Here is a 72,089-nt window from a genome sequence, read left to right on the forward strand (position 1 = left end):
TTTTGTTGCCTTTTGTTCTCCTCTAACCTGCTATCCCATGATGCAACAAAAAATGCCACATGTTTCTTGCCCTGATTTCTTCTTCTAGTTCCTATCTTATTTGTCCTCAAACTGTTGTCTCCTAATGAAACATGAATAGTTCATAATGAGATGAGTATATTAGAGATTCTAAGTGTTATAACATGTAAAACACGAGTTAGGTTTAAACATTGATAACTTGTTAGAGTTTAAACATTAATAACCCGTTAAGGCTATTTCTATATTATTTAAACCATTTTGACTCTTTCTTCAAAACCACACAATTATCTCTATTAGAATACTTGGCGTACCATTTTCTTTTCTAATAGTTAACTATTTTTGCTCTCAAACACCCCAATCTTTGTTTCTAAGTGCTATTTGTGTTAGTTAATATATGCTTTCTAATTTTTTTTGAAAGCATCGTCCTTAGACCTACACTCTGTAGATATCCATATATATATATATATAGACAATTTTTTTCTCATTTTCTCTATGTACCATATTATTTTTTACATCAGTATAGAAGGCTCCTATTTTAGTTGCCCATTCTTTTAGGACACGGTGGAGATTGAAGTGAATAAAGGTAGGTCCCCATGTGACAACTAAGCTTATTTTAGCTAGCCACCACAACTCATTTATTTTTAAGTTGATAGGCTTCACTCCTTGAATATCTTTGAACGGTTTGTTCAAAATTTTTAGTAGTCGGATGCTAGGAAAGAAGGAATGGTGACTGGAAATTGGGATGGCGAGATACAGGTGTTGCTTGTTATCAGCCTCGAAGAATCCATTCGTAGGCGACAACCCTCCACTTCCCTTCATTACAAAACTAGCCAACATTTAACCACTGCTATAACAATGCATTTGAGTGTTAAAGCACCATGAGATGTTGGACAAGGCCCTCCACTTCATGAATTGGAGATTGGATCTGTTTAAAATGGACAGATACAAAGTGGTTGCTGCTCAAAGGTTTCAGAAGAGGATTCTCGTGGACTGTGCATTCGAGTCTCATGTAGTCGATGAGATGAAGAAGCATGAGAGGCAGATTAGGGCATGATATCACAAGTATCTAAACTACACGGAGGAAGCCCTGGCATGGTTGATGGCCTTGGACACCTCCTTCCTATTGGGGTGCCTGTAGTTCTACGTCAAACATGCAAATCACACATCTTCACATGTGTCCTTCGATGTGAAGCAACTAGGAAGAGTTTTTGATCTGTCTAGTAGGAGCGCCACTCACAATAATGCAATAATGAGGGATTTGAGCATGCTTGAGAATCAGATACTATTGTTCCTCTTGCAAAAGCCTCTAGAGATGCAACTTGCTTCTCAAGACAAGGCTGAGGAAAGGCTCTCAAATTTGGTAAGTCTTACCTGTGACGAATTGTTGCCATCTATGTTGAAGATGCCAAAGAGTTCAAAGTGTCGTATAAAAAAGCGGACTCACATACTTGAGGTACTCTATTACTCAATTGTCCTTGTTGCGGCAATGGACACTTCCAGTGTAAGGGAATTAATTTTCACTTCATATTGCCCAAAAATCTCCAATATATCTTCCCATAATTACTTGAGGAGAAAAGACATTAATAAAATATTATTTTTCCTTTCCAAATGTAAACTTTATCTCCTTTCAAATCAAATTACCCAATTTGACCAAAGAAGCTAAAATTGCCCAAATAAGATGACCTGACTTACTAAAAAAAACCTATAGAAATAGAAAGTGCTTCTTTTTGTAAATTTTGGAAATGGGAGATTACATGGGCAATTGATATGCACTCAAAGCATTGAAAATTGTTCTTCTCTTTTGCTTTTATTTAAGTATTTTGGGGCATGCATTTTCAAAACTAGTAGATTGAGTTACAAAAACATTTGATGTTTTTAAAGGATGAGTTGGCTAAGAAATTATTATTTTTTGTTTAATCATAGAAGGACAATAAGTGGAAGGTTATAGGAACCATATTTCCAAGATGTCTAATTTATCATCAAGTATTGAGCTAAAGTATAAGATTCTAGCTTGCTCAAGATCCCTATTCCCAAAATTTATATTCTATTCCTTCTTTCATTATCAATGCAATTGTTAATGATATGTGTGATCCTTCAAGGAAAAAGATCCCACTATTCTTAACAATCCGCATGTCATATTCTGGTGTTCTAACTACTTTTGAGGCGTTGTCGGATATGACCTACATGGCAGGGGTTCTAAAAAGAGGATGGGAAGTTGTCTCTTCGTTAAACATTGGCCTTGTCCAACATCTCACGACGGTGCTGGAGTCATTGGCATAGAACTGGAAATTCACATTTAAAAATGACTTTTTGTATATATATTGGAAGGAATTTGACATTTATATTTAGATAATTTTAAGATACTTTCATGAATGTATGTTGATAATGATTGTAAGTTAAAGTACTATAAAAACTCACACAATCAATTTAACCATTAGTAGAAGGCAATATTGTATGTACTCTTCCACATAAGTAATTATTTTTCTCTTTAATATGACTTTTCTTATTTATATTTATGAAAACATACACTAGAATATCAAAACATTTTATAAAAGCATTAGAAATATAAAATATAAAAATATATAATGTATTTTGTTTTAAAATAAATTTCTTATGATTTTTACATAACAAATATATATCGTATATAATATCTAATTTTTTGCAAAAATATTGGTTAGATAAAATATTTTTGTTTTCAAAATATATTGGAAAAGATGAACAATATTTTAATGGAGTCAATATTATTTATTTTTAAATAGTAAAATTGAGATAGATTGATCAATATCCAGGCATTGGAGTCGAGGAAATCTGTGCAGACTTTGAAGAAATGTATCTTAGATTTGGAAAATGGTACAACACCTTTTGAAAGACAGATTAATGAGCTTACTGTACATTTATTTTCTATGAATTTGTGGGCTTACAAATTTTTATGTTCATATATTCAAAGGACTATATAATATTATTGACTTTCAACATACTGTGATTCTAAGTTTATCTTTGTCTTGGATTGAGCAGGGATTCTATCCATTACAAATGTGCATGCCCCCAATCATGAAATATGATCTGGAATGCTCCAAACTAATACTTTATATTGTATGATATTATGCATTAAATCTAAAAGAGTTTGTAATCATAGTGCTATCCAAGCATGGAACCAACTCTTAAAATTGAAATTGAAATGCTCATTTTCAACTTGTACAAATCTGTAAATTAAGTTGAATGCTTTTGCAACAAAGTTGTTTGTGTACCTTCACACCATGTGACTACAGCGAAGACCCACCCATTGACTACTTATTTCTATATTGATGAATCAGAGATAATTTTTTTTTAGTAACATTTTGTAGAGAAACAAATTTATGAAACTACATTTTTTACAATTATTATATTAAATCTAATCTATCTTTTTTCTCTTGACTAAAACATTCTTACCTTCAAATTAAGCCAAAATGACACTTCAAGCAGCCATATAGAAACACTGACTAGCTGGGGTCCCATGGAAGCCAGCTTCTTTAAAAATAGAGCTACACCTGCTGAGATTTTTAAAGAAATTTGTAAGCTGAACGGTCCTATAGATTTTGTAATTTGAGTTTCAGAGCCCAAATTTAAGAAAAAACTTTCTAAAATTTATTTTATGATAAAAAACTTTTTTAGTTTTAAAGTTTCAGTCTTTGACAAATGGCTAGATTTTTCCTTAAGCTGGTGGGGCTATTTCGAGTGCCACCCCATTTTCATCCGCTTTCTACAAAAGTGGGGCTCCTCTTATGAAAGAAAAGATTCTAATTAATCTTGTAGCCCCTCAAAAAATTTCTTATGCAACCTCCTCTACCTCAAAAATAGCCCTGTAGCCCCCCCCGTAACACGACGATTTGAGTCACTCGAGCGGTTTGGTTACAAGAATTTATAGGCCAATGAATCACTAGTCTCGCTCGCCCGCTAGGAGAAAGGGAGGAGAGGCCCACAAGTAGCCGACATTTTATACGCCTCTCGCTGTAAACAGTCCGGTGGTGGGCTGGAGTGAGACTGCTTGTGCTCTTGGTTCTGCTTCAAGGGTTTTGTGCCAAGCAAAGGAAGGATGCAGATCTTTGTAAAGACTTTAAGTGGGAAGACCTTAAGCCTGCAAGCGGAGAGCAGTGCCATTGACAGTGAGTATGTCAAGGATCAGGTGCAGCAGACGGAGGGAGGGCAGTGTGCTGCAATCAAGTGGAGGAGGAGTTGCAATGGTATTCTTCACGGGGAGATGTTGGGGAGGATACGTGGAGGAACAATGATAAAAGTGAAAACTCTCACAGGAAAGGAGATTGAGATTGACATCGAGCCAACTGATAGCATTGAGAGGATTAAGGAGCGAGTCGAAGAAAAGGAGGGTATACCACCTGTGCAACAGAGGTACCACTTTCGCCCCCACTTGAATTATTCATCTATTTACCTAATTCCTTGTTGTAGTGAATTTTTGGGATTTTTGGAGAAAACTATGTATGTAACTATTTCCATGTCTTGTTGATTTTTTGGGCTTTTTAAAGAAAAGTTTTTAGTAAATTTTTAAAATCGACGTTTGAGATCACATTCCGTTTAACTCCAATATTTGCTGATCTAAGTCGAAATGTTCTTTTTTCCATTATGTTTGTTTCTTGACGTTTCCTTTATGTGTGAGATTTCTGGTCCGATCCCTCTTGGTATTTCCTACCTCAGCATCGCCGTATGGTAGGACATACTGACTTATTGCCCGCTTCATGTGGCCAGATATGAAGATATAACTAAATTGGCAGAGCTTCGCTTTCGCAATTGTATGTAGGCAGTAACGGGCATATTGATTTACTACTGAGACTACACCTTTATTCTGTTTACGCAATGTCAGTGTGTAGTATTATATGCAGTTTCTTTTGCTTATTGCATCTGTATGGAGTGAAAAGACAATCTGCTGCCCAACTTGGGTGCTTTTTTCCACACATCTCTATATTCTAATCAGGGATAGGGATTCGTAGGAGAAAATATACGAATAAAACTATGCAGGATAAACAATATAAGGAAATCATGTAATAGAAGGAAAATAATAACATACTTATAAGTTATTATTACCCAATTATTTATCTTGGGAAACTCATAAAGTGGGAAAAACGTTTTTCAGTATTAACGGCACTTACTCTTGTACTAACTTAATTGTTTATATTTTACAATACAACTTTTCGTGACCTTGCTTTTTTAGCAGTCTCTCGTGCTACTTGTGCTATATTCTTTTACTGGTACTATATATTGGTGCTCTGAATCCTAAACCATGAGCAGGTATTTGTAGGCACATCACTACATAAAGCCACTAAGTTGTATTACAATACAGAGGGTATAAAGTATGATAAAATTCCATTTGTGGCTTCTCATATTCACACACATGATGCATCACATTCCACACGTGACTTCTCATGCCCCATAGATGATTCCTCATGTTCCATAGTTGGGGCATGACTAGGAATTGTGGGATGACTCCTGCTGCTGCAGTGCAGCCAGCTCTATTCCTATGTTCCATGTGTTCCTCCCATGTTGCACAATAATCAAAATGTTGTTAAAGAATATTAGCTCAATTTTCCGTAAGTAAGGCTTGGAAATATCATATATTGCTGTTTTGAAAGTGGTTGGTTCACAGCCATCCAAAATGTACCACCAAAATCTCAAAGTGCCCATAATGACACCTAAGGCTAAACAATCTTGAAGGAGATTTCAGTTTTAACTCTTATCTGATGATACCCAAACTACAAATCAGTCTTTGCATTGTGTGTTGCCCTGTGTAACTCATCAAGCAGATCATCAATACAAGTTTTGGAGTATTTCTTCTAGATGATTTGTTTATCTAGGTCCTTGTAATCTGTAGACATCCTCAATATTCTTTCTTTCTTTTTCACTAATACCACTGGGGATGCAAAATGATTTGTTCTAGGTCTAATGTGTCCCAATTTATGCATCTCTTCAATAGTCTTCTCTATCCTATCCTTGGAGGCATGAGGATGACATTAAGAAGTCGTAGTAATAGGTCTCATCCTTGGTTCTCATGCAATAGTATGTTGGAACCCCTAACTTGGTCGAACCCCTAGAGGCATGAAAACATTTTTATCCAACACAATTTTGATGTTTGGAAGATATTCATCCACCTTCAACTCCTTGGTAACTAGAGGTAACTCTTTAATGTTGGAGATAGTTGCAATTTAACTAGCTTGATCCCATCTGAAAAGCTTTTCTAGTCAATGAGTTGATACTGTTCTATTGAAGCATCCATAACCCCACTAAGAACCTTGTTTATTCCTTGCCACTCAAAGCTAAGTGCTATTGTTTGGTAGTTTTCTACTTTTGTTTGAACTTTTCCAATAACTGTAACCATTGATGTAAATATCGCCTGAGGAGATTAATCGCCTAGGCCTGAAAAAGTTTAATGGGGAAAAATCAGGAAAAAATCGGGGAAAGAATTGGGAACTAAAAAACCACTAAATTTTAATTAAAAAATGCGATTTTTTTACAGAATTCAATGTTTTTTTGCATTTAATGACTTAATTACTAACAATACATAAGAAACAATCATGTTTAGATATATATCAATGCAAAAAGAGTTATTAATCGGTAAATTACTAACAACTAACAAGTTCACAACACATGAGAAGTATTCTCATAAATAAAGTGTCAAATGTAAAGAGTTCAAATAAGCACATCAACATGACTACAAATAAGTACAAATGTCAAATATAGGACTACATCTTCCTCTTCCCAGTCGCTTTACTAGCGAGTGCGGGAGAGGGTAAAGCTCTAGAACTAGAACCCCATAGGGTTTGTGCTCGTGTTTGTGTCTGTGCCAATGCAGGAGATGGTGTAGCTATAGAACTAGATGTCGGTAGCTCCACATTCGCTGCACGCAAGATGTCAAGGTCCTCTGCAGTAAGCTCAATGTCATCATCCTCATCATCGCCCTCCTCGATGTCATCCAAATCGATGTCATATCTAGTTCCACCCCCTTCCTCCTCCATAGCCTCCTCCGCGGCCTCCCTCTCCAAATTGGAGATGTCCTCCTGTGTAAATAAGGGAGCCTGCTCTTGCGCTGTCCAATCATAATAAGGATCTATCTCATCCAAATCGATTGGCCCAGGAGGATCTTGTTGTGCCTTTTTCATGCGCAATTTAAGATTATATTGCAGATAGACCATGTCATTCATCCTCTTTTGGAACAACCTGTTTCTCTTTTTTGTGTGGATGGCCTCAAACAAACTCCAGTTGCGCGCACAATGTGATGCGCTGCAAGTCTGTGATAGGATTCTGAGAGCAAATTTTGCAAGATTTGGAGTGCTTGCACCCCAAGTGGTCCACCAAGCCACTGCATCACAAAAATTGTACAAGTTAGAAAATACTAATAGACAACAAAAAGTGAAACATAAATGTTAATTTAGCATTTGAGATTCAGAAGTTTGCAAATGTATTACTTGGGGTTTGTGTAAGCCTTGCTCTCTTGCAGAGAGAAGTGAACACCTTGCCCCCCCTGCTGAAGCGAAGATCTCCTGCTCAGCAATGATTTTATCTCTTGTTTCCTCTTTGGTTACCATCTTTTCGACGCACTCACTTAGGCCTCTGATGACCTCTCCATTAGGATCTGCATATGTACCATCAGCCCTAAAACCAAAAACCAAAAACAAATAAGTCTTGCAATTTTAGTACACACCCAACACCCTTCGAAAGCAAAATGAACTCAAGTCTTCGTTAACTTAAATTTGAGTAAGAATGAGCTTACGGTATACCTAAAACGTGGGTTGAGGAAATATCTTGCTGCATGAATGGGTTGGTGGAGCTGATTATTCCACCTTCTATCAATGATCTGCCAAATGGGTTCATATTTGATGCTTCCCCCTTGTAGTAATTTTTGACAGATTCTTTGGCCTTGTCCATGGCCTCATATAGTTCACCCATTGGCGTTTGGTCTCCATCAACCAAACACAGAACTCTGACTAAAGGCTCAGACACCTGCAATATAAATTTGAAATTAGTTGACAAGTTACAAAATTATTATTTACTTGAGTTACAAACTTAGTATGTTATAAAGTTGTAAGTGTAAACTGAAACTTAAAGTTTTGTAGTTACCTTTACTATTTCATCAGCCTTATCTTCAAAATATTTATCAAACACAATCCACACAACATTCTCTCCTTTACTCTTCTTTGAAAATGTGGAAGCAAGCCATTTTTTGGAAACAAACATTTGCTTCAAAGAAGCCAAATTATCGAGAATGCTTTGCAATGTCAAAAAAATCGTTGCAAACCTTGTGGCGACAGGCCTGACAATTTCTTTGCCATTAGTGTGCTCTCTCATCAGGCTAAGGACCCATGGGTGATTGTATATGTATTTTGTCACCCGCCTTGCATCCTCCACAATTGGAGTGACCCACTCAAGTTTGCCCATGTCCTCCAAAAGAAGGTCAAGGACATGTGCTGCACACGGGGTCCAAGAGAGAGTGGGGTGCCTCTGCTGTAGGAGTTTTCCTGCCAATTGTAAAAGAAAATACTAATTAGTTTCCAACTTTTCAAAAATATCAAACTATTAAAAATTCTTCTTGTGAAATTCACAATGCACATGCAACATAAAATTACGGTTTACCTGCTAATACATATGCAGCAGCATTGTCTGTGATGATTTGCACAACATTTTCAATGCCAATCTCTAAGACCATGTTCTCCAACATCAATGCCAATGTCTGAGCATTTTTTACCTTGTTGGAGGCATCGATTGATTTTAGGAACACCACATTATCATTACAACAGGCCAAAAAATTAATTATGGTCCTGCTCTTCCCATCCGTCCACCCGTTAGAAAGAATGGTGCAACCAAATTTTGTCCATTCTTGTTTCTGTTCCTCAACAAATGCTTTGGCCCTCTCAACAACATTTCCAATAAGCCTACAAAAACAAAATTTAGTTATGTCTTAGATTCTTAGTAATTTAAAATTGATTTAGACTTTAGTAATCAACATTCTAATTTCTAGATAAATTAATTAAAATTTATAACTAAGTAAAAAGTTAAAAATTAAAAGGAAATCGAGTGTAATAAAATTATTCGCTTACCTGCCACCCAACACAAAACGAGAAGGGGACTTGTACCCCTTTCCTGCAACTGTCAACCCTGTGGCCAAAGCCTCCCAATAGGGACTGTCAACAACACTAATAGGAAGGTTGTTGAAAACCCAGAAATCTGCTAGTGCATTGTCCAACTGGTCATGGACCTCCTTATTCCATCTAGTGGCCTCTAATGAAGGTTGTGCACTAGGTGTGTGCCTCGGCACAAAATAGCTCCCTATCCTAGAAGCACCTGCTGATCTTGATGGTGCGGAAGTGCTAGGAGGTGTAGGAGTGGGAGTGGGAGTGGAACTCGTGAAAGAAAAACCACCCTGTTTGCGGACACGCGGTCCACAATAAGAGCCGACCATGCTCTCAATGGCTGCCTCCTCCTCCTGAACATCAACGAAATTGCCCTGGGTCTCTGCTATGGCTGCCCTGACATGCAATTTATTCCGCTCTCTTTGCAAATTTTTTTGCTCTCCAGCTGCGAGCAAGGCCTTTTCAAACCTTTTTATTTCTTCTGTTGTACTCTCACAAGGATTCGTATCATGTTTTGAGTGTTACAAGATTCAAGAAGAGTTGGCAGATTAATGGATTTCTGGATGATTCATTGATTAACAGAGGAACAAATGTGTTCCTTATAAAGAATTACAAGGACGTTGTTTCTAAAAGAAACAACGTAGACTGAAGACGGAATTAGAAACAAAACTAGAGACAGGATAGGAAACATTCCTATCTGGACTGAAGAAAAAAGAGACGGGATAGGAAACATTCCTATCTAGACTGAAAGACGGACTACAGACAAGTAGTTGACTATTATAGAAAGTATAAGATATTATCTTAATACCCTCCCTTAATGGTCAACGTACGAATGTCGGAACATTCTGTGATAACTGAGACCCTCCCTTGATCTATAGAATGCTGAAACCAAGAAGCTTTGCCAGAAGAGTGCTATGACTCAAAATAAGTTGCATTTACAAAACTTCGTTTTTGTGGAAAAAACGGTAAAACCCAGAATCTCACACAACCTTGCGTATTACAGACAACTTGAAATGATTTTTGAGGAGAAAATCAACAAACCCAGAATCTCACACAACCTTGCGTATTATAGACAACTTGAAATGATTTTTGAGGAGAAAATCAACAAACCCAGAATCTCACGCAACCTTGCGTATTACAGACAACTTGAAATGATTTTTGAGGAGAAAATCAACAACCCCAGAATCTCACGCAACCTTGCGTATTACAGACAACTTGAAAAGATTTTTGAGGAGAAAATCAACAAACCCAGAATCTCACGCAACCTTGCGTATTACAGACAACTTGAAATGATACCATATTACAAGGTAATTGGTAAATACTTGCTTAACACCCAGAACAAGTTGATCGGTGTTTTGATATTCGAAGATTGCGATGATGCGCTGCTTCCAGGTTCCATAATTGTGACTATTGAATTTGGAATTATGTTCGAGCAGAATATTTGTCAGAGATGCCATGGCACGTTTTCCAATGAAAACTGTGAAAATCTGTGAAGGCACGTTCTTCGAGGAAAAAATACGAAAGACCCAGAAGAATCAGAGAATGACTCAAAAGAGAGCTTGAAAAACCCAAAAGGAATTTGCTGTCGTTTTTTGGATCCGCTGGCTCGAAAATCGAGGCACCCAGAAAAAACGGACGACAACCCAATTGAGCTCTCGAAAAACCCACCAAGAATTTGCAAACAAAATATTTTTTCGACCCCAAAAATTAGGGTTTCGAAAAAAACAGTCCTAGCTGAAAAAAGCTTGAAAAAACTTCAGATTTCTTGATAAAAAATGGCAGATTTTTCTTCAAGGATCGATATGCATGGACGAATGGGGCTAGAGTGTGCTGAACAAACACAGGCAGACCCGAGTTCGGGAATTACTCTAGGCCGAAAACCCTAAGCGGTTTTAGAGAAATTCAACAAAAATAATTTTGAAAAAATTTAAACAAATAATTTCACGAAGAAATTATAAATTTTTTCGAAAAAAATTTAAGTAATAGCTCTGATACCATGTTATAAGATTCAAGAAGAGTTGGCAGATTAACGGATTTCCGGATGATTCATTGATTAACAGAGGAACAAATGTGTTCCTTATAAAGAATTACAAGGACGTTGTTTCTAAAAGAAACAACGTAGACTGAAGACGGAATTAGAAACAAAACTAGAGACAGGATAGGAAACATTCCTATCTGGACTGAAGAAAAAAGAGACGGGATAGGAAACATTCCTATTTAGACTGAAAGACGGACTACAGACAAGTAGTTGACTATTATAGAAAGTATAAGATATTATCTTAATATTGAGATCCCTACGATGTGATATTTGAACTGGTAAATGCCCCCGGATATTACTTTTTCACATCGAATGCAAATCACTTTGGTTGGTTCATTGGGTGCTTCATAGGCATATTTCCATGCCTGATCTCTCGCATTCTTTGGCCTGGTGCCAATGTAGCCTGAGGGGCATGGAGTCAATGGCCATTTGTTTGCCATTTGAAACTGCTGCGGGCTGCCTACACATACAAACTAAAAAAAAATAAACTATAAATAAATTATAACAAGATCAAAGTTAACAGTTAAACAAAGAATTCAAGCAACATTCCAATAACAGCGCCAATAAATTGAAATCCAAATAACATTCAAACAAACTAGCTGCTAGGGTTTCAAATTTTTCAAAAAAGTGCAAATTTCTAACATAAATTCGATCTAGAATGGAAAAAAATGCAAATGAATGCATTTAATCTTGCTTACATTCATCAAATGCATTCCTAACTAATTAGGAATGTATTTTTATCCATTTACATGCAAGAAAAAAAAATACAATCTCTTGCAAAAATAAAAAACAAAGATTCAAATCACCTAGTAACAAAGAAATCGAATCAAAAGGCCTCCAAATGCACTTGATTCCGCTTGTTTCTTGCCAAGAACTCCTCCTCTATCCTCTCCTCTCCAAAACACCCTAAGCAATGTAAAACAAAATGAAAAAAATGTGTTTTTTCGTCACTTTATGTGACTGCTGGGCGTGGGCGATTTTTTTGCAACAAATTGCGATTTTTAGGCAATTAATCTGCGATTTTTTGGAAAAAATCTGCAAAAAAAAATCACGATTTTGGGGCGACAAAAAATCGCGATTTTATCTCGTATCGCCGATTAATCGGCGATACTCACATCTATGACTGTAACCATTGGATGCCCAAAACTATGTGAGCTTCCCCAAGCGAAATGACGTTACAATCCTACTAGCAATCAATTCTCAAAGCAAGTGGAGCAGAAAAATTGAAGCCACGTTTCTATGGACCTCACGAAATCTTGAGGAAGATAGGAGAAGTAGCTTATGAGATTGACCTACCAAAGCATAGTAGAATCCATAATATTTTTCACGTGTCTAGACTTAAGAAGGTTGTGAGACAAGAAATAAAACCCTGGGTCGAGTTACCACCACTAGATGATGAAGGGAAGCTCATCTTGAAACTTGAAGCTATCATCAATAGAAGAGAAAGAAAATTGAGGAACGTAACTATTCCAGAGTACTTTATAAAATGTAAGAACCTACCAGAAGAAGATGCTACATGGATGGGCGAAGAAATTATGTCTCACCCAAAATTGCTTGAGGACAAGCAAATTGAGGAAGGGTGGACTATCACGAATCCTCAATAATGTATTAATATTATAATAACCACATTTGATGAAATTTATACCATTATATATTAATAGTAACTTGATATTGTTAAATATTAATTATTGCTTCTTTATTATTGTCAAAATTGATTTGATATTATTATTGTTAAAAATTGATTTGATATTAAAATCGTGAATTCCAAATGTTTTGCCTATACCTATGACAATACTAACTTTACCGATAAATGTCAAGTATAAACTAAACATCATATATTAATATTATAAGAATGCAAATATAAACATCACCGATAAACTATATTTATACCTCCGTTGACAATCAGATGGACACAACTCTTGTTTGAACCTCGAGTAGCACGAACGGGCGTGTTGTCCATGTCCATGTCACCTTATTTATAGGGAACAAGAATATGATGTCAAATCATCAAACACAAAATATTCAAGTTAGAAAAAACAACGAACGAAAATCAAGCATTAGGTGATTGACAATCAAATCATGTGCCTCAGTCAACCAATTAAGATTAGGCAATTATATTATTTTGCTGGCAAGATATACATAAGGAAGGAAAATCAATTGTTACAAGTCTGAACATAGTAATTCACTGAAACTAAAGGTATGTAACATTTTCACCTAACAAAAATAAGACTTCATTTCTTCTATTATATGTAATTAGAAAATGTGAATTAAATAAATAACAAATATTGATAATAAGTAGAGAGATGCACAATTGTAAACTTAGTATTATTAACAATTCTTGGGCTGATACAACTGCTATATCAACCACATAATGGATAGGGACTATGCACAGTGGAGGAGTAAATTGGTTGCGTTGGGGCAAAAGTAATCCCAATATGGATCAAGATCTGAGGGAGCCCCAAGCTGAACGTGTCCACTCTTGAGCAGCACTTACTCTACCATCCATCATGGAACTGATACATAGGGAATATGGCTAAGTCCCAAAATTGCTAATATTATTAAAAGATGTTACTTATAAGATAATTGATATACTTAAGATTTCCATTGTATTAAAAGATGTTATTTATAAGATAATTGATATACTTAAGAATTCCATTCTAGAGATCTTTATTTTTATCTAGGATAATTTTTAAACCCATTGAGCAGAAAGGGTTATCACAAGTGGTATTAGAGCAAGATCCTGCCATCTTTTGAAGGATGTGTATGCCAAATCAAAAAAAGGAGATAAAGGAAAATGAATGCACAATTAGCAAACAAAATGAGATCGTTTATGGAACAATCAAATTAGACAAACTAGTGGTAGAAATTTTTTCAGCACTCCCTGTGGGATTCACGAGAAGGGCTTAACTGCCTTCTGTGTACTATAAGTTGAGTGGTTGTATCAGGCATTGACAGATATGTCTTTTGGTGCAATGACAACCCCATTGTAACAAGTGGTATTAGAGCTTGCTCACAGGTTCAAATTCTCATACCCTTGGGTAACACTAAGGGGGAGATTGTTAGAAAATTTTTAGTGCTCCCCTCGGGATTCGTGACAAGGGCTTAACCGCCTCTTGTGTACTATAAGTTGAGTGGTTGTATTGGGCATTGATAGAATGGTCTTCTGGTGCAACGACAACCCCACTCTATTAACCAGGCACTACTCAAAACATTTCAAAATATGGGAAATTGAATTGAAAGCCATCACAGATTCTATTGGGAGGGACATGAGTTCTAAACATTCAATAATAATAGAAGTTATCCATCATGTAGCATACGTGGCCCCCCTTTTTTACTCAGAGTAGAGGTATCAAGAGAAGAGGAGGAAATAGAACAACCTACAAATAGTGCAGTAGAGAATGCTAGAGCTTATGCTACTCTAGAACCTGAAATAAGAGAAATTGTAACATTTAGTGAGGTTTGTAAAGGCCAAAAACATGGAAAACAAAAAAGGGCGAATGTGAGCTTAAACAATGACCTTAAGGAAAAAGTCAACAAAGTTGACATACCAAACTTTGATGGATCAGGGGAAATCTTAGCATACGATTGGTTACATGTGCTAAACACCTACTTCATATTTAGCCCTATGACAAAAGAAGATGCACTCCAATTTGCTATTTTACACCTATTGGGCATAGCACATGAATGGTGGTGGTACCACATAACTCACACTCGAGGCCACCAAAATATTACCATCTATAAGGAGTTTACACAAGAACTCATCAAAAGATTCGGTAGGAAAAGTCCACAAGAAGACTTTAAAAGACTAGCACACATAAGGCAACAATGAACAATTGAAAGTTATATTAATGAATTCCAAAGAATTTTAGTGCAAGTGATGAGAATAGATGAAGATCAACTTACATATTTATTTATAGACATGTTCAAGGATCCACTTAAAGGACTAATAACTTCTCTAAAACCAAGATATCTTGAAGATGCTTTTGAAATAGCTTTGAATTTAGAAACCTCATCAATTAGTAAAATGACTAACAACTACACCAAGTCATCCTACAAAAGAGGCGAATTCTATGAAAGAGACAACTTCCATAAAAGAGAAGAAATCCACAAGGGCTCACTTCTAGAAAGAGAAAGGGAAAAGCTAAGAAGTCAAATTCAATGCTACAAATGTAAAGGACTATGGGAAAAGGGACCTGATTGCAGCAAAAAGAGGACATGTTTTACATGTAAAGATGATTGCAAACTTGGGCATAAACGTGGAAAAAGGGAGAGGATACAAAATATAGAAACCATCTCTGATGAAGAAGTTGAAGAACACACAAACAAGAAACTAATGAAAGAAGAGCAAGAAGAGGAAGAAGAATTTGGGGTGCTATCTACTTTCATTAAAGCCTCTAAGCATTGAGTAATGAGGATTAAGAGCATTCTCCAAGGGCATAAGGTTATAACTCTAATTGATAGTGGAGCCTCCTATAATTTTATTGATGAGAAGCTTGTTAAAAGAATGGGTTTGAAAACCAAGGATTTTAAGGGTTTACAACAGTACAAGCCACATGATCCCTAGTCAAATGCACAAAAATAATTCCTCAACAAGAATTTATGTTGGGTAAACATGGCGTTAAAGAAGACTTGCATGTAGTACTACTAAACAATGACATAATCCTAGGATCACCTTGGATTTGCTCCTTGGGATGCTTCAAGTTCGATCTCTCTAATTTAAAAATTCAATTTATGCACAAAGATCAAGAGATAACTTTAGAAGGAATTCTTGATGGATCCCCACAACTAGTTTCATGTAAAAATATTGAAAGAATCTTTAGGCATGGACGAGGAGAATGGGCTGCTCAATGTTTAGTCTTGGACAAATCTACTCCAAAGGAACAAAGTATACATATTGATATCCAATCCATCATCAAAAAGCATAAGAAAGTATTCGATGACATTCCGCCGGGTTTACCTCCAAAAAAGAGATTTGAAGTTTGAACACATCATAGAACTAGAAGGAGCATAACCAATAATCACTACCCCATATAGACACCCTAAAAAATATAAAGATGAAATTGACAAAAACAATTAAAGAACTCCTTGAGATGGGATATATACCACCTAGCCCTAGCTCATTTACCTCATCAGTGGTACTTGTCAAAAAGAAGGATGGGACAATGCAAATGTGTATAGACTACAAAGCATTGAATAAGAAAACTATAAAAAACAGCTATCCCATTCCAAGAGCGGATGAGCTTATTGATGAACTTCACAGGGCCAAGTATTTCTCCAAAATTGATCTAAGATTGGGTTTATCACCAGCTAAGGATGAGAGAAGAAGATATACCAAAAACAACTTTTAGGTGTCACTATGGGGCATTTTGAATTTCTAGTCTTACCATTTGGTCTTACAAATGCATAAACCACTTTCCAATCATGCATGAATCATCCTTTCCGAAATCAATTGAGAAAATTCTTAGTGATATTCTTTGATGGCCTCTTGATTTGTAGCAAGACATGGGAAGATCATCTGCAACACATTGAAGAAGTTTTAAGCATTTTAGAATCAAAATCCCTATTTGTGAAGGCTTCAAAATGTGAATTTGGACTAGAAGAGATTCTCTATTTGGGCCACAAGATAAATGCTGAAGGAGTTAGTGTAGATGAAGAAAAAATCAAGGCAATAAAAGAATGGCATACACTTAAAACCCTAAGGCAACTTTGGGGTTTTGTAGGTTTGTGCAGTTATTACAGGCGCTTTGTTAAAGGATTCTCAAAAATTGCAGCCCCACTTACAGACCTAACCAAAAAAGGAGCGTTTGGATGGAATGAAGTGGCACAACAATCCTTTGAAAAATTAAAAGAAGCTATGTGTTCATGCCCGGTTCTAGCCATTCCAGATTTTTCACAACCATTTGAGCTATACAATGTGATGTCTCAGGTCAAGGAATTGGAGCAATACTCATGCTGAACAAACAGCCCATTGCTTTTGACAGCTGTAAACTGAATGAAAGTGAAAGACATTACTCCATTTATGACAAGGAGATGTTATCAATCATGCATGCTTTAGCGAAGCTTAGGCAATACTTAGTATGTAGGAAATTCAACATCAGAACTGATCACAATAGCTTAAGATTATTTATGAATCAAAAGATCTCAATGATTGTCAACAGAAATGGGTTAGCTGGACTCAAGCTGATAACTTTGATATTGAATATGTCAAGGGAGCAAATACTGTTGTGGCAGATGCCTTGTCTCGACAATATCACATAAGTACAATAACAAGCCTTAACCAAGACTGGAAGAGAGACATTACAGCGAAATGTGCTAAAACCCCCCGAACTGAGTAAATTACCAAGTGATGACTATAAGATAGTTAAAGAACTCATTCTATACAAGGGAAGGATACTTCTTGCAGTAAATTCAAAGGGTAAAAGGAAAATTATGGAGGAGTACCATGATAACCTTTTATCCGGACATCCAGGATTATACAAGACTTATAAGAAGATTTGGGAAAGATATTCTTGGAAAGGTCCTAAGAAGGATATAATCAAGTATGTCCAAGAGTGTATAACTTGTCAGAAAATCAAGACAGAACAAAGCCACCCAGTGGGATTGCAACAACTACTACCCATCCCAAATTAAAATTGTGAAAGCATTTTGATGGACTTCATTACAGGTCACCCAAAAGTACAAGAGAAAGATTGTCTCTTTGTGATAGTGGATAGGTTAACTAAATATGCACATTTCATTGCCATATCTACACACTATAAAACTCCCTAAATTGCAAACTTCATCACCTCCTCCTCATACGGCACTCAACAGAGAGTGTTCAGATTTTTGTTTCAATCTAGCTAAGGTTTTGTTGGACCCATCGAATAAGGGAACCATGAACTGTCCTAGCCTGCTGTGAAGGACATCATGACACCTGTTTCTACTAGTATTTTCAGTTTTTGCTTTTGACTTTCATGTAGGAAAAAAGAAATATCTGTTTTGAAGCTTGCACTCTTTGCTTTGTATTCTGCATTGAAGATGTCTGAATCTTCCTTATGGTATTTTTCATATCTTCATCTTGCATCACAGCTTCTTTTTGCAAGAATGTAACCTTGGGTAGACTTGTTCCTATGACAGAATTCTTTTGTTGGAATGTTCTGGTTTGTTTTTGCAGATGAAGAGGCTTCCTGTGTACCATTCCCTGGTGGCCTAGTAGCCACAGGTCTCCTCATTTCATTGGTTCTGAGTGAACAGCTCAATGAGCTGTTGTTACCCATCTTAAGGACCATCTTAACATCCTTAAAGACCTAATCATATCAAAGCATGACCAGTCTTTATTCTCACCCGGCATCTTCTGCTTTCTCTGTCTGTTATGTTGATACCTTGTTTCCCTTCCACATATTGACATGTGGTAGATTTGGCAAGGAGTTTTGGTTTTGCATTTTTTGTTTGTTTGTTGCCTTTTTATGTTTCCATAGGCTAGCAGAAACAAGCCCTAATACTACCAAAACATACTAACTAGAAAGAATATACTACTGAAACATACTAATTAGGAAGAATTTCAAAATAATGCAGATAAAACTGATAAAAAGAAATTTCAAAATTATTAACTATTTGGAATGTTGTCAATTTAATGCTTATAATACAGCATATTGCTGCTCAATTCAGGTCAATGGTATCAAAACCTATTCACTTGTATATGTGCCAGAGCAAACTCGGTTGGGATATTTGAAACATTGGTAGAAAATGAGATTTGTTAGTTTCAAATGACCACAAATTTATATTGAAGAATGAGCTCATGACTCCTCAGATATAATCAAGGTGTTGATTGATGCAGCTCTAGAAAGCCAATGATTAGAGGTGAAGAGCTGATATGCGTGAATGTTCCAAAATGCTTCAAATGTGCAGTGAACTTCTCTAGAAAGGCCATTTGGTAGTTGAACTACTTTCAAGGTTCTAAGTTTTCCATTACGCAATAATCTGTAGATAGTAGTAAACTTCCAAACTTGATTACTTCACCTCAAGCATTGGATTAGTCCTAGTTTCCTAGGGTGGTGGTTAGTCCATAGTGTTTATCCCTAGAGATGTTATGGTTAGTCTGACCACCTTCTCTGATATAACTTGAGGAATCGAACATGGATTGAGGCTTTGATATCATTGTTATGTTTGCCACTATGTGAAAACTCACAAGTACAAACTTTAGTTTGTCACCCCAGGCTGGCATCTAGCCCCAAGTTCCCCATGCGTTGGTTAGTGCATGAGATTAATTACTAGAGGTGGGGTGGTTAGTCCAACCCATGGTCTAGGTAAAATTTGATATTGCCATATCATGAATTAAATAATGACGTTTAAGCTATTGAAGATTGGATTTCAAAATTGGAATATATCTCATTCACCCTCTGAAAATCTAAATCCCATGTTCAACAATGTTGGGAGGATAGCTTGCTAGCCAAAGAGGAATCTAGGGAGCTCCACTTTGGTGAGGTAATGAAGGGGAATTTTCCCTCGAGTTTTTTTGGAGGTCATTGGGGAAGAATATTTTCTTGAGGATACACATGAAGGAAAGTACATTTGAAGTTACCAAATAGCCTCATTTTTTTGCAGATTCTAGGTATTGTATGTCCTGGAATTGGATACATCTTGGAATCTTAGCAAAATTGGATAGGATTCATTTTTTTTGTCTTGAAACATTTTTCACCTTTGGCACACAGTGCATTTGGTATAGATTTCAAGGTATTTTAGTAATTTTACCTCAGTTTTTCTTTTTTCCTTTCTTTTTGCTCGATAATAGGCCTTGGCCTTAATAAGTTTATTAATTTTAAAATAATTGTTTTACACCCCATTCAAGTGTGGGGGCACTGGGCGAAAATGAACAGGGAAAGAAATTTTTTTCCTCAGGTTTTCATTAAAAAAAAGACAGTAAAAACTTGAAGGGACTCGTTCGCTTTTATTTGTTATTTTTTTCATTGCTTGCTTGTTGTCGTATGTAAATTGCACAGATTGGATGCAACCAGGATACATGGTGGACATCACAGAGGAAAAAACAGAACTAAGTTGCCCTTTTTGTTGGCGTGGTTGGCCAAGAATGCCATCGAAAGTTCCTAAAAAATAATTTAAATAATTAAAGTTTAAGAGCTATATGTGATTTTTTTTGCTTATTTCTCTTTGTAATTTAAATGTTTTCATGTTTATTTTTAGTTATTGGATTTAGACTTTTTAAATAAAATGTCAAAACCTATGAAATTATAATTTTTTAATTCGTTATCATTTATAATAAATTTATTATCTATTAACATAACAATATAATAATTTATTTATTGTTGTGTATACACTTTATTTTATATTAAATAAATATAAAATATAACAATTTTATATCTATTGTTTTGAGCGGTGACGTAATTTTATTGATAATCAAAAGTTGGTATATATGTTCATATATGCCTTTAACATCTAGAAACTGGGATTCTACATTTACCTTCTGGCTATACCTCCTATAATCTGTAGTCTAATACAATATTTCAGCTACTTATGGATGCCATCAACAACATCTTCTGATATGCAAAATCGTCCATGATCAAAATGTCCTACAAGTTTGATATTCACATACAAAATTTATCAACATGCTAGGTTAAATAACACTAATAATACCAGACATGCAACTTAGACAAAACCTACTTCTCCCCTTGTTTGTGTTTCTTCTTTGTCCTCGTTTAAACTGCTAATGTCAACTCCCCACATACAAGAATCCCTCCCGTAGCTTGCTTCTTGGTTTCGACAGTTGTGGGCATAACTCCCATCGCCTTCCTTGAAGTACATTTCCCCATTGCTCATTTTGAGCCCTTTCGGCCTCCTCTTCCTCCGTACATTTTCCTTTAGCAAGTGCCGTCCGCCCTCGGCATGTTCAATTTGTAATTCCTCACGGGTTGTGATGCTCCAAACCAGAAATGGTTGATATAAATCATTTGCTCCAATTAGTTGCTGCTGACCATCCTTCTCTTCCATGAAATCCAGCCCGAGTTCTGTGTATGCTAAAATCTGGACCATACCCTCCCATCCATTCTGGTTTTACAATATCCCTCATTATCCACAACATGATCGCAGATGAAATGTCCACATTCACCCTATAATGATGTTCGCTCTCCTTGAATTCTTTACCCAGTAATTCCTTCAGAATCTGCATTATCCTTGCATCTTTATAACGAAAGATGCCCTTCATTCTGCGGCAAGAGATTTTACCACAAAATAGGCACTAGAAGAAAGGTTTTGAGTGAGAAGTTCGTCTTCATGGCTTCTAGTAGACTCTGCTTACCCCCGCCCTTCAACCACACATAGAGGAACTGCTGTTTGGTCCTGCAAAGATGCTATTAATTGTCTCTACACATTTCTAGATGAAAGTGGAGAACACATTTGGTATTTTATTCAATAGACCTTCATCAATTTATACAAAAGATATACGCAATTTGATGATTGCAATCTGCATTATTCTAACTGACATGAACCATTGGTAATCGATAGATAATTATGACATCAATGCTATTGTGCCAACATTTCCCCCCTTAATACATTGATGACTACATTGATGTATTAATGTCCTATCACAGTCCACTTTGCTCATAAATGATGCACATGGATGACTCTGATATAAACAATATTCTAGACTTTAAGAAATTGATGATATATTAACTGTGGACAAAATAGTTTCTTTTTCATAAATTTGACAGATGTGATGGGCTACTTACTGCCTAGACTCGAGTGCGATCCAAGGATGCAATTCAAATTGTGCTAGACCTGCTGCTTGTTATATCTTTGATGAATATGCGGAGAATGCAACCAAAGCTTGCAATGATGTTTATTTGGACTTTCTCGTCTCCCAGGCACATATCATATGAAAGTGCAAGAAAGAGAGATGATTTTGATATCTTTTCAAATTCCCAATACAATCCCAATGGCAAACATCTCAAGAGTCACAAAGAACAGAGTTGGTACACGTTCTTTAAAACAACTCAAATAGAAACACATACAAATAGTATGGTCTTTGTCAATTTGCAGAATCAGTGACATCGTATGATGAATTCATCCTTAGAATGAGGCTTGACCAAGCAGAAGAGAAGGATGACAATCTCTACCATATTTTGTAAAATTGACACCAGTAATGAGCCTTATGATCTCAATGTCTCTTTGAGAATCAACGCTTTCGGTAAAGTTGTAGATTATGCTCCAGCAATGCAAATGTATGAGGCAATGAAATCTGTAAACTTGCTCAGATGGACAATGGAAATCGTACAACACATATTTAGACAATGTCAATCGCCCATAGGTATTCACACCACTCCTACAAAGCTTATTCGCTAATTGTTGCATCTATTGAGATGACATTTCTTGCGATATAGGATATGGCGATTATGTTTTTCGCATTCTCTCAAAAGACTCAGCCAGCCAACAATCTCCTTCAAAACTCTACTGTACATCGATTATTGCATTCTTTGATACCGCAATGAAAGCGGAGAATGGATTTGATATTATATTCAATAGATCTTCATCATTTTATGTCATGACCCCTCCTAAAGAGAACCTTATAATTAGATAAACTATGATAATTCATATACTCTGATTGATAACTCACAAAAAGAATAATAATGATAAACTAAATAGACCAATATTTATGATCTATTTATTTAATTATATTATCCATAATAGTATAAATAATCCTATTTAATTATTTATATTATTCCTAAATTAATATTATTCATAATAATAATAATATATAAACATTGTTAGTCATATAAATAAATAAATAAATAAATTATATAGTTTACATATTTTAATAACTAAGTCTAACTGATCAGGTTTACATATAGATATTTAAATATAAGTTTAATAAACAAAATACAAGATAAACTAACCAAAGACTAAACAATATATATAAATCTCTAACTAATACAATAGATCGAACCTATCTAGGACATGTCTATTCAAAGTCGGGGTACTCATCGATATAAAAGGGTGGTAGTACAACTTGGAGTAATAGGAATCACATTGAAAGAAGTTACCATTGTATATAGGATTCAAAACAAAACAAGGAGTTACAAATTTATACGTCAACACAAGTTCAAGGACATCGTTGCTAGGAATAGGACGAGTAGGAATTGGATTACATATACTAAGCGTGGAAGGAGCAGAGTTTACAAAACCGGCATCAAACATGCAGGAGGATCCTTGTCCGAGTTCTGCACCAAGGTATAGACCATCGATAGCACCAAATCATATGCGAAGGGTCCCATTGGCTTCCATGTAGAGGAAGGCAGTACTGCGATATGTCAGTAGAAGGAAATAATATCGACTGAGACAGCGTTGAATTCCTTTCACCAAAATACAAGCTCGGAATAAGGAAAAATATAGCAGCGGCATCAAGGCAAGACATTTACCATCTACATCGGGTTTTGCAAGCATCATCATTCAAATATAAAAGGGTTGGTACGTACACATATAAGTGTATATGTATCCCACTTAAACGAATAACTGAGGCCGTCAAGACAATCGATAGGAGAGAGAGAATTAAGTAGATTTAAAGGGATATAAAATTATTAAATATAAAATTGATACATGATTAGGAGAGGTCCCTAATTATAAATATAATTTATTTCACATACAAGTTATCAATATATATATATATATATATAATTTATAATTATTCAAAAGATTAGAATTTCTTGAAGAGAATTACAAATTCTATATAATTCCAAGTATAAAATGAATATTTGAAGTCTTTAGACTAGAACCAAGAGCAACTTGAGATATAGCTATAAAGGGGACATTACATTTTATACAGAAGATATATGCAATTTGATAACTGCGAATTTCATTATTATGACATTAAGCATTTGTAACCAATAGACAATTACGGCATCAATGCTATTATGCCAACACTAGAGGCAATAGGAGTTATTTGTCTTGCATATCCTTCAATGATCTCTTTGGTACTCTCACATGATAGATATTAAAGCCACCTCTTCTTTACTTGCCAACCTGCATTGTCATCATCATTGCTTGATGAGATATGATTGACCTAGTGGGTACTTGGCTGCCAAACTTATATAATCCCATTTTTCATTATAAGCATATATTTTGAATTTGAAAAGTTGATTGTTGGCCCTCGATACCTGGTGTATAAAAGACATAGACTAGGAATAATTCAGAGTGCCCACATGCTCCCAATCCAGATACTTTCCATCCAGACTTTGAAATTCATCCATAATGTCTTCTTGCCCCATATCATCTCAATCTGATCGACCTAGTGGGTAATAGATTGCCAAACTTATATCGTGCCGTTTTTCATTATATGCATATGTTTTAAATTTGAAAAGTTGATTGTTAGCCCTTGATACCTGGTGTATGAAACACAAACACTGGGAATAACTCAAAGTGCCCCCATCCTCCCAATCCAAATACTTTACATCCGTACCCCCAAGTTCATCCATAATGTCTTCCTGCCTCATCTCTCAATCTGATCACAGCATTAGACATAATATTTGCTTCCGTATTCTTTTCCCTCTTCACATGTTTAACTTTGTGATACTCAAATTCATCCAATATAGATCTTATAATCTTCACATACTTGTGTAAATACTAAACTTGTGAAATATCCCAAATGGATATTGACTCGATTTTTCCTCAAAATATATTCATAACTTAAACATAGGCAGATGTATTACGGAACAGCAATATAAACCAATAGATTCCCCAATAGATATAAACCTCTTTTTTCAAGATAATATTTAGGATTCAAGCGTTATGAAAATGCATTACAAACCAACAGAATAAGACCAGTGAACTCTCATACAACTCCTTAAAACATGTTATTGCATTATACAACAACAATACAATAACTAGCATTCAAAACCCAATCTTAAATGCAGTTTTACAGTTAGGTTGGAACACTGAGAGAAAAACCTATAAGCGCATATGAGACACCTGAAGTGACGTCTCCATGGACAATGGGTTTGCATCCATTGTTTGCTGGTACGAGGGGCTACGTCCTCCCATTGGCTGAAAGCTGAAGCTTTCCAAATAACTCTCGCAAGAGATAACTGAAATCTAAATCATAAATCAAGCATACCAAATGAAGGAGTCTCTTCTCCTTTTATTCTTCCAGTAGTGACTCTTTGACTGCCTTCTTGGCTTTTCGTCTTATCTCTCCTCATCATCTTTAGCCCACTTTATAAAATTAAATTGACCTTTTATAATTTGAGTCCACGCTCTCAAAGTCAATTTTAGTATTATATGAATATATCTTAAACTTTTCTAATGTCTTAAAAAAGGGACATTACAAGTCTTCCCTCCTCGAGATTGCTTGCCGTCAAGCAATTAGTACCAGGATCCCATATGAATCTGCAGGTAGCCTTGTAGCCCAATCTGAAAACAAATCTGATCACATTGCAAAGCAAGGTGTTATTTTGTAACCCATCCATCAACCGATTCCTTGGATCCCAAACAAATCTATGAACTGTTGCTGCACCTGTGGACTGTACAACTTTGATTATCCTCGCGTCCAGTCTTAAACTGAGAAGAACTACATCAAAATCCTCAACAAGCCATAGGTACATACTTTCAACACTTGGATCCCAAACCTTGCTGTCATGACCAGCTGATGATGAGGTAGAAATGGATCCAGGGGTATGTATAACTTAGTAGATGGTGACAACTCGACCTAAATAGATGATGTAAGAAACGAGCTGCTCAAAAGTTGAAACTAACACCATGGGCACATCAAAAACCATACTGTTGTCATGAATCTGAGAACCCCCAAGAATATAGGTGCTATGAGTAAGTATGAAGTTGAAAAGCTATTCGCTATGATTGAAACATAGCTCTCATCAATGCTCCACCAAAATCTATTCAGTGAATGATGTAGGAAATCCATCCAACTCATGTATGGGATGAAATCAGAAACCATGTTTGGACTGATCCAATGACAAACAATAGTAGTCAATTTACGGCTCCCATCCTGTGACCAAGGTTCACTACTAGGAACTGTACCAGGATTCCATATTCTAAAATCAGAATCATCTTCTTCATGACAATCAAAAGGAGATCCCTCGTTTATCTCAAAAAGGGGATTATTGGAAGTCCAATCAGCATTCACCTCAAACATGGGGTTGTCTATAAGCTGAATGCGATTTGAAACTTTGTTACTTGGTCTTTTGGGACAACTGTCGAAGTCATAAGTCTATTGAATGGTATCAAGTTTCTCAATTACCTCGTGGAAAATCTCTTGTCTCTTTTTACCTTCATGTTCCCAAAAATGTTTCGTGGTCCCAATCTGATTTTTTGTTTTTTGAAGAGAAAATTGAGTATCATCCAATGCCTCAGGAGCATACTTAAGCTCCCTATTGAGTTCTTTAATCTCATTCCTTTCTCTATTCAACTGATCAACATATATTTCAGCAACCTTAAGAATATAATCCCTGTAGGAAAGCAAACATAAATTATCTGATTTCATAGTTTCAAGAGCTGTTTTGACCATCTGCAAATCAGCAACAGGCCAATCTCCTCCCACTTCCCTTTGAGCCTTCCTGTAGAGATCTTCAACCATCTTGTGAGTGCTTTCATAACATACCAAAGATGCCACAACCACGTCTTCACTATCCTTTGGCTAGTTTTTTAAGGTATGCATTTCATTATTATCATGTTGAAGCGGTTCATCGTCTTGCAGTGTCATCTTAGATTGTTCCTCTAAATTTATGTCATCCGAAATATATGGTTCATCATACAAAGACCTCAACCCGCAATTACCTCGTGTACAACTGACCTCATCAACCTGCTTGACAAAGCTAACCTCCAATTCACCAACGTAGAAACTTGCACCCAATGTAACATCTTCTACGTAATCGCGAGAAGGCTGCAAATCAATGGTAGTTGACTCCTCTTCTTTTTCAAGACCCTCTATTCGATGATTTTGGTCTGCTGGAAATTCTTCATACACATTTTTTCACTGGTCTTTTGCAAGGAGATCCTGAACTAATTCCTAATACTTTCTTTTTGCCATATCAGTCTTATTTTGCTGCTTTGGTGAAAATCCATATAATCACTGAATGGTAAGTCATTCTGAACTCAAGAAGGAAGTTTTTGATACTCTGTAAATGTTGAGTATTTCTATTCTTATATCTGCTGATTGGTGCACCCATGGTCCAGAATATTCAACTCTTTCTTCAGGATTGCTATAACCCATGAAGGGTTGCCTATTGACTTGTCGTTCATCCCTTTTGTAATTACTCATAGAGACATCTTGCAAGAGAAATTCATTCGAATAATTTGACACTGGTGGCTGAAAAGGAACTGATTCCTTTATCATTGAATGCTCAAGAAGTTGTGATAGTTGATGCTTTTCTTTTCCTACCTTCCCTACTTTATCACCATCATCACATTGCTGCAAACTTCTGCCATCGTCGTGAGTAAATGCATCTGTGACGTTTGTGGCTGCCAATGAAATTGAAATATTTGACAAATTTTCTCTAGTCAGCGATCCATGTGTACTCTACAATTTTGGCTTGTGTTTAGTTAATGACTTTGCAGTCCTACTTGGTGCCCACATAGAATCCATCCGATCCTCATCCTCATCCTCATTTTGATTCTTTTTCTGTAGCAAAACACTTTCTCTTGGATTTGGCATTGAGACAGATGAGTGGATTCCATTCGTTATAGAACTAGACTTAATTTGGGTGGATACCAACTCCTATTGTTGCAAGACCTTTGTTCCCTCATCAACATCAGAGGTACTTCCCTCAATTGTATTTCCAATAAGTGTCTCGGTGTCAGAAGAATCAATAGATGCTTTGGTTGTAAATTCAAGCTGCTTTATAATGGACTTAGTTTTGAACTCATCATACCCTCAAACTTCCTTCCAAATGTAGTTCCATGGATAGTTGGACTGCTATTGGCTGCTCTTGTTTTAGGCCGTGCAGAAATAACAGAAGAGGTTAAGAATCATGCTTCTTGAGTGTTCTATCTGCACCTTCATTATGTCGATAATTCAACATGCTGCTTGAAGTGGGTAGTATTTCAATAGAGTTTCTTTGAAGTGTTTCCCTACCTATATCAAGCACTGTAACTTTTGTAAGCAATGTGCTTGTTTCAAATCATAAGACCATTGCCATGTTGAACACATACAACCTTGGTAGACATATAGTTCCAAATAATCTTATCAGAACTTATCTATTTTCTTTCACAAGCAACACAACATCTGTGTCATTCACAAATCACCTTTTTGCTACATTTTTTAAACAACTGTATTCCCATACATTTGACGCAGCAATAGTATCTCAATTTTTAATTCTCTCCTTCACATCATTTTGTTTATGATACTCTCACACCAATATGCTATTCAAAAGGATGAATATATAAGACATGGCGAGATATATGCAACAATTTTCATTCAGTTAGAAACTATCTTCAATTGATCATCTTTGCAAAAAGACAAACTGTCTAAAACGACATCTCTTACACATTGCCACTTGTCAAATCTTTGTCAAACCTGATAAATTAGGATACAATCGACAATCTTCTTATTAATAATATTTTAAACACCCGTTGCAAGGTAAAGTTCATCAGTTTGTACATGGGATCTCACCATTTTGATGACACTGGTCTCAATTGTTAGTTACTAGGCACAATTGGATGGTTTGTTGGTTTGACAATCATATATTCAAATGCAAGGATAAAATCCTATTAAAGTTTGATGCTACCCAATAGCTTAGGTGACACATTAATTTGTCTGCCATCGTTCCTATGGACTTCACGTAATTGGGCTTACACCTAGGCAACCAACTTAATCATAGTTTTGTCTTCAAACTGTCACATATACATCTAAGTACAAAACAAACGTCCATTTGAAATATCCTATTCATTATATGACAACTCTGCTAGTAACACACATTAATTTGTCTGCCATCGTTCCTGTGGACTTCACGTAATCAGGCTAACACCTAGGCAACCAACTTAATCATAGTTTTGTCTTCAAACCGTCACATATACATCTAAGCACAAAACAAACTTCCATTTGAAATATCCCATTCATTACACGACAACTCTGCTAGTAACACACAGATGTCAAGCGACTTCGAATGCCATCATTGAAGGGCCATGACCATTGAAGGCCGTTACTCCCCAATGTGTTGATGATTCATATTCCCAACAACTGCAGATGTGTGTTCTCAACACATGCACGATGAATGTACTGACCTAAAAATTCCTTCATCAGTTATACACGGTTCTCTTGACCACGTGTCGGTTCACTTACATCCTCAATACGTCTCTTTATATATTGGTTGGGTGTTATTGGATTTCAATAGTTGTTGTGCTGGTGTTTGATCGTTTGATTACCCGGTGATTAGAAACGCTGAACCACTTCTTCCTGAGTCAAGTCGATGAAGATGTACACAATATGTTGTTTTTTTTTTTTGGAGGAAATGTAACATTTGGGCCTGTGATAAGTTTACATTTAAGAGGGTACGCTAGTTATAGCTCCATTCTCATCATCAATATCGCATAGTGCATTGGCTTTAGGATTTGTAGGAACTCTCGATTTCAATAGAAATAAAACACCACAGGTGGGAATTATGGCATCTAAAGTTAAGACATATTCGCTTCACTGCAGAAATGCATCCACACTTAGGTCAATGGTATCCCAAATTGTAGATATGATTTTGCAGTTTAATGATTTCATGCCTTATATGTTCTTAAACAGTGGCCAAACTTAGTTTTGGAAAGGGTTTGCTTGATATTGGAAAAAACCATATTCCTATATGGACTCTTTCTCTCCTTTGTTTCTCAACTGGACCCGAATCACAAGATGCTTTGGGTGCTGCACCAACATTCAACCTTTCAACTCATCATTCTGTCTTGTGTGTGTATCCCTTGGCTTGCTGGTACATCATCCAACATGATACATTTGATATCTGTTTTCTACTGGCTATGAAAGCTTTCCCTTATTCAGATATATCTTAAAAGTTTTACACATGCTCTCTCCTATTTATTTCCTCCTTTATTATGGCACAAGCTTCTATTCTCCCCCTAAACCACTTGAGTTTTTTGTGCTTTTGCATGTGCTCAAATATCCTTGTCTGCCATGTATTGCAGTAATTGTTTATGAACCTCCCAGGCAACACAATAATTTGTCTGAAAGCTTTTCTGAAATTTACCTCTGCTAAAACTCTGTTATGCAAATACTTTATTGAGCCAATCTGACCCTTTAGGATGGCAGGATATAGGGCTCTGTTGTAACTTCACAGGCTGGCAAGAAGATCAACTCTGATACCACTGAAATATCCCAAACGGATTGATTCAATTTTTTCTCAAAATATATTCATAACTTAAACACAGGTAGATGTATTACAGAACAACAATAGAAACCAATAGATTCCCTAATAGATATATAAACCCGTTCTTTCAAAATAATATTCAGGATTCAAGCGTTATGAAAATGCATGACAAACCAACAGAATAAAACCAGTAAACTCTTATACAACTCCTTAAAACATGTTATTGCATTATACAACAACAATAAAATAACCAGCATTCAAAACCCAATCTTAAACACAGTTTTACAGTTAGATTGGAACACTCAGAGAAAAACTAGTAAGTGCATACGGGACACCTGAAGTGACATCTCCACGGACAATGGGTTTGCGTCCACTCTCTGTTGATACAAAGGGCTACGTCGTCCCATTGGCTGAAAGCTGAAGCTTACCCAATAACTCTCGCAAGAGAGAACTAAAATCTGAATCATAAATCTAGCATACCAAATTAAGGAGTCTCTTCTCCTTTTATTCTTGCAACAGTGACTCTTCAACTCCCTTCCTGGCTTTTCGTTTTATTTCTCCTTGTCATCTTTAGCCCACTTTATAAAATTAAATTGACCTTTTATAATTTGAGTCCATGCTCTCAAAGTCAATCTTAGTATTATATGAATATATTGTAAACTTTTCTAATGTCCCAAAAAGGGGACATTACAACTTGCGAATCTCCCTTCTTTATAGCCATAGCTATAATCAAAGAATCTGGCTCCAAATGGAGTTTTCTCACATGTAGCTGCTTCACCTTTTGCATTGCCAAGAGGGCCGCTTGCATCTCTACTTCTTTGTTAGTTCCCTCTATCAACCTCTTGGCCCCAATTGCCAAGGAATTCCCTCTATTATCTCTGATGATGTAGTCTGCACCACTTGGCCTTGGATTGCCCTTCCAAGCCCCATTAGAATTTACCTTTACCTAATCTGTATTTGGGGGTGTCCAACAATTTTTGAAACTGCCTAAGCGAAGGATGATCCCTCCTAAGCCCTTGAACATGCCAATTTAATATCTATTTATTACTTTATATATTTTAGTCTAATTTGTGATAATAGATATAAACATTAAATGTCAAATAATGAAATATTATATTATAATAATTGTTATAAGTTATAAATAATTAATTATTAATTGAAATTCTATATTTTAAAATGTTTCAATTCTAGTATTTTAGGTAGCAAAAATGTATATATTTATGATTTTGATATTTTTTTGTATGAACATACCCAACTCCCCCCAAAAAATGTTGTACCCACATACCAATACTCGTACACTTGAACCTGTACACATACCTGATTCAACAACTTAGATTGTGTCAAAAGAACGACTAGTTGGTATTTGACTAGATAAGTACTTTCCATCTAGTTTTTTACAAACCTCAATATTAAGAACATAGGTAAGCATCAAACTCAAGTATCGCAGCAACTTTAACTTCTACATTCAATTAGAAATGACATTTTTGATATTTGAAAGTCTGGGGAACCTATTAGGATTTTGTGAAGATCAGAGAGACTCAATCACAAAGGTTAGAAATAATCTTTTGTACCTTTTGGAGACAATATAAGTATGTTCAAAGGGGAGCAACAAAGTAAGGATGCTCCATAGAAGCAAACACCAAATAATTGTGGAAAGAAATCTCAAAGGGACTAGCAATGCTTAATGTCAAAGGGATATTGAAGATCAAGCAAAACAAATGTCAATGCAAAAACAATTCCCTCTTCAACTATGAAAGTACGCATTGTTGTGCCTCTAACCTTATGAAATTTCTTTAGCTCCCCTTTGGTGCATAGTTTAGAGGTTGTGTAATTTGAGCTAATTTGAGTACAAACCTTTTGTGGAAGTTTGTTGGGCACAAGATCTTGAATTCTATGCCAGTGTCTGACATGGACCAATCCTTGATCACCTAACCAATACTTGATCACCTAAATCTTTTCTAGATCAACACATATACCATCTTTGTTGATGATATAACAAAGTTATTGGATTCTCTCCATTCTAAAAGAGTTAGCATAAAGCTTATGCTAGCATAGCATTAGAAGAACTAGTTGAACATGTTAAAGGTCTTCTTCCCTTGTGTTAGTCAAAATAAGGATGTCATCCAAATAGACGGCCACAAAAGAATTTGTAAAAGGCCTAAAGATATTTTTCATAATTCACATGCAAGTGGCAAGTGTATTGGTCAAACCAAAGTGCTTGATAAACCACTCAAACATGCACTTCTTGTTTGGAAGACAATAATCTACATATCAACTAGCTTATCAAGTACAATAATGACCTAATTTCTCGTTTGTTTCTCATGAAAAGCCAACCATATAAGCTAATGCAAGGGGTCATCAATTTGATGGATTGAGTACCTATTCGTAACAATGATTTTGTTTAGGATGCTATACTCAATGCAAAGCTTCCATATTCGATCTTTCCTAGTACTATAATAGGACTTTCACAAGGTGAGGCACTTGGCCTAATGTGGCCCTATTGAACGAGACCTTTGATCTTCCAATTATCTTTTTTATTTTCAAGTATTAATGACTTATATAGTTGCCTATTTGGCAACGGTGGACGAAGAATGAGATCATTTGAACGCTTCACCTAGCAATGCACAAGTATACTTGTTGGTGAAGTGAACACATCTTTGTATCTTGATAGTGCATATTTCTTCTACATACATTGTTTTGTCATAGTTGATGTTGCAATAGGTGTTAGCCATGAACTTGTCTTACATCAAATCTGATCACGATCATGACAAATATCTAGTTTTGGGCAATTATGTGTAAACATCTAAGTCGCTGATCTTGATTATGGTTCGGATCTGGATTCAGGGATTTGGCAATTTTTTTTAGGCTAGATCCCGATTCCGTGGATATATGAATATAGGCATTTTCAAATATATATATATATATATATATATATATATATATATGTATATATATATGTATATACATAGATTCCATGCACATAACGTGTCAATGCCCATTCATCATTAGTTCAAAGCTTCAAAGTTCAAATATATAATGACAATAAGAAGTTAAAGTCAAAGTCTCATAGGGATACCAATGTTGGTGCAATTGCAAACATCTCACAAGTCTCACCATAGGTACCTTCTTTTGCTGCTTACCATGTCATTAGCACCTATAAGTTGTCCTCATTCATTACTACAAAGATACACTTACGAGTTTCCTTTGTCTGTATGATTAGTTACAAGAACTACTCTTTGCTTAGATGATCAAATTTTGATTGTTACCAAATCTAGATATTAGTGGTTATGTTGCCAAAGGCTTGATACAAATCCTTTTATCAACAGTTGGTTGCGTGAACCACCATAATTGAGTCCTTTGAGATTAGATAATCATAGCTTATATTGGTTCATATTCAGATATGTTTGATGAATTCTCAATGGCTCAAGACATTCAACGTCAAAATAAAGTTAAAGTGGCCCCTTCTGTTTTTGTGTGTCTGTATTTTAGGGTTGAGTTTGACTTTAGTTTAAAAAAATGAAAAGTTAAAGTAGGCCCATTTTTCCTTGCTTAGAGGTGGACCATCTCAGATTTGAAAACCTACATAGGCAAATAACCATCTTTGAAAACCTACCAACTACATTGTAGAGGAAGATTCTGTTCAGTTTGTCATTGTGTTTTGTTTCTTCAAGAGGGAGAAATGAGATTGAGAGGGAGCTTGTGTGATAGGAGAGTGCTGAGCTCTTTTGTTGAGGTTCAACAATCTTGTGTAGCTTAATGACTACTAAAGGTCCTTTTTTGGTCAAACTTGGAATCAACTCTTTTATTGTGATAATCAAAGTTGTGAGGATGATGTCCTTGTTAGAGGGAGTCTCCATATTTAGATGATCTTTTATGTGGTGTAATGAGATTTTCTTTGTAAGGGAGAAGTTTGAGGTGCAATCCCTTGTTAATGAGTTCTTCTCTATGAGATAAGTTCGAGGTGCAATCCCCTGTTAATGAGTTCTTCTCTGCGAGAAAAGTTTGAGGTGCAATCCCTTGTTAATGATTTCTTCTTTGAGAGAGTAGTTTGAGGTGCAATCCCTTGTTAATGAGTTCTTCTCCATGAGTGAGAAGCTTGAGGTACAATTTCTTGTTAATGCATTTTTTTATGCAAGAGAAGTTTGAGGTGAAAGCCCTTGGTCCACCCTCTGGGAGTAGCTATAAATATGGACAAAAAAGTTGGGCAAGATGGGGGAACAATTGTGGCATAAATATTATATACATAAAGTTATGTGTACATTTATATAATTTGAATAGTATTTATTTTCATTAATTAAACTAATGAATAATAAATACATTGTATTCTAATATATATAAGTCTTCCCAATAGTTCCTATGTTTTCTCTAACACCAAATCCTTATTCTCTGTAACAAAATCTTCATTCTTTAGAGAACTACCAATGAAGTTGGGAATTTGATTAATGTAAATGACAAGCGCAGCACAGTTGGATACAAGAATATTGACATTGTTGATTTCTTTTTTAATATTCTTTTCTGTTTTTAGAAATCCATTACAATAGTCAGCAAAAAATCACAAACATTTATGAATCTTTGATGGCATCTACCACCACTGCACTCTCATTGCATTCACCCACTCTTTAGTAAGCTTGAGTTGTCTGTGGCATATGCGTTATGAACTATTTGATTAGAAAATCTTTAAAGACAAGAGAGCATGCATCTTGAGTAAACAAAAATGTTCATAGTTACTTAAAATTTTAAAGTTTATTTTACTTTCAATAACATGTTTAAAATTCTTCTTCCTTCTAAGATCAACCATTTGTACATGCCATCATGCCTTCTGTATGTTTGATACCTCTGAAAATTGTTATCGTAACATAGAGAAACTTTGGCAGGTTTGGAGACATTCTAATGGCCTCAGGATGGTTGAGGGATGTTTAGGCGCCTTCAACTTATCCCAAGGACATTGGGGAGTCTCCCTAATGTTTGTTGTAGAGATTCATTGTGTTGCATACAAAGTGGGATGCAGCCAAGATGCTCCCATCTGCAGGCAGAAATGGGATGCGTTGTCCCTATTCCTATGTCCTTGTAAGTGTCTGTCTTGGAAACTTCACCATTAAAGAGGTGATAAGTTCTTGTGGAACATTGGTAAAAAAAAATTGAGTGTTAATTTTTACAAGTTTAATCTTGTAGAAGATTATGGATCACATGTCAGACAAAAAATTTCCCTACAATTAAGCTCTTCATAGCTTCCCTTGACACAACATTTAAGTCTACCATAGATACTAATCATTGGCACCCATTTATGTAGCACTAGTTGTGGTAGATGGGGCGTCACCACATGCTGATTTTTTTTTTTGATAAGGCTACCAGATTGGATGAGAAGATCTGACATAGTCTGCATGAAGCTCATGAGGTTTTGTAAATAACTGGTGAGAAAACAAGCAATGATGTCCTTCATGGGTCCCAAATGGGTGATGAGCTATAGCTGCATTAAAAAAAGGGCTTTAGGGCATAAGTGGGAAGCTCAGACCTCTGTGACATGGTCCATACACTATTACTAAGGTGTTTGATGATAACACGTTTTCATTTAACTTGCTATTTTATCTTGGTTTTTTATTCAGTGTTCAATGCTGAATTATTTCAGCCGTGCTTTCTAACACTATTGGACAGGTGACAGATAATTGAACAGTTGTAAAGCACATTAAGAAATCTGGACACTGCCCTATACTTCAGATCATTGATACAATGGTCAAGGAGATAAGAGTATCAGTAGATTCCACTTTAATGGGTGTTGAAGCGGGGTCGATTCTGCTTCAGTGGAAGCTATTCACTAGCAACCAAAATCCCCAAAAGCTTCCCATCTAGTGCAGAGGCATGAGCCCATTTGTTCTCGGGGAGGCACGATGGTGCTAAAAATTCCCAATTTGTTGAAGTGGCAATATTTGGCAGACATAAAAAGATTATTGGAAAATGTTTTTTTCTGGATTTTCATATTTTCTATATTGTAGGTCCTTTGGTGAAGTATTTGGCAGTGTGACTATTGGACTTAATTTGTATTATGGTCTAAACTCTATTAATTAGCTCATGACTTAAGCTTTCCAATGAAAACAATGAACTCTGATTTTTGAATACTGGAGCTATGAGTTTTTACCTTGACAATTAGGAGTACCAAATTGAAATGATTCCAATGAGTTTTTCAGTTTTTAATAAGTTTTACTTTGATGGCTTTTCCAATCTTAACTTCCAAGGAGTATGATTGAAGTACACCATTTATATATTTGTAGTTTTACTATTAATGCTTGTTCTAGATATTTCTAGACTCATAGTCAGGAGTTTATTATAAGCTCTTGATAATCTTCTGAATCAATTTTTTTTACCTTAAGCCTGGGAGTAGGAGAAATTTTAGTACTTGTGATTTCCTCAAATAAAGGAAGATTTGAACAACTAATTTTTGGCTTGAGTTGATGTATAAAAGCCATCCTCATGTCAACTCTTAACTTATTAAATTTATGAAAGCCACATTTTGTGAGATTTGTTGAATTTTGTTGATTTTGTTCCATTAGTGCTGCACCAGTTCTGGTATCAGAGCCAATCTGGGAGAGCCCCTTGGGTTTCATCAAGGATTGTTCCTTATCCTAGGGATACCTACACTCAACATCTGGAGCTAGTAAATAAATACATTGATGAAGCCAATTATCCTTACAGGGCAATATCTGAATCAGAATGCTCATATTCTTCTCTGGATGGTGTTGCCAGGTATGCAGAATCATGCTTGATGCATTTGAGAGCTCAATTGGGTTATGATGTTAGCGGTATTTCTCTTTATGTTGAAACTGCATATAGGCAATCAGTGAGGCTTGGTTGAGCTTCTGGAGCAGGTTACAACAGTCCATACAAGTTGTTATGGTTATGATGGAGATATTGGATATGCCCAAAGTTCACTGTCAGATGCTGCAGTTGGTGGGATACATTCTTCTGGTCATGCTCCAAGCACTGTGGAACAGAGAACAGATACCACAGTTAGTGCTTATCCATCTTTCTACCCAAGTTGAACACTGGGTGTTGGATATTTGCCCAACCATGGCTCTGTAGCATATTATTAAATTTGTAAGGCTAGCATATCCTTCCTGTATTATCAGAGCAGAACGGAAATTTTGATCCTATAATTATGAATGGGTTTATAAATTTGGTTGTGCAATTTATTCGCATAATTTGAGGCATGTAGGAATCTGTCTACTTGTTTTATCCATGTTTGTGGTTTATGTATTTTTGGTTCATATACCATGAGGTAGTTGTCTGGGCCTAGTTTGTAGTATTTCTAAGCTTTAGATTTCTTGGCCAGGGTTTCTCTTTTCCAGCGTAGACAGATTATACCTTATTTTAGTTTTACATTTACTCATCCAGTTCTTAAATTTTTGATAATATGCACATAAACTGCTAAGTGTTGCTTCTGCTTGTTCAAGAATGAGTGAAAGTAGGATGATCAAGATTGCATCAGATGGAAGATAATGAAGGATAATTTTGGTCAGAGTTAGACGAGCTAGCCAAGGCTTAGCCAATGATGCTTGCTGGGTTTTGGTTTTATATTTGAAATGTATTTGAAAAAATTTGTTGGATTTGGATTGAAGTTTTTCAAGGATTGAAAGAATCAATTTTCCTCTTACAAAAATAAGGAAACAAAAAGGAAGCGAGGATTGTTTGAAGATTGCAATCTCTACTTCATTATTAAGATCTAATTTGTGTATCAAAATAAAGTTGTTCATTAGTCCTATACCATTATTGGTATCTGAAAACGAAACAACTTCCGTATGTGTGAGAGATGATTTTCTCTGCCAAGAGATGGCATTCATAGTTTGTGGAACAGAACAGGATCAAGGAAAACCAGCTGCAAATGGAAAAATTCTAGAGGAGATGAGACACATTCAAGCACAGTTGCAAGCTATGGAACTTGCACAAAGAAGAAAAGTTGACATAGACGATGTCAGTGATAGAGAGGAAGAACCTCAAGAAGAAGAGGCAGAGTTTGAGATAGGAGTTGAAACAAGAATTGTCCGAGTGATTTGTGAGAACAAGTTCCAAACCAAAGTTTGAGGTACCTATGTATGAAGGCAGCATGAATGTTGAAGAGTTGGTTGACTTGATTAGGGCCATGCATAAATACTTAAAATTCGAAAATGTGGCTGATGAGAGAAAGTGAAGTTTGGAGCAACCAGATTGAAAGGTCATGCATCTCTCAGGTTGGATGGAGTATAGGATGAAAGAAGTCAGCAACTCATATCATCGGGGACAACCCTCAAAATACAGAATTTTTGGGAAATGTTTCAAATGTAATAAATATGGTCATAAAGTTTATGAGTTCTCAGAGGATCATGCAACAAGTTAGAGGAGTGCACATATTGCTCAAGGTGAAGAAAAAAGTGCAAAATCACCTATTCATGACGATGCACCTGAGGTTGGAGAGTCATTACTCATGAACAGAATCTTGCTAAATATAACAAAGAAATTCAATGGCCCACTCAAAGAAAAACATTTCTCAGAATGTAATTTCCCATTCAGTTTGCCACTAATTTTTTTGCACTTCATTTACCCAATCAGCTACAAATGTGTTATTCAACAAGTTGGCTTGCAATGTATTATTCACTGATTTGAATGATAATAAGGAAAGAATATTGCTCTGTTTGCTAATTGTTCTTTGGTTTTCAGATTTCATTCATGTTGCTTGTTGCAAGGACATTTAATACATATGACACAGCAGAATGGAGCAAGTGTAGAATTAAACTTTGGGATTCCTCATTTACATCAGCTGCTGAGATAGCAGAGATTCACAAATATGCACAGGAAAGAAAGATCATAACAGAGCAGGCCTATGGAATAGTTGCAATATTCAAACTCAAATTGCTGTTAACCTGACAAATCAACAGAATAGTTTTGCAAGATCAGAAATGCAAATCAGAATTGTTGTTATTGTATGGTGGAGCAGCTCTTAATCTGAACAGCAATACTTTCGTCAATGGTATGTGCAGCTTCAGTGCCAGGTGCAGAAATATCATCCACCAGATAAAGGAATTTCCACAGTCCAACGCTCGATACCCTTATAGCATAAACTTGCAACTTAAAGCTTGAAATTGTAGTGCCAAGGGCACAATCCAGAAGCTCAATGAACAGGAGGAATAAAATAATGCACAGAAGAGTGTGTGTGAATGAATGATGACTACATAACAAATGATGAAGAATTACTGACTTTGTTATGTTTCCGAGTCTTCCTGCAGCAAGAAAAAAACTTTTATGCTAATCTAATATCATTTGTCATGCCTAAATCTTCAATACTCACCTAAAACCCTAGAAATCAATATCAAACCAACCCAGTTCATAGCAGCTGTATGGATTACTGTAGTGGCAGTGCAGATCACTCTTGCATGTATAGATAGCTGTAGTGTCCTGTCAAATTTCATAAAACCTTCAAATCTTTACAAACTTCATCAAATCTTTACCAACTGATCAAATAAGCAAAATGCAAATTCTGAAATGAATCCACCGAATAGGCTGAATGGATTTTCTTCCATACAACTGACTCACCTAAGGGTTTCTGACTTAGGAGATGTTGAACGCACAAACACAATCTTTCAAAGTTCTTTGGTAGAAAATATCAAAACCTTGATTATGCAAATGAGTTCTAAAATTCCTTGTGAAACCCTCTTGGAACTTTGTGAAATGAGAATTATAAAACTCTCTGTAAATATTAAACTTCTCATGAGTGACTACAATATTTCTCTTATTTGATTTTCTTGCTAATACAATGATCCTCTCATTATTTACCATTGACATCAAATAAGTCACTTTATTACACAACCATGGTTTAGTACTTAATTAATTAAATGCGAATAATCCTGAAACCCTTAGGATTATTCATTATTCAATTAATTAATTGAGTATTTTTATGACCATTTTAAATAATTAGAATTTTCCAATTTAGTTGTCATCAAACTTACTTATTTTTGAAAACTTTTTTTTAATCATTTGATTATTCTAACGTCAGATGAAAAGGGGACATCACAAATAATTCCAGGCAAGACTAAATGTAAATTCTGTAAGGTTATTCTTGATAGTGGAAGTGCTGACAACCTTGTGCCTTCTGAAATGGTTGGTAAAATAGGCCTAAATAAGACAACACATTCAACTCCATATAAGATGTTTTGGCCACATAAAGGATATCAAGTGTTCGTAAATAAATGAAAAGTGCCAAATGGAATTTTAGATAGGAAGTTGCAAAGATCAAGTAACATGTGATAATATGCTAATGGATGTCTGTGATGCTCTTTTAGCTAGGCCTTAGTAGTTAGACATGAAATTAGTTCATGATGGGAGTACTATTACTCAATGTTACAAGATCAGACTCACCCCGGACTCGGCAAACTGGTTTTGGGCTCAGACTTGAACTCAGCATCCGGACTCGGCAAATTGAAAAGCCAAGAAATTCAAATATTTTAAAGATCTAAATCTTTGGTCATGCATCATTTAGTGAAATTAACATCAAAGATACAATAATTGAGATAAATAGAAGCTACTTTGCACACATGCTCGAGTTCACAATGATCACATAAGTATTAATGCAAATTTTTAAAAGAAAAAAGACGGACTAAAATAATTGAAGGTATATATTATTTATTATCATCATGTTGAGCATTGTGTTCATGTTAAAGACTGTTGGTGGTATCTCCCTTGAAGTGGACTACAAGGTTGCTCCCTTGAAGTGGCATATCATTAATAAGTCTTCACAAAAAAATCATATTATATTCTTCTACTATGCAGCTTTGCTTGAATCTTTTGTCCTTAGTAAATTAGAAAGATCATTATGAATTTTTGGAATGATAACAACTACATAATTGCTTAATTGTCAACATCTTTTAACTTTGTCAAATGGCTGGTTTAATAGACATTTGTTTTTTTTGATATTTTACAAACCTTAAAATTGTTCTTTTATTGTTCTGAAGATGCCCAATTCTTTAAAAGGAAAGTGTTTTATTTGTTGTAACTTGTAATGCTTTCAAATTTGATAGTATTGTTTCAAATTTTTAATACATGGTTCCATGACTTTGTGATTACAGTCTGTGATATTCATATGAAACTGCTTTTTTGGCAAAAAAAATAGTAAATTGTAATTTTCTTTATAGACAAATTGTTATGTTTTATACCTGCTACATGCAAGACATTTTTTACTACTCCATATTGATTGCCTTATTGAGAATCACCATTACAAGTTTTTGGATCTTGGTATTGCAATACAATCATAAAAGCGAAAAAAATCCTTAGAAAATGTTTATTTTTTTACTCTATTGCTTAGCTGGCCATGGAAGAGTCCTAGCCACAGGACTCTCCAAGTCAGGAGAGTCCATGGACTCTGCCAGGACTCGAACAATTTAGGGTCTAGAGGCCAAAAGACTTTGGAGCCATGACTTGGGTTGGAACTTGCAGAGTCCTGTAACACTGCTATTACTCATACTTTTGAAAGAGATGGAAAAAAGCACACATCTTCAATGGATGAGAATGCATTCGAGGAGGTCAGTCCTAAAGTGTTGAGGGTAAGTGGAAAAGAATTTCTACACCAAATCCAAAATGAGGAGTTCATTTCATGTCCCATTTTGGGACATTAGAAAAATTAAAAGCCAATCTCATAAAATATAAAAGTAACTTTATTGGAGTTGCAAATTGTTAAATGCCATTTTTAGTATTTAAAATAGGATTAAAAGGTGACAAAGAGGAAGAAGATGAAAGACAAGAAGGGGTATGTGAAGAGTCACCAAGTTATGCTTAAAAGAAGAGGAGTGAACTCATTTGGAGCATGCTTGGATTTATGATTTGATTTCTGTTTTCTCTTGGAGAAATTTGGAAAGCTTCTATCTGCCATTTTCTGAAACATGAGGACAGCTTCTCGGTGGATTGGACAGAGATCCAGTTCATCTTCACTGGTAGGTTCACAACGGGTTTCATATTTGTTTTCCTGGTTCATTTCTGCTTATCCAATCCAACTTTTACTTCTGTACTTAAGATTGGATTGTTATTGTATTGCTGAATGTTAAAATGCAATAACATTTCTGAGTATATTTTTCATGGGTGTCTTCTGGTGTTTGCTGGTTAATCTGAAATTTGTTACATACAATTATCTAATTGTATTTCTGAAAATTATTTGAGAAATTTGGGGCAAAATATCCGGTTCAGGATTTCACAATACTATCAGAGCAGGTTTTCCTACCAGCCTGTGAGATTTCTTGAAAGACAAAATTATTTGCAGTTCTGAAATTTCCGGAAAATAGATCACAAAGTTCTGTCCGATTTGGAGAAACAAGGAATATATTATTCTGAAAATAAGTGGCAAGTAATTTTCTGATAGTTGAAGGCTTCAAGCAATATTCATAAGTGACCCATGTGGAAAAATCATGCGACTCTTTTAATACATTGGCAGTTCCATTCTTATTGTTTGCAATATAGTCGGCGAAGAATGTAAATATTGGAAGGTTTTAATATATTTCAGGGAATTACTGTTATGGTAGTAGACGATATTTTAATGCAGACTTGGAATATACATTTTGAATATTATGATATACATGTTGCGAGTGTGCTTGAATATTTAACATTCTCCATAATACCTCTGCGTGGAGCCTGCTTCTCAAGGAGACAATTTTAATTGATATTTGAAAGTTGAGGATTAAATAAAGTTTTAGTTTGGTTTAGAGCTCGTATTGTCCTATTTGATAAGAGAAAATAATATTTCCGAAGTAAATGTCTTACGTATGGTTCAGTAAATATCATTGTAGTGAATGGCTGTAAAAGTGTGGGTGATTAAATGTTTCATTGAAAGAATATGAATAGTCAGAGATATTCATAGGGCTATCTTTTGAGAATACCCATTTAAAGGATTAATATTACCGACAATAGATTTTATAAATTTGGCATCTAATTATAAGGGTGACCTTATAATTTCTGGCTGAATGCCGTATGGAAAATATTTATGTTCGGTAAATATTTCTTGAAGATCTTTGCAGACAATGTATTTGGGAGTCAAAGGAAACATTAGCTAGTGTCTTGATTACCTTGCAGATATTCTGGCAAGCCTTCAATCATTCCAGAACCAGTGGGTGTATAAATGTCGGGCCTCATTCCCTTCACTTCAAAAGAGACACATTGTGATTCAGAGTATCTCTTGGGACAGATATTCACCGACAAAGCTATTTACACATGCTGTGGGTTTCGTTATGGTATTGTACCTGCGACTTTGCATAGTCATGAAACTATACATGCATGTGAATGTAGGCAAACTCTTAAGGAGAGGTTCATATTCTCCAGGCATGGGTTATGTGATATTTTTTTGCATTGTAAAAACCAAAGATTGTTGCTGTGAAATGTAATAATGGGATTACCAACATCCCTGCCTGTTAAGTATAGATGTCTCTTGGGCTTCCAAATCGAATTGATTTATTCATTGCTAAGTACTAAAGCAAAGCTGAGATGCAAACCGTCGAATTGGGTGTTTCAGGGGGTTGTGTTCACACTGCATTCAGAGTCTTGCACTTGGGTTTTTTTTTCAGAGTTGTGATTTTTATCATAAACTACTGCAAGACCTTGTGTATCCTGTATCGGACATTCGTGAGCATATGCAGGACATCTTTCAAATGACACAGACCACATAGTCCACTGTTGTATGTCCTTGATATATGACAAAGACTTTTATGGTCAGCAATTCCCCTCTTTTGTAATGTCCCTTCTAAGATCCTTTAGAACTTGGGATTACTTTCTATATTTTCAATTGCAACAGGCTTCTAAATTTGAACACAATTCTTTAATTTGCCAATATTTATGGTATTAATACTCTTGGCTTGATGAATTGTAGAAAAATGGAGAGATTGATTAATGTAGATGACTATGGACTTGGTATTACTGAAAACTGACTTGAGCTTGTATTCTTTCCTTTAGTTTGCAGATGTTTCAACTTTCTTAATCTACATACATCTTTTGCCTAAGCATGTTGCTGTGACGGTATATGAAAGAAATTTTTATTATTGTAATCATTGGTCTAGAACTACCCTAGAATTCTAGATACTTGGTGTTAATTCAAACGTAATATCCCCTGTTTCTTGTATTCTGATTATATGTAAATGTGTATATATTCACTACCTGTAATGGGCATGGGTGGGAAATTACTACCTATTTGATGGGTTGAAGCCACGATGATTGTTCTCTATTATCTCCTTTTTCTCTTATCCTTATTCTTTCCCTGACAGACTTATACTTAATGAAGTATATGAATAATAGCCCTTGTTTACTTTCTCTCCTTTTCTTATTCTTCTCTACCCTTAAGAGGGAATGAACATTGACTGAGAATGATATCTGCGATCGATGGTGTATTTTTCCAAATTTATTATTATCACTGACTGGTCTGTGTAACTTGCTGGTTGGTCTCCGTTGCTTTTCAGTGTCTTGGATATATGGTGAGTCTACTGATGCAGACAATTCCCTATATATTGGTGTTTGTATTTTGTTTCGATCCTCTTTTCTGATGTGGCTGCTAGCCATATCCTCTACCTTTATGATTCTCTCCCATTCGATAAGTTTATATGAGAATACTAATCTGCAGATATATATTTAAAACTGAACTATATCACTCAGGTTCTTTTTTTTTTCAGATAAAAAATGTAAGAAAGTCTGAGATTTTCCTTCAGTGAATCTGCGAAAAATGCCTTCTTATATCGTATGTTGAGGTATGAAGAGTAGGACGTGTCTATTGCCTTAATCACTTCTTTTCATTCAAATTTCTGATCACACCCCTTCGATAGTCATCGCAGTTTACTATCTTGCGACCATGTAATGTAATTCTCTTTATAACGGGCTACATAGAATAGTGTTCTTATTGTTGTCAATATAGCAATATTCAGTTTGCATGTATACTCAATGATTAGTCTTCTGTACTGAATGTAGACACATTATCAATTTAGAATAACTTATATATTAGTGTCTTAGCATCCACAGCTGTTATGTGGCAATTGAGATCCTTTTCTGGTCACGCTAATGATCTAATCCTTATATTTATCTTTTTAAAACATCTTCTATCAAGTCTACACACATTAGCAAAGCTGAGACAAGGTATCGTCTGTGTGGACGAATTCCTTGTTGACCTCCATAGTAAATTCAATTCATATGAATTTGCCGACATAAGGTCTGAGTGGCTATGGTAACCATTGTTGTTTGACCCCCTTGTAAGTCTAGTGGATTGGGGTATAGTCAATGTCATAGGTTTTCTAACAATGCTTTGTATCTTCCTTTCTCAATTTAGTGGCTTTATTAATCTATTATGTTTGATTATTATTTAATTTATTATTTAACTATTATATTATATTTATATATTGTTATTATTATCTCTATTATCTTAATATTTTAATAATATATTAATATTAAGGATTATATTTTATTATTTTTATTTATTGAATTCTACTGTTTAATTATTAATATCCTTATTTGACGAGGGAATATTACAAAAATGGTAGACTCACAGTATTGTGTAATCTTATTTATTTGAGATAAGCATATATTAATAATAAATTATATTCATTATTGTGATTTATTTTTATAATTTATTATTAAATTATTCTCTAGAAAAGGGGACATTCCATCCTTGGTGTTAAGCTGCTTGGAAATTCTTCTTCTTGTACTACATGCAAAATCTTCATTCACCATGAAAGTATTAGGTTGTCTAATGAAGCTTGTAGTTTTTGTTAACTTCTTTGGTGAATGTCCTCTGTGGCATTTAAAGGGGAAATATACTGCTACATTGATTTGAACAACACCATTGTTGTGCGCTCGTCTTGAAAAAGGAGAGTAAGAGCTGGCCATTTCATATTGCTGTTTGTGGTACTCAAGCTTCAGTAGTATTGTGGGTAGGATCTCAGAACAACAGGAGGATGCAGAAACAATTGAGCACATTTAGGAAGACCAACAAAGAAAGGTTCAGGTCAGAACTCCAAAAATCGAATAGAAATTGAAGTCTTTTCTTAATCTTGTAGCAAGCCAGCCAATCAGTAGAATATCTTTGGTCAAAACAAGGACAGCCAAATTTTTTGGCATGATTGAAGCATATTGATTCTGCTCTTAAAGATCATATATTGCTATGTTCTATATGTAAATCACAAATTGTTCTTATCTGCTACTTTTACAGAATTATCACTATCAAAACATTGTGATCCTTCAAATGTGAACCAATGTGCCAAACTTTCATGCCTGAAAATATTTAGAAGGTTTTATCACAGCAGCATTAAACACGAACTGAGAAATTTACCGCCAGTACACAATTGCAAACTGTTTGATAAATTGACACCGGAAAATTTAGTGGCAAGTAGTGCAGGCTGTTGCAAATGAATGTGCCAAACTTTCATGCCTGAAAATATTTATAAGGTTTTATCACAGCACCATTAAACACGAACTGAGAAATTTACCACCAGTACACAATTGCAAACTGTTTGATAAATTGACACCGGAAAATTTAGTGGCAAGCAGTGCAGGCTGTTGCAAATGAACATAAGCTAAAATGTGAAAAGTGATGTTTTCTTGAATGAATTTAATGACACTTTTAATCGTGAACAATTACAAGAGGAGTCTAAACTTCTGATTTGGGACAGCAAAGATTTATCTTCACACTCGCACGAAATTGTAAATTTTAACACAAGGAAACAAATATGATCAGGGGTCTACAAGCGTTGGTAACTTTAGTACAAGTAGTGGCCATATTATTTTCAGTGAATTGGCCTTTGAAGTGAATGAAGATATGACAAAAGAAAACCACAAGAGTTCCTGATTTTTACAACAGTTATACGCCTTTACAATATCATGAGGTAACAATTTTTCTACATGAGGATAAGGACAAAGTAAGTGATACTAGTTCTGAAATTTTATGTGATAATGATCATTTCCTTGGTGAAGAGGTTGGTTCGATTGATGACTGTTGTAGTAAATTAGAAAGTGTAGAGATGTCTTTGACACATAATGAAGAAAACTACAACCCAACTTCAGATTTGTCATTGAGCTCTTATGATATAGCAGTTATTTATTTATTGGTTGATGATTTTATCTTCATCTATTCTTAAGTTATTAGTGGCTCCCATGCTTTGTCTACAATTATGTTTTCAGATTTGGCCTGGCCTATAGGAGTTATTGAGTTGCATGTGCATTTGCCGAGACATGAATATGTGTTAGATATTGCACACGAGATGGATTTCTTCCTTATACCTGGGAACGGTGACACTTGGTGGCTTAATCGGTTGATCTTCACGCGAATTGGAGGTGTTTTTGGCATCCATTGGGTGGACTGATTATTCAAATGGCTGAATGATAAACCCCTATTTCTACTCCCAGGATTGGATGGATGAGCTAATTTGGGATCTAGGTGTTGACAGGATTAGTGTTTTTCTTCTTGTGGATTATAAAGATTTGCTTCTCAGCTCGAGGCTGTGTTGTTCTTTTAAGAGTTACACAACAGAATTTTTTAGATAGAAATTTTGGTAAACATATTTGATGACAATAACTGTTAATAAATTATAACCTAACCTAAACAAAACTTACTTTACTAAACTATCATCAATCTACAAATATAGATTCTTAACACTATTCTAAATGACTAAATCAACGATACTCAACCTAGATTTGATTTCTAATATAGTTACAAGCTAAGTCAAAGTTCACCAAATTTCAATCACAAGTTCAGAAATCAGAAAATTCAAAACATGACTTGAGATACATTGAAACTTGTCTTATATTCAAACAGGTTTACAGCATAATTTGTTTTTCAATAGAGCGAGGGGGGCGTGGGCATCAATTTGAACGAATAATTTAAGGCGGTCACTTCTATTACACAGGTCTGCACATATGTGAAGCAATCAAGATGAATAAATGAGTTTTTATGCGTTGAGTATTTTGCAGGATCTTGTATTTGGGCATTGAGCATATTGAAGTCACAAGTAATCTTTAAAAGTTATATGCTAAATTTTCTAACATGGTTAAAGATTTGCCTTCCTATAATAAAGTATATTGAAGTCGTATTTTTAATATGTTTATGAGCTATATTGTAATTCTCTTTAAACTAAAATCTAAACTTATTTATATTATAATATTGTAAGATTATCATAATATATTCAAATATGAAATAATATTATTTTATTTAAAAAAAAATTATTATTTATATTTAAATATTAAATTCATATAATACAAATTTAATCCCAAAAAAATTGAATTATTTTCCTTGTCGAATTTCAGTTGAATTTTAATGTTGCCAAACTTGAACTCGAACCTTGTGACATAGGTTACAAGCTATTATCAGAATTTAAAACAATAACCTAACACCTGTGTCTTGAAGATGGAGTACGAGTAATTCCTCTTTGCTTGATAAGGTCATAGTTGCTGGTATCACGTGGCGACATTAACAAGAATTACTTGAGAGTCAAAGAAGATGACATCCACACAGCTCCTTTGGGCGATAAAGTGCAAGATTTGTATGCTTCAGATCAATAAACTTTCTATACAGATTTTATACAGTACCCTTCACAAGAGAACAAAAGAGTTCAAGTTACTTCCTTTGCAAGCTGCTCAAAGACATTGGGAAGCTACAGTGGCCTTCGATGTGCCAATTAGATGGCATTTGATTCATTTTGTCTGCAATGAATTTGAATTGGTATCAGCCTTACTATGCTTCAGCTGTGCTTTTCCTAGCAACCACATGAAAATTCCACTTTCTGTGTGTTGATAATTCAAAATATTGAATTGAAGGCTCAAACATATGATGATGTATCAAGTAATAAAAAGCTAAGATTCCAGTTGGTGTAGCATCCTCAAGGAATACAAAATTAATTGAAGTACGTGGTAGGTGGTAAGGATATAGTCTTCCTCATAATTGATGAAATGAGCTTCAAAAGAGACATTTGCTAAGTTGCAAACTAATTGGAGGATGGAGGCACAAGAGGCTGGAGGAGATTCAGCGACCTCTCGTCAGTTGCTAGTGACGGGGTTTTGAAATTACATTGGTGACAACTATTTGTGCCAAAATGACTAAAGCCAAGATCGGTTTCCAGGTGGCAGCGACAACTGTCATATTATTTGTGATTAGAGTGACTATGATCTATAATGGTGGCTACATACATGACAAAGAGGACTTGATTCTCAAACTATTAATGTAAGTGATTGAATGTGTTTGTCCCCAATCACTATTGTTGGTTGTTTGTGAATGGATGTGTCTGTTCCCAATCACAAGTTTTGGTGGCTATGATTGGATGCATCTCCGTAATAGTGATTGTTGTGAATAGATGTGTGTCCCTGTTCATAACCTTGATTTTGGATGGATGTTTTTGTCCCTATCCAGTGATTGGTAATATTTGTTTATCAGATTGTGTTTTTTTGGAGATATTCAGAATTTTAATATCAATAATAGAGGTTGTGCTTAATGTGACAATTCATTACTTGGAAATTTTGTAGCTGTGTTTTCCAAAGATTTCTATCCATTTATTATATGTTATATTTTGATTTATTATTTAGTAACTATTTTGGTTATTTTCAACATGGGATTGATAATTTTATTATTTTGCCTATTTCTAGGCTTATCTATGCAGGAAAGCAGATGAACGATGATAAAACTGCTCGAGATTACAACATTGAGGGTGGCTCAGTTCTTCATCTTGTGCTTGCCCTGCGTGGTGGCTATGGTCCAGTTTAAAAATTCATCTAATTACAAATCTAGTCCATATAATTAGATCTCTAGTGATATATACTGAGATAACCCTGCTCACTGTCTTTACATTAAGTCAGGCACCCGTTTTTCTTATTTTATAAGTCTGTTCTGGCTGCATACTAAAGCAGGAATAGTTGCAAGTCAGCTGTTTGGGTAGATTTTTTTTGTACGTTTTTGCATTTAAGCACCTGGTCTCCTTTTGGCACTTGCCTTCTCATGTAAGGAAATCACAATTTGGGATGTTTTTAAAAGACTCTGAAATACTTATATTTGGATTTTTAGTCTGTAATTGTTTTCTTTCTTTTATCCTTTTTGGTCCATAAAGATATTGATCCAAAGAATGATTTAGAGATGTCTGGATTGGAAAGTGTGCAAAGAAAATATCTATGCTCTTTAAGAGCAATTTGTTTTGGAATTTACGTTCAAAGTTTATTTGGCAGAGGCAATTGTGTAGGAAGCTGCTGCAGGTGATATGGCGTTCTTTATAGGTGATTTTTAACACGCTGCAGGCCGAGTGGAGTCATCCATTATGCCAGGATTGATATTGAGTGTTTCTTATTGCCTTAAGCGATTGTCAGACAGGATAGATAGATAATACTTGTTGTGGATACAATGATACATGTACGTCAGCTAATGTTTTTGACATCAATATAATATGTTAGAACCAATAAACATCTGCACGCTTGCCGGGAGTCCTAGTTGGGAACTTTGGGAGAAGAGAGGAATACAGCGGGGATAGACTTGCTCCATGCTGGTAGCGACTGATTGCCCTTTTTTCTGAGTTGCGGGTCCTATTAAATGTACGGGTTACACAACACTTTCTTTAGCTGAATACCGGTATTGGTTAGCGCATTTACATGTATTATATTTTAAAAATTGTAAATACAGTAGTAATTAATAATGGGACAGGCTATTCTCCATCCAAAATGTACTGAAGACAAAAAACTTTTTTTTTTCCAGATTCACGAAAATGTATTGATTTTTTTTTTCAATTTTTTTGTTATTTTCGACTACAAACTATGCAGACCATAAAGATCAAACTCTGAATTTTTCAGAAAAATCTATGATGTTTTTGATTTTTTGAAGATTGGTCAACTGTACAGTTTGGATGGAGGATAGCTGCGTTCATTAATAATTTTTAATAGAATTTTTTTAACTTCATAACTTGCAACAAGGAAGATATTCATAAATTCACAATTCAAAGATTTGTTATTAATAATTTCTGATAGAATTTTTTTTATTTCATAATTTGCAACAAGGAAAATATTCATAAATTCACAATTCAAATATTTGTTTTATATATAAAATTTCATTTGATTTTCAATAGCGTGCAATCTTATTCTCGCTGCCCATGTTATGTGTAAATTGTTTCATCTATAGAAGTTTCAAAAAGTTGTATAGAACAATTGCCTAAATCATTAGACTTATATTCTAATACTTTACTACCTAGTTGTACTCATGTTTGTTAATTTTATTCTCGCTGGTCATGTTATGTGTTGAAACTGTTTCATCTATGCAAGTATAGAAGTTTCAACAAGTTGTATAGAACAATTGTCTAAATTAGTAGACTTATATTCTAACTCTTTACTTCCTTCTTGTACTTATGTTTGTTATATGATAGGTAGTGCAAGTTGAATTGCACAATGCTCAAATTTCAATTTTTTGTTTATTCATATGTTATTTTTGGCTTGAGTGGATAAAAGCATATGTACTCCAATTCTGGTAAGTTGATAATTCATGATCTATCAAATTTGTATATAGTATTTGTAAACATAAAATGTAAATGAAAATAATTATTATTATCATATATAGCAAAGAAAATGAAGTTAAAAAATGAAAAAGATACTTGAGATGGTTTTTTATAGTTAGCGGTTGTAGGAAAGTAGAGTTTTGGTCATGTAGATGCTATCATTTATACTACCATTTATGAGTATTGTTCATATTACTTGCCTTGAGGTTTGCAAACATTATGATTTTTGAAGATATGAAATAGTAATCTCACTTGGAGTAGTTGGTGCGTTTCCATGTTGAAATATTTTTCGAATGTAGTCTTTTGTGCCTAGTAGCGACCTGTCTTCCATATGGAGTCATCTTTTATGAAAAGAAAATGTTAAAAAACTTCGACAACAAAACCAATGTAAGAGATACAAGAGCGTGGCCATATTTTTCTAACAATTATTTATCTTTTTGCACTCTTTTTGAAGCTGCTTCAATTAGTATTTTTTTTTTCGTTTTCTTTTGTAATAGTTTTTATTGCTCAATTATGAAGCTTATGTCATCATAATTCTCATGGAAATACGGTTCATTCGTGTCAATGTCTAATGTCTAATAATGGGCTTAGTAAAACTCTTATATAACAAGAGCTCTATGCGAGCAGCAGTCCCTGCCTTTTGGGGTTAATTGCAAGGTCATTAGTTGTGTTCGAGGATTCTTAGTCTGGATTGTGTTCAAGTAATAATATTTTAAGTGGCCAGCAAAAATAATTGATAATGTAGAGATCATATCAGCACACTCAATGAGCAGTGCATCAAAGGCATTCAGAGCAGGCCAAATTCTTTCCTTTCTTTGGTCAAACCTGAGAAGCACCTAAGAGATGGAAGAGCTAATGCAACACAAGAGTAACAACAAGAATAGGTTAAAAAGAGAGTCAATAGAAACTAGGTGTTGCACTTGTGAAATGTCGATGCATTCAAGAAAGAAGTGTCTAAATACTTAATTCTATTGGCCTCCTGAACGGAAGAATAAGGTAATCAGCACGTGTCATATTTTAGCATGGAATTGGAGATGGCTGCATTGGCATTAAATCTAGATACTAGGTGTCATGAAATCGTCAACTTATTTTTGGCTTATACGTCTCTCCTGAATGTGTTGCTATTCATTTTTAGAAACATGACTAATACGGTTTCCAGATTATAGCATTAAACAAAATCCCAACTAATGTTTGTGCCAAATAATATGCAGCATGATCAATGCTGTTATATAAAGTCCCCAGGAGTGTTTTGATGTGAGAGTTGAAATGCCATGTTAGAAGTTAAATGCTGTAAAAACAGTGCCAAAGCCAAATAAAAAATTATGAGACAAAAAATCTCGAAAAGTACTCAAAAAAACAAGAAACAAAAACAAAATCTAGTTATACAAGCTATAAGAATCGATTTTCCAGCACCACATTGGCACATAAGTTGTTTGCTCTACCGGAATCACATTTTATTTTATTTTAGTAAGATGTACTATATTATTTATTTGTATTAAAGTCGAAACATGTTCTTCCATATTATTGTTGGATATATTGTTTGAAAACATTAATTATATGATGTTGATCAAGAGAAGTATAATAACAGTGAAAATATTTTTTAAAGTTAAAAAAAACATGTATTCATGAAGCAAAAAGTTTTCCAGAGCGTAAGCAGAAATAAAACTGAACAGTAGTATACTGTACTGTGGGCAAGGAAGTTTTAAATTGCGTATAAGAATGTATATGTTCAACTATTATTAACTATGTACTGTTTAATACAGCGAATAGCAAATAGTACAAAATTTGTTATAGCAATTTACATAAAGCATGTTGGTGCTGAAGAGACATGCTATTGTATGCTTTGCTGTATATATATGTAAGGAAAATTTTGCAGCGTGACCACTACAAGGTTCATACATGATAATATGGCATATATGTTAAGTTTTGCTGTATAAAGAAGGGTGAACTATGTAGAGGAGATGGTCAATGGCAAAAATTGGTGTTGAAAACTTTGGCCTCCCTTTGATTCTGATATATGTAGTGTACCTGCATCAAAAGATGATTGTTGTTAGAGCTGTGTAATAATTGAATGTGATTTGTGTAGTGAATTATTGTGAAGATTTTAGAAGTATGAAGCATAGCAGTGATGTACGTGATTGTGGCAGTGCCATAATATATTAATAAAGAAGAATAAATTGGTAAAGATTTTACTTTCTTGTGTCCTGTTGTAGTTTTGCAACATTATTCTATAGATCATATGTTGGTTATGCAGCCTGCAATTTGTAAATAAGTATGAGTTAATAGATTTTTTTTGTATTCGTGCAATTTAAATTTGATTGTGTAATGAGAGTTGTAAGAGAATGTCTAGGAGTGCTTATAGGTGGAGTTTCTCGTGTGATTGATGTGATTGTGTGGTCCATTGCGAGTGTAAAAGTGCCTTGAATCTCAAAGTTCCACATCATGTAGTCTGCTGCAGACATGCTTTCTATGTACTTGTCAAATTCAATCTTTGTTAGTTCTGGAAAGTAGTCTTGCAAAAGCTTGCCATGGAGACTGCACTCGAAGATGTTGTCTTCTGTTTCAATGATACATTGGAGGTAGAGTTGAAACTGAAATGTTGTGTCTGTTCCGCACTTGGTGCAGTGGATGTCTGCTGGATCAGCTGTTGTTGATATAGATACTATCTGTTGGCAGACTATGAATAGTGGTTGGTATGGTGAGCTGTGGACATTTTTTGCTCGTAATATTCCTGTCACCTAAAAGCATGATGGTCAAGGTCAGTTGTAATTGATTGCAGTGTTATTTTTGTTGTTAGATGTTGTATTTTTAGGTAGTAGTATTTGTTGATTGACCTGTAAATTGGCATTTGCGAGTTGTTGTAGTGAGTGCATAGTGCAGATGTCATTGAGACGATCTATGTATGTCGCTAGGCCTGATCTGATAATTGCTGAACCTCGTGGACTGGTACGGGTGACATTTTTTAGAAGCAACAACAATGTTGTTGGTGATGTTGTTGACTTGCATATACTTTCTAAGCTTTTGTAGCTGTGGTTGTGGGCTTTTGGGACTATGAACTAGTAGAAGGAAAGTAGATATTAGGAATTGAAATATTCAAATTAGATAAAAGTATTCTGATAGAAGTTGATGTGTTATTTGTTACTTACAGTAGCTGTGTCAGACGACCATTGTCTATCTCTGATTTGTAGCTGAAATTCTGTGGAGTTTTGTACATATGAAGTTACAAGAACGTCGGGACTGCCAATTGGATAATTGTTATGTGACTGGATGAGCTGGGAGATTTTGGTGTCAGGTGATAGTTTTTGTTGTTTGCAAATAGGTGGTATTTGTTCAACTTTAGTTTCTGACTTGAACTGTATACAATAATCATCATCTCCTCTTTCATATTGCGAATTTTTTTTCTTGATTCCAAATTTGTGAATGCGTATGCTTGTTCCAAGAGTCAGCCAGCGCAAGTATTTATCAGTCAAGGTGTTGGTGACGTTTGCTGTTATAGTTAGTAGGCCAGCTTTGTCTATAAGATCTATGTGTGCAATTAATGATCTTTGTTCATTTTGTGTAGGGTTCTTGCATGCTGGTCCATATGTAGCTAGGATGTCACCCTCAAAGACTGTTGCTGATTGTGTGTTGCAGATGTCAAATATGGTAGTTGGGGAAGTGGCAATGACCTTTTCCCTATAGTTAAAGTAAATAAGTTATTTTGAAATACATTGAGCAGGATAATTGTATGCTGAGTAATTGTAGAGAAAGAGTATTAGAGCAGTAAGAGTACTTGCCTCTTGTGTCTATTGTTGTCAATAGCAGTTGGAGAGCTTTTGTTTTGATCTATGTCCATTGTCTTGTGAGGTGGACCTGCAATGAAGATGCATCTAAGATTAGATGATTAACTATAGCCTACGATATTTTCTGTGTTTAATTTGGAAAATAGATTATGTTGTCATTTGGTATAGCATAAATTCGACTACAACTATAATGTGATCAGTCCAGTATGTCTCTAGAACAGTGGCTTTTTTTTATTTCGATGTCGATGTTATGTATCCAAATGTGGTCAAGGTTGCTTCTTGTTTGTGTTGTGTTTTCTGTTGCAAGTTCTAGACTATGTTGTTGCATGATGTCGAAGAGGTGTATTTTTTTGTTGATGTCTTTAAAACGTCGATGTTGAAGTCTCTTGCGATTAGTAGTTTTCAATGTTTTGGTAAATTGGTGGTGACGGTTTGCATGAAAGTGGAAAGGTCATTTGTTGTTGCAGTTGGTGTCATATATATGTTTGCAATGCGCAAGCATGATTGCATGTGGAAAAGATCAATTATGATTGATTCGAGGTGTTTAGTTGCATATGTTTTGATATTTTGGACTTTAGTAGTTTTGTTGCAACATGTCAGTAGTCCATGAATTGCATGTGATGGATAGAATTTGAATTTTTTGTTCAGTAGCGGCAGTTGGTCAATGTGCTTGGTTCTTGTCTCTTGAAAGCAAAGTACAGTTGCAATATGCAAATCATGGTCATGGTCTATTTCTTTTGCATGTAGTTGCAAGCTACGAGTATTTAAAATACATATTGTAGTGGTGGCCATTGATGTGGAATAAATAGTGTAATGTAGAGGCCATTGTGAGCATGTTTGTAGGCATTGCATTTCTACTTTGACTTTTTCAAAAAGTTTGAAATTATTATGGTGCAATTTGTTCATCAAGTACAATTTTTCTATTTCTTTAACACGTGATAGGGTAGTGTAGGAAAGGCCATGTTGATAAACCTTTGTGGGGTCAAAAGCAATAGTGTCCATTGTCAAGCCCTGTGCTTTGTGAATAGTTCTTGTAGATGCAAGTTGTATAGAGAATTGTGATCGTATGACTATGTTTGTCAATGTTCGCATTCTTCTTGTAACTTGTGTGAGTGGTGTCCATGTGGCAGGTATTGTATCTGTGTACATGTGCTGCATTTGTTGTCTTCGTAGTCTTCCAACATTAGGATCATTGAACTTGATCTAGAGGATGTCTTCATTGTTGTTTGTATGTAGTTGGAATGTGCCATCAGCACCATTGACCAAGCCATCTTGTGTGTCAAAGTTGCCTGTTATAAGCTCAACTAGGATCCCTGGTTTGATGAATATAGTGGATGGTAAGCTTGTCCTTTCTACCTGATAAGGATTTTTTTCTACCATTGTGTCTTTTCGATCAATTGCTTCAAATTTATAAAGTGTTGTTGGGAGTAGGTCTAACATATTTTTGTTGTGTTCTTCAACAACAGAGTTGCGTTGGAACAAATGTGGCAATTTTGGATCTTTAGGTACAGGTCTGTAGCATGCTCTATTTATGTACAAAATGTCTTCATTTGTTTGTTCAGAGGTCCTTATACGGTTCAAAATGGAGACAAATTGTTCATTTCTTTGTCTAATGACAGTTTTCAAGTTATAATATTTGACATTGTCAGTCCAAAATGCGTATGGAATTTTCTTGCCATTAATTCTTGGTTGCTCGAAAATCCACGCATCGCATACTGGTTGTGCTTGGTAAAAGTCACCGCAAAATATGATGTCTATGTTTCCAAATGATTGAGTTGGTGTATGTTTTATTTGACGGAGTGTTTTGGCTATATTGTATAGAGTTGTTGATCCTATTTGTGATGTCTCATCGATTAAAAGAACTTGAAGTTGATCCAGTCTCTTGCTTAAGTTGTCAAGTGTATCTGAGTCTAGTGGTGTGATGTTTGATGAGCTACACGGTAGATGGAATATTGAATGTGTGGTTACGTCTCCTATATTGTATGCAACCTTTCTTGTCGATGCTACAATGATGCCTTTTGGTTTTAGTGGGTCGCTATGTAATTGTTTATCATAGAGACAGATCAAAGCCTCATAGAGTAGCTTTGTTGCAAAGGTCTTCCCAGTTCCCGGTCCTCTTGTTAGGAATAAGTATAATGGTTTGTTTTGGAAAAGTCTTTTTGTCATAATTGCATCTTTTAATATTGCTTGTTGCTCTCTATTTAATTTTCTTCACATTGTGTAGTATTCTTCGATCCTTTGTAAGAACAGGTGTACAATTTCTGAAAATAATGGATTATGAGCAATTTGAATAGTTTGGTTTCGCTTGAGTTTTCTGTTGTGCATTAAGTCATTAGCTAAGTCATAGTGTTCTTGTGTTGTTGCTTGATTTTCAGATTGTAAATGGCAATTGAATATTATTGTTGCATTTTCAGTATTCTCTAGTTCCTTTTGTGCATCGTCTATGTTACCCCATGCATAATCAATTTGTGCATTGAACATTCTCTCAATCTTTGCTATTTGTGTCTTTTTATCATTGAATGCATCGACCCATGTGTTGTGTTCTGATAACAATGTTTTCTCGTTTACTCGAAAAGGTATGTACAACATTAGTTTCTCTCTACAGTAATTTTGATAGTCAATGTGTGGATTGTATTTCACAAAACGTATAATTTGTGCTTTTCGTCTTTTTTGGAAACTAGTTGATTTGTTATAGTAGAGTGCAATGTACTCGGCAAGTGATAAGTTGTCTAATGTCATCGGTCTTGATATGTATTTTTCTATTGCAGAGGCATACATGATGTTTTCAGAGTTGTCATGTTCTTTAGCCAGTAGTTTAGGACTTTTGAGCATGATGACTCTGCTCTCAGATGGTGCAGTGTTGATAAATACGATTTTTCTTGATGATCTGCGTAATGGCAATGACAATGCAATATGGACGGCTTGCCGGCTAGACATCTGTTGATAGTTTAATAATGCGTTTCCAAGTTTGCGTATGAATTCTATTTTATTGTCATAAGTAGTTGTTGTTTGCTTGCGCAACTGTTGGGAGGCTAGTGTCGTTGTTGTGTCTTGCTTTGTCATATAAGAGCAACAGTAAGATGCAACAACATATGCATCTAGAATGAATTGTGTATCAGTATTTGCGTACCATAATGATGGCACTTGCTTTGCAAATGCATTTGTCTAAGTGTCACTTGGGTCTCTTTTTAGTAACAATGCTCTTCTTCTTAGTCTTGTCTGTAGCATTAAGATGTAATTGTCTTTGGTTGTGTGAAAGTCATCGAGAAATTGGTCAAATGTAACATCTTTTGAGTATTTTTTATGCTCAAGCTGTTTGAAGAGGTCTATTGCTTTTTCTTTGATTCTTGTATTTGTTGTTGATAAAAGCTCTAGAATAGTTGTTTTCCTCATTGGAGGCATAGGGAAATTGAAGCGACAACTTGATGTCCTGTATTTTTTGCAGCTTCTTGTGTGTGGTGAGTTTGAATTTTGACAAGGTTTTCATCTAATAGTGTAGAATTACAAGAGATATATTTGTCAACAAAGTTCTCGATTTCTTGATTTGTAGATTGTCCATATATGGGTGCATTTTTAGTCCAGATCATAAAATGCACATGTTCGTTTCCTCTATTTTGGAATTCGGTGACAAAAAAGTAATCTGACACTTTGCCAAACAATTCTGTGTTTCTTAACATCATTCTACGGAATGCATTGAGCCGATGATTGAAATATCGAGTGCATAGAACTGGATTTTGTCTTATTTGAAAGTCTAGATTTCTATCTTCTATAGTTTCAGTCTCTTTACAATTATTGCGAGGATAGATATTGTCTAAAGCTTGTACTAGGGGCAGCCACAAGTGTTCAACACTTGTCAATGTGGCAAAGAATGTTGGCGGTCCTAATTGCCTTATCATTGCAAATATGTTTTTTCGTGTATTGTCCAAGTAGTCAGGTGATGTACGAATACTCTTTAATGATCTGAAACCAATTGGCGATCTTAATATTTGTTCAATATTTGCAGGTGTGCGGACATCTTTTGCCAACAACTTTTTACCTTTGAGCTCAGCTTTTCTTATGCAAACCCATGCAATTGAAGAGATTTGTTGAATAATAAGTTTTATTGCTTTGAAGAAAATGTTTGTAATATGTGTTGCAAAGTCATTATCGAAATGCATGAGCTCCCATTTCACTATTTTTTGGAGTGAGAAATTTGACACGTGTTGCGGTCTTGGAAAACCATAGAATAGAGTTGGAAAGTTCATTTCCTTTGAGTTCTGATCTTGAAATATTCCAAGAGGTTTAATTCCTTCAGAAGGTGCAATCTCAATTATCGTCGTCTCAAGATCTTTGATTGAATGTGTGTCATTGAACCAATGGATAAGTGATTTGGAGATTGGTTCGTTACTTAGTTCATCATTGTCATTTAAGTCTTCTATTTCTGCATTGTCGAGACATGTTTGCTATTTTTTTCCCCCTTAGAATGGTGTCCCAATGCTCATCTATGGTAACGTTCTCTCTAATAGACAAGGGTGTAGTTGCTAGAGTTGATAGTGCATTCATTACGCATAAGGGTCTGACATTGCCTTGTGCATATGCATTTTCGTATTGTAGTTTTCGCTTCAATCTTATTGCAATTGTTCTACTGTCATCTAATTGTCGAGGCAATACTCGTTGCACTTTATCAATATCTACAGGCACATTGATAATTGTTCCATTTAGCCCGTACTGTGACCTTTTGTATCCTAGTTGTCTTATTTGGGCAAATGCAATGTGCAATGACACAAGTCTTTCTTCTAGTGAGGTTAACGTGTGCACTGCATCAATATGTCTATTTCTTTGTATTCTCCAAGGTGCAGCAAAAGGAGGAATGTTCCCAGATACAACAGCTCTGAAACATTGGGTACATACCAATTTGCCAATTTCAATTTTCTTTTCTTCATGTGTTATTGGAAGGCAGTTGAAAGCATCAAGAAATGTTTCGTCAATCATTTGTGTGTTTTTTTGGAAATTTAACATTTCACAGATGCCGCATGGGTTTATGGGTGTGTCATTTATGATACGTTAGTATGCTTTAATTGATTTTGAGATTTGTCTACGCAGTGAGGGTTGTTTAGAGTTCTGTCTAGCAGTTTGATGGAAATGGTGGTGAAGTCTGTTGTTTGTTCGAGCATTTCCAGGATTTTGTTGCTTTCTATTTTGTTGAAGAAAACTTATGCTCCTACTCTTTCGTATTATATTTTTGAGGGAATGCAATGAATGCTTACTTTTGAAATGACCCTGTTCTGTTGTTGTTATGCATATTGTTGAGAAGTTGATAGATTTTGTATTTTGCGTTGTAGGTGGTTGACTTTGTATCATGGAAGATGATGATTCTTGTCTTTGGTTTTCATCGGTTCCTTCTTTATTTTTGCCACTACGGATTATTTCTTTTAAGGATCGTAGCGAATATTGAGTATTCCGATTGGTTGGTGTTGGTGTTTGTAGCTGTGTATGTTGTAAGATATGAAATGATGGTTCAGATAGTGGTCTAGTTGGCCTAGTTTATAGCTTGTCAGATGCTGATGATGTGAATTTGTCATAACTATTATGGAAATCCATTTCCTAATGTAGTTTTGTGCAAAAAAAAAATTGGCGTATTGTTAATTGTTCTATGTTGAACTAATTGGAAAGAAAGGTGAAAATAGCTACTATGATCATTATTTACAAAAGTTTCAAAATCTCATAGGAAAAATGAACTAATGCATAGCAAATTCAATTGTTGAGTAGGGAAATTTTTTTTTTTCAAAGAAATTATATACTATACTTATTATTTCGAAGTAGATACTAACATCATTATTTATGAAAGTTTCAAAATTTCCTAGCAAAACTGAACCAACGTATACAGAATTCAATTGCTTATCACAAGGGACAGAATATTGTCGAAACAAATTTTATATTATTATTAATATTTGAAAGTTTAAATTGGTTTGTAAAACACTCACTTGATTATTGACTATGTAACTTGTTTTGCTTGAAAGAAGATTGTCTTTTATGCTTCTTGTTACTGAAAATCTTCTTGCAGCGAACTTTGTACCTGTGACCTGTATCATAACAATAAAATAAATCAAATTTTTTTTATTAGAATAATAAATAAAACAAAATAATAAAATAATGCAGAGCGGATAACAAAAACTAAACAACAGCTTCTTCTACAACATTAGACACTATATTCTTAAAAACACACAACTGAATTTTGTAAAACAGGTGGGCTTTGAAACTCCAAGCTCTGAACACAACCTTAGGCATTCAAAATTTAAAAATCCGAATATTTGACTTGAACGAAATTCCCTCACAAAGATGACAGAACAACTTGGAGATTATTCCCTGGCGTTGTTAATGTGCCCGACTGTTGGGAGATCTGGATTTTTCTTTGGATTATAGATTTTTCTTTTAAGTTTATGTTTATTATAAGTTTCCATAGATAAACAAATAGGCAAATGGTTAGTGTATTTTCTGTCAAACACCCTGGATGCAAATTGACCATACTGGTTGCACATTTAACAATATTCTCAGAATTTGGTGGTCGCCCAAACAACCCTCATTCAATTGATTTCAAAAGAAAAAACGTGTATGCTGTGCTTCCGCAAATTTTCATATTCGAGATGATAGGACTAAAAGCAAATAAAGCTTCACTATTATCAATGATCATCTAGATTTCAACCAACTGAGCTTTTTCGTTTTAACTCAGATTAGCCCTGTATTGCCACACTCAAACAAGGGTTCAAAGCAAAAGATACGCTTAAGACACCTAAGATCATTTAAACTACACCTATAGGAAGAAGACAAATAATAAATGTGTGATGCCTCTAGTTCTCTGGTCAAATGACAACTCGGAGTAACTAAGGAGGGAACATCAACAAACATCAGTAGTAATAATCAAAACACAAAGAAAGTTGGCAAGCATGTCTCAAACATTTCACTTTTAGTATGTTGTACAAAAGAAAGGAAAAAGAAAGACATCTCCGACTGTCTCATATTTATGCCTATTCAAAAGTGAAATCATTACCCAATTTTTAATGGTTAAAAGTCGAAAGTTGCATTTAACTGTTCAAATCTTTACGTCTACGGCCAAATGATTGAGGATTAAACCCTACAGGATTTTTTGGGTATACAAATTGTCGACGATTCATCGCATTTACTGGATAAAAAGCAATCGGAGCTGTCTGTGAAGGTAGAATATTAAAATAAGGGTTTTGTTCGGGAGCAAAAGTTGCGCCATTTATATTGAATGAAAATGAATGGATATTCACATTTAGTCGCAAAGGAGCCCACGGATTCGAAGATGGAGCATCCATGTCTTTCCACGAGTCCGGCTCGGCCATTTTTCTAGGGTTGAAAGAAACAAAAAAAAAAAATTGCCCTTATCAACTCTTACTCAAATGGAGCGAGACCCAATTCAATAGAAACAACACAAATCAATGTCGAGAAATCGAAACAAAACCCATTTTTCCATTAAATTTTTCGTGAAAACCCAACTGCGATTCTTGGTAAAATTCCAAATACCAACTCAAAAAAGAGGAGAACAGAAAATGAACAAAGGAAAAACTACTGAAAATTTTGTAAAAACAAATCTATAAATCACCTTGCAATGTTCTGTAAATCATCATAAGCTAAAAATGCATCTAGAGCAGCAAAGGGAAAACATACCTTGTCTCCTTCCCTTCAACTCTGCGCTAATTTGAATAGTAAACACAATGTTAAACTTTATCTCTCCACAATGTCAGTTTCCTTACAAATACATTTACTGCGTTTTTTGTCCATCGACTTGCTTCCTGACAGGTAATAAATGTAGATTAAGCTTGCGTGTTGATTTATGTTGCATTTTTATTTTTTCGAAAAACTGCAAAAACCCGACTAAAATGCTGCTGGCCAATCAAAAATCCAAAATTCATACCCAAAAATTAGATTTCCTTAATCATAAGACAAAAACCTTACAAAAAGCAACGACCATCCGAACAAAAATTAAATTAGGGGGGGCAAAAGATAACATTAGTTCCTTGCCTTTAAAAGGCAGGGACTAACAAGGGGTGCACGAGCAATTCGTGCCTATGTTAGGGGAGCACATGAAGTGTGGAAGAGGAAAATAATGTGTAGGTGATATTTGCCCAAACTTTTGTGGGGTATGTATTGATAAGTTGGAGGAGTTTTATTAAAAAAAGGTCACTGGAATGGGAGTTGGGTTCGATAGTTTATAGTGTTGCTTCTAACATTTTTTCTATAAATTCAAATGTGAAAATTTCTATAACTCATTTTAGTGCTTGTATATATGTTATTTATAAATTTTAACTCTTAATTGCATTCTAATTTGTATATAACAACCTTCAAACTTTTTACCTATTAAGATAAGAAGTAACATGAGAAAAAAATATTGTAGATAGGAATAATCTTTTTATGATTATGATTGAAATAGAAATCTAAGTGTTATGTCAAATTATAAAACATCATGTTTAAAATTACACATGCTCATCCTCTATGGTTAAACCCAAAGCTTGCAACCTTGTTTGTAATATCACAATTTGACTTGCTATGGAAATTATCTCCTACTTATCAATTGATGAACTTAAGGGGCTTTCTAATGAATGGATCATAAGGCACAACACTTGGTGAAGGTTTTGCAAATGGGGTTGCAAGCTTTGGGTTTAACCATGGAGGAAACTTTGAAGTTAAGTGCGCTCAGGCTAGAGTAGTACTGGGATGGGTGACCTCCCGAGAAGTTCTAGTGCTTCACCCCTGTGATCATCACCTAGATCCAATGAGTACTAAGTGTTCCATTTATTCTCATGAGAGATTGATTCATTTTGAATCACTACTCATGAAACATGAGTCAATGAGTTTGACTCAAAATCACATAGTTGAATCCTAATAGCAATATCACAATTTGACTTGGTCTGGAAATTATCTCCAACCTTTACTATTCTCAGTCTTCGACATAATGGGAATTATGGAAGAAGTATGGATATCCCTTGGTGTTATAAGTGATACAAATGACATATAAAAAGTGACACTAGATAATCTAGCAAATATTGAACATTCTAAAAAAATGGTGGTAATGGTTGCATCCGAAAGGTTTGGAAAAACATTCCTAATCAATGGTTGCATGCACTTTTTTCCAATTGGATAGAGACACAGATTTGGCTTCCACATCTTATATGTAATAAACCAAAGAATAAATCTTAATAGGAGATCCATGAGTGAGTCAAGGGTTGTTACAATTATGGCTAATGAACCACTCCTTATTGATGCATATATCTTTGCAACAAAAAATACAACATTTGCCAAGTTGGGTAGGAGAATTACAATCCTCTCACTTTTTGCAACTTCTCATGGTTTTACTAGAAGGAATTGGGCATAAGGTATTATTATTTTGAATAATAAAATACCCCTTAGGTAACATATGGTCCACCAATGCACTGACTAGCTGATTTGATGAAACCAATAACTGAAAAAAGATAAAACCAAACAAGGGGCAAGAAACACCACTCAAGAACATTCTTTTTTGTAAAGTAATAAAACATCTCCTCTAGTTGTTGATATAATTCAGCCACTCCATCACCAAAGCATGCCAAGGAACATGAAAAAACAACTAAAAGCTAGTGAATATATACATCTTGAATAAAAACTTCAATAGCTTTTCCGCATATCACTCGAAGTATAAAGGAAAATCTACCACCCTGTATGTATCTCAATATAGTTGAACAAAGACAACAAAAATAAACAATTCATTTAAAATTACATGATTCATAAATTTTGGTGTTACTCTATATGCACATTCATATCTTCTATTACAAGTCAAAAGGCCACTTTTTCTACTAGGAGACAAAAATATTCAACATAGGTTATAAATCTTGATACTTCACTAATAAAAAGGAAAACACAAATGGAATAATCATGAATGAGATTTGTGTACAATGCTTGCATACATTTAGATTCTGGAATTAGTTCAAGCACAAACCACCTGTTGCATATACATTCTAAGCCCTGAAATATTTTCTTAATGAAAGAGACACTTCAAAGATTTATTTTATTTTGTCTTTCTTCTTTTTAATCGAGATAATTATTATTGACTACTTTGGATAATAATTTTATTTTCCCATAGACTTATATAGACAATACAATACATAATGAAGTGCTACTCTACATCAACTAGCCCAAAAGAGAAAAATATACATTCTTCTTCCAAGCTTCCTTAGTTCCATTCTCTGGACTTACTATCATCAATTTTCATTAGAATTTCTCCAATTCTATATAAGTCTTACCTCTTCAAAATGTGAAAATTTGGAACAAATGCTTGAGATATTAATATTCTCGGCCAAGATGTTTATATTGTGTCCTATCATTAATGCTTGTTCAAGCTTATCCAATTTCACAAGACTTGCCTATTCAAAGTGCAAAGATGTGGAATCAACTATTGATAAGATAAGATAAATTTATTAGTGTCTAACAGGGGACCAACGAGGGTCTAAGGTACTGGAAATAGTACAAAGGGAAAATGTCAACAAAGGGGAGCACCAAAAGACATCCACGAAAATAGCATGAAAGACAAACAACAAAAGAACCAAGAGAATGAAGCACAACAATTAAGAACTCACATGCGAGTAATAGTCAAGAATGGAAAGGTATTCCTTAGAACAATCAGGTGCTCTAAAAGGTCGCCTCTAAGGCCTACATGAAGTAGTAGTAGTAGAGAGGTGCTACCGAGTGTGATCTCTGTGGGGTCTCACAAATTTGGTGTGAATCAAGATAGTGTAGAGAGACCACTTCAATCCTCAGGAAGGAACTGTAGGACTAAAAAGGAGGTGATGAGCTACATAGGAGTCAGTGTCAAGTAAAGTTGGAGCTATAGAGTGTGCTCACGAAGCGGCATGGTCTCTTAAAGATTAAATGCAAGATAGTGCTAGTCGATATATTTGAAAAATTAGGGAAGAGATTGAAACTCTCTGAAAAAATAGTAGAATCTCCCCTAGATCTCATAGTAAATGGGGCAATGAAAGATAAAGTGAGACTTGGTCTCAACCTCTTTGAGGTGACAAAGTCGACAAAGCCTGTGCTCCCTGCTAATCTGGTGATCAGTTTGAATATGTAGCTAATGGGATCCCACTCTAAAAGATCCCAAGGAGATGCGAAGAGCATGAGTCCAATGATGAGTGAGGTATCGGGGGCATAGGTTGATCCTATCCTGGATATCAAGGAAGTTCTCAGCATAGAAGGCCATACGCGGACGAAGCCACCTCAAGGATTCCTCCTAGTTGTGATAACATATTGTCTGTAGATGTCAAGTCTAACACACTCATTCAACTCCTGCTAGGGTGGAAGATGGTGGGTTGGAACGTCTAGAGAAAATTGAAAGGGGGGAAGACGATCCATACCAATACCAATCAAGCCTAAGAGGGCAAAGGCCTGGGTATATCAATAACAAGATCTGTGATGAGAGTCCAAACCTGCAACCTCCTTAGAGGAATAGTAAGCCAAGTAGGAATATCTATAACGACCATCGGGGAAATCAACGAAGCTCCAGAGTTGGTGAAGAAGCTAGACTAAAGATGGTCCCCAATCTAAAAGGGTGTGCTCCAAACTCTGCCAGAATGACATTGTGCGGTGTGGATCGGTGGCATTTGATAATGTGCCAGAGAAAAAGAGTTTGGACTGTCTCAATAGAGGCCCAATCATACTCCAAGAGGGAGGGACCCCAAACAGTAGATCCATAAAGGACAATTGACTTGACTAGGGAGTCATGAAGGGACATCTTAGTTGTGGTGTTTTGGAAGTGGTGTCGAAAGCACTGTCACTCAAGAATAGCGAGGGAGCTGAGCCCCTTATTGACTCAGGGCTACATGGTTGGTCTCAAGCTGAAGTGAGGTCTAGAAAACTTAACCCACAAGTATGTATATGAAGATGAACTCTCGATCTTGGTACCCTGGAAGTAAACATGAAGGTGTGAGGTCTTCAAACAATTGAAGACCATGACCCGAGTCTTGCCCAGATTCACAACTAGCTCACCTGAGTCATAGAAAGAGGCCAAGCCATCAAGAAGTCGCTGAAGATCATTGAGGGAAGATGCTAAGAGAATCACATCATCAACAAATAGGAGAATGGAAATCAATACCTAATGTAAGTAACAACCATCGCTAGGGAGCGAGCAATCACGAAGGAATGCCTCAAGATGAGGTATAATCTTACTTGGCCTAGTTGTGAATATAGGCAGAGAAATATATAATTAAGTCCAATCCTACCTCAACCACCTCCAAAGTGAAAAATATGGGTTCTCTTCTCCCAAACCTCTACATTTCATGCTCATCAACCAATTAGGTCTTTGATTTTTCATGAAGTAAGTCATCGTCTAAGATATGATCACCATTGCTTCCATTATGTTTTTGCCTCTACTTGTTGGTGTTCATGGGTGGTGTTTAATGTACTAATCTAAATTACTTCCAAGTTTCAACATGGCAGTCTCTTGTCTTTCAATATTTTCTTTGTCCATGTTGTTAACCTGAATTTACCATTTCAAATTGTTTTATTTCATTGCTAGGGTAAAAGAATTTCATTTCAAATCAGATAAAGGAGTAAGGGAATAAGAATGAGGCTTTAACTATATAGATATTGCAATGGAAAGTATGAGCTTCTCATCAATGTACCCACATTTTTAAGGATCGTGGGCTAACCTGTGAACTGTTGCATTAAGATAAGATAAGATAAAATTATTAATGTCCATGAAAAATCAAAACGGTTTATGGGACTGAGCATACAAACAAAAGAGCCAACCAAGCAAAGGCACCAAACGGTGACTGAAAAGGAACAAAGAAACAAGAAGAAAGAAAGACAAGGCAAGGACTAAGGGTCCTTCAATGTCACAAAGAAATTCATAATAGAGAGGTACATTCATGGACAATCCATAGTCTTCAGATGCTGTGAAGAACCCCTATAGGACTGATGCTGCCTGTAGAGACTGGTACAATGTTTGACATATCTGGAATGTGAAGTAGTAGAAGGCCTTTTCATACCCCATGGAGGAGACAAGGGAGAGAAAAAGGTGGTAATGAGCTGATCAGAAGTTTGTCTCTGATGAAGGACTACAGTGTATTCTCTCGAAGATGGGTGGCCTCATGAAGATAAAGTGCTAAACATTGTTGATCAATATAAATGAAGAACATCGAGAGAGAAGAATAGTCTCTGAAAAGGCAATAGAATCTCCCTATGATCTCATAGTAATGAGGACAACAAAATATGAAGTGAGTCTCAGTCTCAACCTCCATCAGAGTGCATAACTAGCATAATCAATTAGCCTGATCCATATGGTGATCAGTCTGAGCCCTAAGACGATGAGAACCAACCCTAGAAGAGCCCAAAGAGAACCGTAATGCATGATTCCAACACCAGTAAAGATAGGCAGGGCAAACGACAATACCATCCTGAATAACAAGAAAATGCTCAGCTTAGAAGGCCATCTTAGGTCGCAAACCACCCAGGGGATGACACAAAGTAGTGGTAATGTACTGCCTATAGATATCCTGTTTGACATGCTCATTCAACTCCTGATGAGAGGGAAGAAGATGAGCTGGGGCATCCAACAAAAACTGATAGGGAGGAAGACAATCAATCTCAATCTCGACTAAACCCAACAAAGAGGTGGCTTGAGCGTACTAGCATCTTGATCTAGCAGAAGTGTCAGATCTCATAATCTCCACCAAAGAACAATATGCTAAAAAAGAGTATCTATGTCGGTCAGCACCAGTCTCCATAAAACCACAAAGTCGATGAAGAAACCAAATCAAGTAAAAAATAATGGCAAGTTTGAGAGGATGAGCACCAAAATCTGCTAAAATAATGCTGTGAGGGGTGAATCTGTGACACCTAATGATACAACGCAACAACAGTGTCTGGACCTGCTCAATAGAAGCCCAATCAAAAGTAATAAGAGAGGGTCCCCAAACCACAGAACCATAGAGGACTGTTGGATGAACCAAAGAGTCAAAAAAGGACAACTTGGACAAAATATCCTGAAAATGATGCCTGAAGCATTGTCTCTCCAGCAAAGCTAGAGAGCCCATACCCTTACTGACTCTGGACTGAATAGCAGGTCTCAAACTAAAATGTGGTCCTGAGAACTTCACACCAAGATACATGTAAGAGGGATTAATCTCAACCTCTTCCCCTTAGAAGAAGAAATGGAGATGAGAGGTCTTTAAACAGTTAAAGACCATAATCCGTGTCTTAGATAAATTGACCACAAGATGTCGCTGAGTACAGAAAGAAGCAAGACTATCAAGGAGTTTCTGTAACCTATCAGGAGAAGAGGCCAAGAGAATGACATCATCAAAAAAGAGAAGAATAGAGATAAAAAACTGATGTAAATAACACCCATCTCCTAGTTGAGAGGATTTCATAAGTAAATCCTCCAACTCATCAATATACAAGCCAAAAAGTGTAGGGGAAAGAGGACAACCTTGCTTCACGCCAATGGTGCTCTGAATCGGATCAGAAAAGCCCTCCAGAGTTCTGAGCCTACCAGTAACCTTTTCATAAAGTCTCAAAATAATAGTCTGTAACATATCTGAAATCCCAATCTCTTGAAGGCACTGAAATAAAGCCAACCTAGGAACATAATCAAAAGCCTTATGAAAGTCCACAAAACAACACTAGACCTTCTAAGAGCGGTGTCTAGCCTCCTTAATGATAGCCCGTAGTGTAAAAACATGATCCATAATCTGGTAGTTTGCCCGAAAGCTAGCCTGACCTCTCGCCCTACATCCTCGTCTATTAAGCTCACTGGATAACATGGTGTTTAGAGCAGTGGCATAAAATTTGGAAAAAGTATGACCAATCATAATAATTCTATAATTTCCTAGATTAGAAACAGGCCCAAACTTGTGAATAGGGTAAACAACATGTCTAGACCAAGAATCAGGAAACCCATTGCAAACCACTCTATTAAAGAGTTTAGGAAGGTAAGATCCAAGAACTGAAGCACCAAGTTTGAAAAGTTCTACCTGAAAAACCCTCTTCATCAACTACTTTGCTGCATCTCAAAGATCTGATGGCCTCCATAATGATAGAATAGGTGAACAAATGGTAGTGGGGAGGTGGAGTGGAGTAGAGAGGAGGCTACCCAAGAATTTCATAAAGCGTCTTGACATGGGAGGTCAGAGAACAATAGTTGAGAGTGGAGGATGGGGGGGAGCAACGAGGCAAAAGGGTACACTAGAAGATTTGGGGATTCTGGATAAGCATGGAGCAAAGGTTTATTCACTACAAAGAGGCAAAGGAATGTTTCTTATGACGAAGAAAATGCAGATAAGAAACACATAGATGGGTAAAGGTAGGAGACTGAGCCTCAAAGGCGACACAAATAGAGCGATGGAAAGCTTTGCAGTCAGCATCAAACCATTTATTCATAGGACAGGTATTTTGACGATTAGCTATGAAAGAGAGAGGGGAATGGTGGAGAATAGAAAGGAGAGAAGAATCCCATATGGCAGAGGTAAGCAAATCAAACATGTTTGAGGCAGCCAGTGAGTCATCAAAACTAGTGGGTGACAAAAGATGCCTAAGGTGATAAGTAAAGAGCTCACCATAACTCTCAAGGTAATGGAAGTGAGTATGAAGGGAGACAGTACTAGTCAGGTAGAGAAAGGGCGGGGAAGGATGGGGTGAAACACTAATAAAAATGCTAAGAAGAGCATGATCGGCTAGTAGAAGACGCGAAATGGTGAAACTGCGAATGGAAGAAATGAAAGAAGGAGAGGAAATGACATAGTCAACAACACTCGCATCACCACGGTGCAGCCAACAGGTAAAGAGGTACAATCTAGGAAGGAAGGATAAACCATTCAGGATCAACAACCCAGAAGACTCACAAAGCTGGAGGAGGTGGCGACCATAAACAGAGAACAACCCAAGAACATCCTCCGAAGTGCGTTGTAGGCCCATATTAATCGAATCTAACTCATAAATGCAGTTCAAATCAGAGCCACAATCATGTAAAGGGATCTGACGATCCTTGGTATGAACATTAAAATCCCCAAGAATAACAATATCTCCTAAAGACTCAAACTGCGAAATACTCTTCTGAAGGTCGAAATAGGGATCGCCATCCATGAATAACATAGGAAGAAGATGTCGAAGGAAAATAACAAACAACAATAAAAATATCTCTTTGTCTATATTTTCGTCGACCAATCTGAACCCACATAAGTCTGGCAAAGGCATAAGAGTGAACAACCGATGTAACCCTCAAAATATCATCTCGAACCAAACAAGCAACACCCCCAGACCCACAGACCCCACCAGACATCCGAACCTCATCCCTACACATTGATAACCACTAATAACCATGA

General features: G+C 35.6%; 2 protein-coding genes across 2 annotated transcripts; one reads left to right on the plus strand and one right to left on the minus strand.

Annotated features, from left to right (window-relative positions):
- The first annotated feature begins 3,946 nt into the window (after positions 1 to 3,946).
- LOC149552328 (uncharacterized) lies at positions 3,947 to 50,620 on the plus strand. The gene is made up of 2 exons (XM_089787866.1): positions 3,947 to 4,404; positions 50,073 to 50,620. Exons 1-2 carry the CDS (start codon positions 4,091 to 4,093, stop codon positions 50,188 to 50,190), a joined length of 432 nt encoding a protein of 143 aa, XP_089643992.1. The 5' UTR covers positions 3,947 to 4,090; the 3' UTR covers positions 50,191 to 50,620.
- LOC149552329 (uncharacterized) lies at positions 6,747 to 15,533 on the minus strand. The gene is made up of 6 exons (XM_089789540.1): positions 9,099 to 15,533; positions 8,635 to 8,933; positions 8,122 to 8,144; positions 7,947 to 8,004; positions 7,470 to 7,636; positions 6,747 to 7,154 (listed from the first exon to the last, which is right to left on the minus strand). The coding sequence occupies exons 1-6, from the start codon at positions 9,458 to 9,460 to the stop codon at positions 6,747 to 6,749; spliced, it is 1,317 nt and encodes a 438-aa protein (XP_089645666.1). The 5' UTR covers positions 9,461 to 15,533.
- Positions 50,621 to 72,089: the final 21,469 nt, after the last annotated feature.

This window comes from Cupressus sempervirens, chromosome 6 (genome assembly GCF_028749045.1).
Source record: "Cupressus sempervirens isolate cs-2001-9-10 chromosome 6, ASM2874904v1, whole genome shotgun sequence".
NCBI lineage: Eukaryota > Viridiplantae > Streptophyta > Pinopsida > Cupressales > Cupressaceae > Cupressus > Cupressus sempervirens.

What these genes read in the sequence shown, in the direction of transcription:
- LOC149552328 (XM_089787866.1), top strand. Translation starts at nt 4,091, where the DNA reads ATGCAGATCTTTGTAAAGACTTTAAGTGGGAAGACCTTAAGCCTGCAA. An exon ending in ATACCACCTGTGCAACAGAG is followed by an intron (nt 4,405 to 50,072) that starts GTACCACTTTCG and finishes GCCTATTTCTAG; the next exon opens with GCTTATCTATGCAGGAAAGC.
- LOC149552329 (XM_089789540.1), bottom strand. Translation starts at nt 9,460, where the DNA reads ATGGTCGGCTCTTATTGTGGACCGCGTGTCCGCAAACAGGGTGGTTTT. An exon ending in TGCTGCATATGTATTAGCAG is followed by an intron (nt 8,145 to 8,634) that starts GTAAACCGTAAT and finishes AATATTTTGAAG; the next exon opens with ATAAGGCTGATGAAATAGTA. An exon ending in AGGCTGATGAAATAGTAAAG is followed by an intron (nt 8,005 to 8,121) that starts GTAACTACAAAA and finishes TTTATATTGCAG; the next exon opens with GTGTCTGAGCCTTTAGTCAG.